The sequence below is a fragment of the Gymnogyps californianus genome, chromosome 3 (genome assembly GCF_018139145.2).
Source record: "Gymnogyps californianus isolate 813 chromosome 3, ASM1813914v2, whole genome shotgun sequence".
NCBI classification, from domain to species: domain Eukaryota; kingdom Metazoa; phylum Chordata; class Aves; order Accipitriformes; family Cathartidae; genus Gymnogyps; species Gymnogyps californianus.
This window is the reverse complement of record NC_059473.1, coordinates 7,275,107-7,347,195: the sequence shown is the minus strand read 5'-3', so window position 1 is coordinate 7,347,195 and position 72,089 is coordinate 7,275,107. Positions and strand designations below refer to the sequence as shown.

The following is a 72,089-nucleotide window of genomic DNA, read 5'->3' as shown; positions in this document are numbered from 1 at the left end:
AGCTGCCAATGCCAAGAGCTGTGTGCTCTGACAAAGCAAGAAGCAGAGAAGCACAAACAAATGCTTCATAATTTGTACGTCAGCAGCACTGGATACTTGAGGGAGGATGAGAGTGTTTAAGGGGAATGATCTGCACATTGGTGAATGCTCCTCTCCAACACCTCCCTGCCGCCAGCCAGCCTGGCCTTATCACAGAGCTTTCCCTTGCTCAAATGTCTGGCAGGAGACTAAACACTGGCTGAGATATGATATCCATTACGGGCCTATCATTCTTAGGCAAGATGATGCCTTTTTATCAACCCTTATTAAATAACCACCATTGCACCACAAGGTTTAGTTTGTTGCTCTGCTGTCACAGAGCTGAGGCAGATGCCCTCCACTGGAGTGGCACAACACACTACAGAAAAACAAGACTAAACTTACTCTTAAGTAGCTCTCTTGCCTCTCCCAGCTGGATGATAATGCATCTTATTCTTTCAGACAAAGAAATTATTCACAGTTTTCCACTTAAAAGAGTACACAATGAACAGCAAAGCAGTGTTTGGACCCATCCCAGTACATATATTGAATGTAAAGCTTTTGGGCTGGTCAAATGAGAGTTTCAGGTGTGCTGATTTTGGTGTGAAGGCTGCACCTTGAGGTAGCTCCATAGCTCAAGCCCTGAGCACAAGGGATGCTGCAGGAGGAGCTGGTGGAGCTATTTAGCAGCTGGACAAGGAAAGCAAAGGTAGGTGCTTGGTTTGTAATCCCTGCCTGTCCCCTGACAGCAGGACCTGCTCCCTGGCCAAAGCTTGAAAGCTGTGAGTTTAGGTCACTGGGAGGAAGGGGACAGATGCAGCAATTCATAATGTCTCCTTCAGGCTGCCCCAGGCATCTAATACAGGTGCAGATTACAAGAAAAAGAGGTATATGTGTCCCAAAAGGTACCTATCTTTCATGTCCCAAGTCAGCTAGAGATAGACACTGCAAATATCTTTCCCTTCTGACACAAGCAGGTTGTGTTAACTGCTCCGCTGTACAGCTGGGCAGAGAAAGGTCAAATGCCTCACCTTGCAAATGCTTGCATGAATGCTTGATATCTCTACTGTGAGCAGTCTCACCAGCTTCAATACAACTGTAGATATTTTATAAAGAAGAGGAAGATCTCTAACCCGCTGTCAGCCTCTGAGGGGATTTAGGGGCACGGAGAACAGAGATCCCAGTCCCCCTCCTGAGCCAACCCCCCAGTTTGCACTAGCCTCCTGCAGCGTAACTCTAGCACCAAGCCTAACATGAACACCACCACCACAACGTTTTTAGTTATACAAAGCCCTGGCAGAGCTGAGTCCTTCTGGTTTTAACACACAGAAGGTTACACTCACATTTCCTGGCAAACCACTCCTATTATCTCAGGCCCCAGACAAAGCAGTTAATGCTCTCCAATCCAATAAACCATCAGCTCTACTACCACAAAGAGAAAGATGCTAAAAAAACCCCTCAACCAACCACACAGTAAAAAACACCAAAAAACTTACCCTCTTCAGACTTCCTCCCTGCAACATGGGTGAGTCTTTAGGCTCTGCTGAGATACCACACTCCTCCCAGCCAGGGAAAAACCTGCAGACACCCCAGCCCACCACCTAAGGCCACTTGAGTGTCCTAACAAGGCAGACTGGGCAGCCCTGAGTCCATCCCAAGCTCCACCTCCCCCCAGCCGTGGCCAGCTGCTGGGTGATTTGGGAGCCCCTCCTCATCATCAGTGAGTGGGAGCAGACACTTGTGCAGCCTTGAAAGGTAACACCCCAAATCAGCCATTGCTTCTGAAAACAATAGGTGACCTCTTTAAGGATGCACCCACTTGTGCTGCCCCTTCAAGACACGCGGGGTCACGGGGGGGACCTCCAGGGCTGAGCCTCCAAAACGCTGTTGAGAATCACTAAAAATGAAGTTTGTGCCCTGCTTGGAGCTGAGGAAAAGCACTTCCTAAGTCAAGCTGCTCAAGTTCCTCGTGTCGTGGAAACACGAGCCCTGCTGAACCATAATTCGTTGTTTCTGTCTTCTTGGGGCAGGGGACAAAGTGATACAGAAAATGCTATCTACAAACATCTTTATTTTGAAACAAATACATATGTTACTGCACTAAATTAACCTAGCTAAGGAGATGGAAATTAGATCATTTAAAAGCAGAGAGCTCTCCCATATTGTTTCAGCAGAATCATCTTTTTTACATAGTCAGGCAAGGGGCTCATTTTGGGGGAAAACAAACACATCTTTTATGATTATGGCCATTCAAAGCTGTTTCTTGCACTCTAAATTGTCTAACGTGAAGGATCAATGGTGTCCTCAGATGATGATTTAATTAAAAACTCCTCCTTTCTTCAACTTGAAATCTGCAAAAACGCTCTGAATGGCTGATGGATGATTTGCCATTACCTTGCCTGCTTTCTTTTTAATATTTTTTTCAGAATTTTAATTGCTGCCATTTGGAGATTATTGATTAACCGTAATTGCTCCTTTTCTCAGGCATCTCCCTAGTTATCTCCAGCTATGTGGTCTATGCAAAAGATGAAAGCAGAGTGCTTCAGAGCTGTAAAGGTTTTCCTTGTGTCTTAATGAAAATGCAGATAGCTTGATTACATGTGTGTTCCACTCCTGTGCCTGGACCCTGCATTGGCTTGAACTTGAAAGTGGATCAGCCTGCAAATTCTTCTTCCTTAAGAAGAGCACACTAAAAGCACCAAAAAAACCTTTTTATAGTCCAGTCACATCAGACAGAAACTAGACCAATGAACTCTTTGCAGCACAGGAAAATCCTGAGCGCAAAGAGAAATTCCCCTCTGCCTTCCAGACCAGGCAAAGGGAGGAAAGGTACTACTCCTCCCACGTGTTTCTTTGCATTTCAGGTACATTTAAGAGTTCACATGTTTCAAAATACAGGGCCAAATATGCTATTACACAGGGAGCATCAACTGTGACAGGCATGAAGCTGCTCTTTGCTGCAGGTTTAAGGTGATGCTTTAATTTTTGTCTGAGGATTATGATCTCAGACTACAGTATTATTGGGAGGCAGCAAATGATCTGATAAGTCTGGTGTACGTAAGTATATAGATAGTGTGATTAAACAAAAACCCCACCCTGCATCATTAATTCCAGAGTAATTATTTTTAGAAGTTGATCATCAGCTAAGTTGGAGTTCATTACCAGAATTTGTCTAGAAATAAGTTTGAGATAGTGAGCAGCTGCCTAAAAGACTTAAATAACAAAAATTATGAAATACAGTAGTAGAAATTTGAGACATTATTTCCTTTAATTTTTTGCCCAGGGATGCCTCTGCCCTGACACTGACCTGCAGGGTGGGGAGGCCAACACCACACTCAGCTCTGCCCTGGACCCACCGCTGCAACCAGGTACCATTGTACCACGGGAAATCCCTCTCATCCACGGACTGCGTGAGCATCCCACGGCCCTAGGAAAGTTGGAGACAAGAAGTTGCAGCAGTCAGAGGCTGCAGAAGTTTTGGTGCCTGCACCCCTGCAATGGGCTCACCAATCCAGCAAACCCTTCCATGGTATAACCAGGCAGGCAGACCACTTTTAAAGGATACTGCTGGAAATGTAAATTAAAGCGTAGCAGGCAGCAGGGAGACATATGAAGGGAATCATGGATATTTGATCCGGTTTGAAAAGACAGCTTGGGTAGGCGGCTAATTGGGAGCCTAGGGAAACAGCTTCCCAGGCTGCACACAGCAAGCAGCTCGTGGAGAGAGGAGCTATAGGTTTTCTGCATAAAGAAGCTGACTGTTAAATCGAGTATGGTATTGATGGTAAATGCATTTCATCACCGAATTTTATATATATATATAAAAATACAGCAGAGAAAAAGAAAAATAAAGTATGTGTCAAGCTTTCTGTGCCTTTTTTCACTTTTCTAGGGAAAATTTTCTTCCAGTACACAGGGAGTGACAGCACAGGTGGGAATGCTTTCACTTAAATAAATGTCAGTAGGCTGAAGCAATTCCTTTTCTTATGTTTTGTTCAACAGAAAAGAAATTAAATACTGAGACTTATTTAGTAAAAATGATGGTCAGGACAATGTTTTTGTTTTCTACCGATGTGATTATTTTTTCTTTGGATACACATTAAAGCAATTCTTCTAGTTCTGCATTTTGAAGAGGCGGCATTTATTCTGTACAAAAAGATAGAGACTGATCATTAATTTACTAGGGTGACCTTCATTATTAAATCTCCGCTCTGCAGAGAGCAGTAGACACTCTTCAGGCACATGCTGGGAACTTCAGCTGCCATCACTCTTGAGTTCTTCTTTAGTCCCACAAAGCAAGACTGACATCAAAACAAGGGAAAAAAGATCATGAAAGGAATCAAGAGGTTCTTCTGGGTACAGAAGACAACTTAAAGAGTTGGTCCATCCAGGCAATGTGAGTCACGCGTGCATTTAAGAATTAAAGAATTAAGAGGGGAGATATCCCACTTCTGACAATAAAGCAACTTTTGGAAAGTTGTAACAGAGCAAAACATGGCACAGAAATAGAGGGGCGAAGTGCAAGGTTGGAAGGAAGCAATAAAGGATTTCACAGGCGAACTCCATTCTTGAAGGCTTACCAGAAATGTTATTCCTGTCCAATTGTAGGAAGTTTCTTGCAGTGCTTTGGCAAGCCCTCTATTTTCTTGTTGTCATCAAAATATGTTTCAATGGATTTTTTTATGTGATTCGAAGAGATAAATAGTAGAAATTTTTTCAAAAGCACTTTATTTTAATAAAACATTTCCATTAAACTCAAAATTTTGGCCTGAACCCTGCTCCTTTGGAGGGCAATGGCATTTTTACTTTTGGCTTCAGTCAGCCCAGAGTTGGGCTGATGGTGAAGTGGATGGACAGTGTATAGGTGTATTGTGGACATCTGTGTGTCGACAGCAGAGAAGATAAAATTCACTCCTGTGACTGCCATTAGGAACTTAGGGGAACCTGAGCTGGTCCCACAAGCAGGGACAGGAAGGGGCTTATTCACATTATCTCAAGTGCCCAAATTAGGGGCCAGATACAAACGTAAGAAGAATGATACAGAATACTTACACTGGAAAGCTGACTGTATTAGACAGGCATCTATATTTGATGTATAAATTTAGATGACGTGAATACCCATCTGAGCGTGAAACCTGTCCCTGGTGTAACGCGATTAAGGCAAGGGCATGCATTTGACCATCTGACTAAGCAATTGGAAGGCATATGCGCTGCTAACTGAAGTAATACGTCAAACCTTGACTTGTTTCACCAATATAATGGAAAAAAAGCATCTTGTGCGAAGGGAGAGCAGGCAGACTGCAGCCACTAGATGGGATAACAGCCTAGCGGGCAACGCAGCTGGGAGAGAACTGCACCACAGAGCCTGCACCCAGCCTTTGGCCAGCATCGCTTACAAGGGACAGGCAAGTAAAGCACCACACTACGTGTTAAACCTGCCACAGCCTTGGTCAGGGAGCAGATTTAGGAGACTACAAAATCTCTTTAAATATTCATAAATGTTCTCTGTAATTGCTCAGTTCACATTCAAGTATTTTTATAACTTGACTACTGCATCGTTCCATAATTGAACTCGCCACATTTGCGAACATCCTAACAGGGCTGTTTCAGAGCTCTTGCAGAAACTGTGATACTATAGTAAAGGAAATGGACAAAACTCTTGAAATCAGAGTCTGGCTTAATTTGCATCAGAAGGAATTTGACCTGGAGATTTTTGTGCTATGTTTTATGGAGTAAGAAGAAAAAAAAAAGCGATAGTTCTGCTTTAACACTTACAACACATCTTTCATGCATCTTTAACGGCATTGTTTATAAAAAATGCATTAACAGTTCTGTTTTGCTTCAGGCAGGGGGATCCTTTACAGGATTGGCAGCTTGATTTGGATCTTAACGATGATGATGTTCCACCTCTGTTCCGTGAATTAATGCATCTGGGAGACAAACTCCAGAGCAAAGATATGAGCGGGAGCTTGGCCTTTGCACATGAATATTCTTGAGGAGAAAGCAAGAGCTTTTCTCCTTACAGCTTAAAGCAGCTCAGAAAGCTCCACAAAAGAGCAGGAGGGAAGCCAACTACTAAGTAGGAACAGAGAGATAAAATAAGGCTTAATTATTAACACCATTGCCCCTCCAGTTTGTGTATGTGTGTGGTTTTCCTCTCTATGGTTTTTGTGTATGGAATTGTTGCATTTCCCTTATTTCTCTTTGTACAAGTATGCCTCTTAAAAGAGGGTAGGGATTTGGTTGTCCCAAACCCACTTGCAGACCAAATGATTGATTACCATCACATCTAGTCTCTCCCAGGAGCCAATATGACGCTGCAAACCTTGCTTCCATTGATAGGTTGCTATTAAAAAAAACATCCATATGGGCAATTAGATTCCCAATATGAAAAGGCTTTACACAGAGGCTTGCACGTGACTTTGCCAGGTAACAGAAAGCGATTTCTGCAGGTTAACAATTTAGTAATAAGTTGGGTATGTATGAATGTCATATGTTTATATATACATAGTATTTTGAAAATGATGAAGATGCTCGTTTGGCAGGAGGGGACTGAAAACACCTCTTACATGAGTTAAGGATCAGGAATCTGTAATCCTTAAGAAAATGTAGGACTGAAACATTAATGAATCCCAGGCAAATCCCAAACAAGAGGTACAATACCAAGACTAGCAGGTTTCTTCCACCCCAAATCCTCTTCTACTAAAGCAGTCTGAGGATATAGGGTTGCTTAAGAAGTCAGGCTGGTTTGAATAGATCACTCTCACAACTAAATTAATGATGAAAAATATTTTTGGGCATCATAGCACTGATTTCCATTTCAGTGAGAGCCTCACCTGCCTCTGAAACCATAATAGAAAAGATTATGGATCAACATGGAAAGAATATTCTGGATGATCCAATTTACCTTTCAATGTGCAGAAGAAAGAATTTGATTTTGTAGCATTTTCAAAAGGATTTAGAATTACAAAACTAAATCAGAATTATTTTTATGTATGAAGTGATAAAGATGAGAGATACCCTACTGATCCTGGATTGCCAATGTCCTAGCTAGAAAACAACCATATATTAACAATTTTCAGCCTAAACAGCCACAACACGTGAAAGTGTAACAGGAAGGAATCATCCTAAGATTTCAGAAACTGCTACTGGCACTGGTTGCTGTAATTTCTCACTTTTAACAATTAGGCATTATAAGGGAGCTTGTACTTTGGAAAGTACCAACTCGGTCTCTTACACTGTGACAAGTCAGGCTCTGCTGGAAATAGCGACCAGCAAGGAAAAGAAATGATTTTTTTTTTTTTTATGGTGTCATTTTCTACAAATAGGGCATCACTGGAAATACATTCCATACCACCCTTTAAAAAGTCCTTTGCCCTCTGCTAATTTCAGCTGAAAATCCACCCAAGTCCAGTATGCTGCCAGCCACCATGAATGGGCTCCATGTCTCCAGCCTCATCTGGGCTTGTAATTAAAAGATATGCTGCTGTTGTTGCTGAGCAATGGACACAACTCAGCCTCTCTGTGCCTCCTCCCAGTACCTCCTCCTCAGGACCACTTCTGTTCCTTCTTCCGCTTTGCACCTCATTTTCTTAAGAGATCGATTCAAGGTGCTCAGGATAAGAGCTCAGGATTTCTTTGGTTTTAGGAGATCTAACAGCAAAGTGTGGCAGCAAGACCCTCTGACAGGCTGAGAAGTGACTTGTCGTAGGCCTCGGAGGAAATCAGCCTCTGACATGAGACCTGAGCCCTCGTTTTTTTTGGCATCGCGCTTCCAGTCACTGCGAGTGCATCTATTATTCTTCCATGGGCACCGAAAGAGATGTCAGTCACACAGCTAAAGGACAGAGGGGAGCTATGGGAATGAGAACCCTCTAGAGTGACACGGTTTCATGCTGTTTCTTTAATTTTTTGTCTGGCAAGTGAAATATATTTCACCAGAAGGTGGGAAAGGACTTGGAACAAAATTGATCTTGGCTGAGCAAACATTTGACAACGTTCTGTGGGAAACAACCATCTGTCTTGGGAGATATCAACTCCAGGAGATATTGATGGCACTAAAAATATCTGCCTTAGTCCACAGTCCCAAGGCATTCAGTTTTCAAGCGTGGAGAGCCTCAATTCTTCAGCAGTAAACCTTTTTATTTGTTTTTATTTTTGGAGTGTTGACTTATCAGGTGTGCAGTGAAAGGCTCCGGTTTGTTGAAGATGCAGCCGCACACATTTTGGTGCCTGGGCTGAGTGGAAACTATAGAGGAGCTGCAGAGAGATAATTAATATGGATTAAATGGAAAAAGGGCTTTGTACTCTGCTTCACAAGTACAGACCGTACACAGAGATGGATGTCTCTATCTCAGAAGAGCTTCCTGGAGCAGTTTGGCAGGCTGGTTTCTTCCAAGACACATGAGAGGAGGAAAAAAAAAAAAAGTAATCTTTGAAAGAAACTTTAAAAATGCACCATGAATTCAAAACAGCTCTTTACTCCTCACTGACAAAGAGGTTAATGTATTTATTGAAACTGAGAAGCAGCCCTCATCCCACGAATCAAGATCTAGACCATTTCACCTTCCATGTGTGGATAAAAATCAAGATAATCCAAAGTTTTCCTAGGAAGGTGTGAAGATAGGGCAGCCTAAATTCACCAATAGATGTTCTGTACAGAAGTTGGCAGATCCACTTTCATACCTGTGATTTGCTGGTCTTCTGCTGTCCAGGCAGGTGCTTTTCTGTGGGCCTGTGAAGTAAGTAATAGTTATTTTTACCACAAACTGGAGGTCTTGCTACCAGGACATATTCCTCTTCGAAAAAGGCAGTCTCTTGGCCATCAGCTGTCTCTGTGGGATACCAGAGGATTATAGGTGAAAGCCTTGACCTGTTGTCCCATGCCTGCTCCAGTGTCTCTTGCTCTCTCCATCTGTGATCGGTGCAAGCTCCCCGTCAGAGCTATGCCAACATCCACACATTCTCACAAAGAGCTTCAGCTGCAGCAAGAGCAAGATACTCGCTCATTCTACAGGAACAATTTGTATTTTGCTCTTTTGAGCCCTACTCCACCATATTCCCATTTCCTGGGATATTCATTGGGGTTTTTTTCTCATTTTCCTGTGGTTTTCCCCTTTTGGGGAGGTTTTTTGGGTGTGTTTGAGATGGGTTTATGGCTGTTGCCCAGGACAGCCGATAACAAGCGCCACGCGCTCGTGCCAAGAGCAAGAACAAACCATGCTTCCTGCTGACCGCCCCCTGCCACCAGCAACTGTCCACCAGTGAACCCCAGAGCTGGATGCACTTTCTGCATGTTTAGTCTCTGCTAAAGAGGACTTCTTTTCTGTGGCCAACATGACAATCTCATGGGAACGCATGCTGCTTATCTTGCAGAAGAATGACTGTTCCGCATAGCCAAATGATCAAAAGGCAGGGACACGAAAAGGGGCAGGCTTACCAGAGCATAACTTTTTGGCATGGTGAAGGTGGCTAAGCTAAGCTAGACTGGCAATCATACTTGAATAATAATAATTAAAAAAAAAAATTAATGCACATTGAAGGGCTATGGCTGGGTCTTCCTCAAAAGCTGACTCAGATGATATAAAAGAGAGTAAGAAATAATATTAAAAACAATCAGATATTCCAGTGACGGAGGAAAGAGACGCAATGACTACTTCATCCAGATATACTCAGGTGGAAAAAGAAAAGGGGGTGTCCTAGCGGTATAGTGTGCTTGACAGGACAGATTTTACAGAAAAAGAGAATTCGTATTTCTGGAGTAATTGAGGAAGAAAATATAAAAATGCTTTAGAAAACAGTGCCTCCACGGTCCTGGAATAGTAAATACCACATGTGGCGGGGGAAAGTGAGGAGGGGTTTATTGGGCAACTAGAGCAGACCAGAGCGCTCTGGGGAGCCATAGAGATATTGGATCACAGCTAGGAAAGAAGTGAAAACACCTGAAAGACGAGGGCAAGCAGGAGAAGGGATTTCTCCCTGCACATACAGTGAGAGAAGGAGCTGAGACAGAAGGCTGGTAGGATGCACACTTCTTTAATGATTTTTATTTTTTTTTAGTTGGGTTTGTTTGCATGACAGCTCTGAAATAGGATAAAATACAGAGAAGGGCAATGCTGCATAATGTGAATGAGAAAAGGGAACTGTTCAGCTTCTTCATTTAAATGCATGAAAATCTCTGTGAAGTCTGTGCGTGTGTATGGGGGGAGGGCATGAATTTAAAAAAAAATTATGCTGAAGTAAACGATGACTCCAGTGAGAGACCAGGCTCAATCTGAAGGCTCACAAGCACTACTGAAATTATGAACTGTGCTAATAGTCCCAGGCTGTGTTTCTGGATGCTGAGTGGGCATCAACTCAGCAAATACGTCAGCAAGACAGAATTTAATGCCAGAAAGCCTTCTGTAGCTTTCAGAAACGTACTGTTGTGGTCACAGAGACCTGGCTGCAGGGATGGGATGGATGCTACTGATGCGGTACGGACCTGCCCATCCACAGGGAGCTCCTGAATCTGCCGAGGTGGGTGTCCACGGGTGGTGACATGCCAAACTGCCTCTGTAAGAGTCACTGCACACACCCTGCTGATCCTCTCTGCCTCCTTCATCCCACTCTTTTTCCCTAGCACCAGCGCTGCTCTGCAAGGGAAGGATGCAGCCCTCAACTTGGCCTCGTGGGGACAGAGGAGAGGAATGGAAAAGCCGATAGATTCAGGCCCAGACATACCCATGGAGGGGACAGGCACCTCAGAGTGAAGGGACTTGCAAGCTTTGGTGGTGGGAGCAAAGAGCACATGCTTTGCTTCCTGCTTAGTGGTGACACAAAAAAATCTCAATCTGTCACACACTGCTGGGGACGGCTGCCACCCGCGTTCTGGCTGCCTTCCTCTATGCTTCATTGAACAGGGGCCATCTGTGTGCTAAGGCGACCTTCGAGGGTGACAAATAGGAAGAAAACACTTGAGAGACACTGGACTGCTGCTCAAGGCCAGAAGAAGGTGGCACCTTACCAACGGGAGACCTTGCTGGCTTTGTATCATCTTTCCCATATGTCCAAACTCAAACAGGTTCCCTTTTAGTATCTGAGGGAAGATCATCATATCTCACGAAGCACAAGCTGGCCTGAAAACTAAGGACATGAAAATCTGGCTGCTATAAATAATAACAATGGATTCCAGATCAAGGCCCTTATCCCCAGACCTCCAAAACCCAAATCCAGATAAAGCCAGTTAAAGAACTGCATATGGTCACTAATAATACATACATTTCAGTTGTCCTGTGCAAGACAAAGCATTTCTGCCACATCATCAAATACATTGCATTTCTGCCACATCATCAAATACATTATATCTGTGCACTCTTGTCCTGGTTTTGGCTGGGATAGAGTTAATTTTCTTCTTAGTAGTTGGTACAGTGCTGTGTTTTGGATTTAGTGTGAGAATAATGTTGATAACACACTGATGTTTTAGCTGTTGCTAAGTAGCGCTTATCCTAAGTTAAGGACTTTTCAGTTTCCCACGCTCTGCCAGCAAGCAGGTGTGCAAGAAGCTGGGAGGGAGCAGAGCCGGGGCAGCTGACCCGAACTGGCCAAAGGGGTATTCCATACCATAAAACATCATGCCCAGTATATAAACAGGGGGGAGTTGGCCAGGAGGGGCGGATCGCTGCTCGGGCATCAGTCAGCAGGTGGTGAGCAATTGCATTGTGCATCACTTGTCTTTTCTTGGGTTTTACTTCTCTTTTTTTCTTTGTTATATTCCTTTTCATTACTATTATTATTATATTTTTATTATTATTAGTTAGTATTATATTTTATTCTGCTGTAGTTATTAAACTGCTCTTATCTCAACCAACAAGTTTTAATCTTTTTTTTTCCCGATCCTCCTCCCCATCCCACTGGGAAAGGGGAGGGGGGAGCGGCTGCACGGTGCTTAGTTGCTGGCTGGGGTTAAACCACGACAACTTTTTATTCAGTTAACGATTTATTTATATACGGTTATGGTGCACCCTGAAACACATAGCTTACTAATTAACTTATAGCCACCCGGAATGGTAATTAGCACAACAAAATCTGGAGCAAATCTATAAGACTGATCATGAGATGTACATGCGTGAATCACTGAAAATAGGCAGCCTCAGTGGTTTTAACCCATATAAGGGGAAAACATGCATTTCAAGTTGAGTGGCAAGAGGCTGTCCAGTGCTAATGCCACATCTGAAAAATCAGGCTCTGGTTGTGCAGGGAGGTGTGGGCTTGAGGTCCCTGACCTTCAAGTCTGCTCGGTGGCAGCACGAGGATGCACCTTTCAATATCCTATTAAAGAGTTGGAACCAGAGCAAGAGCTGGAAGTCTTTTATCCCATGGAAGCATCGCTGCCCAGCGTTGTCCATCAGACAAAGTTTCCTGCCAACAGATCGTGGACTGGAGGTTTTGTGACAGAGAACTACAGATCTGCGTGGGACCGTTGTACAGGAACCAAAGCAAAGACAAGTTAAATTTGGGCGAAAGATTTCATACTCTGTGTGCATGTGCAAGAGGGCAGCTAAGTTGATACAAAGCCTTCTGATATTGCAACTGCTGTGTTCGAGTCTCCCAGTATTTTAATACTTATCACTTTGCCTCTTTTGCTACCATGAAGAATTACAATGACTGGGCATTGCTTGTGCAACTCCACGCTGTGCATTTGCTGCTGATCAGTGAATTTAATCCTGCTGGAAATGCAGAGGTAGGCTACAAAGGATGAACTGTTTCCCATCTGCGTTTAAGCTCCTTCGTGCGTGCTAAAGGGCTTTGCCTAAAATCAGTGACAACCTGCCCGCTCCCGTGCCTAATCGTCATAAATGTGTGAAAACAGAACCCGGCATAGTTAGTAATTATCCCTTCATTATGCCAATGTGCTTCTGATAGCATAATCATGATCAAAAGACATGGGACTCTCCTCTTACCATTTTCTGTTTGCAAATTTAGCTTCTTTTTCTGCTAATAAGGATTTTTTTTTAACAAATAGAAACAACAATAAAAACTACGTTTTGAAGCCGGCGCCTGTCCACGCAGCAGTCAGTGACAAAATGTCCCCTGACCTGAAGAACCAGACTCTGAAGTAGCAAATAGCAGCAGAAATAACAGGCACGTGAAAAGGCTGGAGAGAAGGGCACACGAAAGGCATCTAAAGCTGAGTTTGAGAGAGAATTTGTTGCCCATCACAGGTAGCTCAGAGTTTGCACATCATCTAGTAGCAATTTTGATTAGGATTAGTTAACCAGCAATTTCCCTCCTCATTGGCTTTTAACCATTTATTGTTTATAGTGCAGTCTAGAAAGCTCTGCAATAAACCCTAAAGCATTTAGGAGAGGCAGCAGGAGTCACTCCAAGGGAATAAGTTAAAGCTCAGCATGTGCCCTTCAGCTGGAAATCATAAAGCATCCCTAGAAATGTCTAGTTGACCCTCGAGCTGGAAGACAGAAAACCAGAGAGGACCTCTCCTGCTCCCTACGGAGGAGGCTGCCAACCGCCAACCTTGATCTGTGCATTACATGCAATGTAAATGCACCTGTTCCTGCTAATCTTATGGTAAACTTGATCCCAAATTCTGCCTGTGCCTGCACAGCCTTTATATTCACTCCTGTCTCTCCTCTTCTCCCTGTCTCTAAGGATTGCCTGCCCTTGGCAGTCTCTTCCTCCTTTCACTACCTATCCAAAAACGTTCACATTCTTCCTCATAACTGTGCTGGCACAGTCTTCTCACCCATCATCTCCAGCTATCCAGTCATTACATGTCTTTCGAGAAATAAAATAAATAAAATTAAAGAAGTTAATAAAACTGATAGTCCTGAGAAAATATTTGGTTTGGATATTGCACAGAGAATTTAGGAAGCTGGGATCACCTAGTTTTATGAGCTGGGGAACTGTTTTACCTAGTACCTTTTGTGCAGAACTGATCAGAAAATGCTGGTCTGAACTCTGAACTAGTTATTCCAGAATTAGTGAGTACTGGCAGCTGTGTCTGAGATTTTGAAGAGGACAAAAGACACTTGTAAGTTGTGTCCAGCTTATTTAGTAAGGCAGCACTGGATTTAGGAATGAGTCCAGATTAATTTGTGTGTTATGCCATTTTACAGGACAGCAATGCCAGTGGCTGACTGCCACCTTCGAGGGACTGAGCCATGACTCCTGTAAAAGAGAGCAATGATGTTGCCGGTGGAGGTGAGAACAGCCATGCATCCATTTGCCAGTGGTTGGAGGACTGGCCACCTCTCATGCAGAGCGAAGACGAAGAGCCACAGTGGTTTAACATCGACTCTATTAAAGCACCTCATTCCTCTGGCAAATTGAGTTGACTTTCAGGACAATTAAACTATTTGTGCCTTCATCCAGTCTGTTCAGTACTGTTAAATTCCAACGCAAAATGAGTCTCATTTGAAACTGCAGCATTGGTAATAGATACCGCAGCTCCTTGTAATGAGATCCTCTCATCTCATTTGATGAGTTAACAGTGGAAAATCACAATAGTTAGCAATGCAGATAAAGCCTAACTACCGACATCTGAGCTAGCAGAAGGGGATGGGGCTTGCACATCAGAGTTGAAGTTTCAGGCTTCCTCAAAACTGAAGTCAACCCCTTCTTGCACAAGGACCAGCAGTCCCAAAATAGCGTCATGTTTGCCACCTCTCAGCCAGCAAAATCTCCCTTTGGACAACCACAAACCTCTGCAAGTGAGCGTGAATCCAAGCCCAAAGCTCTCACACAGCAGTTTGTAGAAGTAACCCTTCTGTTCATCCTCTGCTATGGCAAGGGCATGCTGCTTTGTTCTGAGGGGCAGTCCCTGTCTTGTGGCTTGACTCCAGTGAACTGCAACTTCACTTGCTCTGATCTAGCAACGTGCACACCAGCTCTTGGCTTTCAGGAAAGTCCAGCTCTGCTTCTCTCCCACAAAAAAATCCCCACATGGTCAGGACTTCCTCCAGATTAGTCTGAGAAAGCTGAACAACAGCCCCACCACATATAAGGGCCTCTACAAACATTTCTGCATGCCACTCCGAGTGCTACATGTGTTTCTTCCATCTTGCCTTTTCTCACTGAAATTCAAAAGAATGCATCTTTCTTAAAAAAAAAATAAAAATCAAACCAATCTCATACAGAGAAAGCTGACCAAAACTGGGCATGCCACTGCACATGCATTTTCCCCAGAGGCGACGATGCAAAAGCAAACAAAACATGGCAGATGTTAGTCGTGGTGTTTAATGTGCTGCTGGAAGGTGCTCAGATCCTATAGTGATGAGAGCTCAGTCTATAGTACAGAAGCCAAACACTTCAAGATGAGCTTTTCATGTTGCTCTGTTTTGAAATACTTCAAGGTGATGTGGCACAGAAATAATTTAGGCAAGAATAGATTTTCCTAAGCAAGAGAGAATGATAAAACATTACACTTCATGATATACAGCTGAAATTACACTACCTGAAAAGGCAACATCTCATCTGAAACACCGAGTAACAAAATCATTTGATTTTTCCATCAAAACGTGGAGATGATGAAGAATATTACAGCAAAATTTCTTCAGATTGAAATACAGGCTGTCCTACATATACAGAGCTTCGGAAATCACAAGTTGTCTTCAACTTTTCCAGTCATTTTGAATTAACTAAGTAACTACCTTGGCTTGTTTTTAAACTGCAGTGACAGACATGGTTAAATTCTCAGATGTATTAAAAAATATCCTAAGTGAATGAAAAGGAAAAAAAAAACAAACCAGCTCGGTTGCATTATATTATCATTTGACTTTAGGATGTTGGAGTTTGCTCTATCAGGATTTGACACCATCTACTTGACTAAGCAGTAGCTCAAACACAAAAAAAATGTAATAAAACCACCAAAAATGTCATGCCTGTGAGCTTCAAAGCAGCACAAGACTTGACTAATTTAACACCGTTTTTACTCTTAAAGGAACTGCTTACCCATGGATTCATCTTCTGTTCACCCAGGATCATCCTGTCACTATTGCTCAGAGCTGTAGTGCATTTCTCTCTGTGCAGTAAAAGAAAAAAAAAAATTACAGATACAATAAAAAATTTCATGGCCTCTGCTTAAGGCTTCAGAGCTACCTTGTGGTCTTTGTAGAAGGGCTCATTAAAAATGCATTATGCTAGTGAGAGCGCAATAGCCTGCCTGCGCAGAAAAGGTTTGCAAAGGTGTGGGGCAGTTAAATAAGAGAAAAATTCTCTCCTAGGGAGAACGGTCACAGAGACTGCTTTATATTTCTTGGCTCATGGCTTTGATTCAAGCACAACATCACAACCGATGTACGTCTGATTGCTCTTCCCAGCCGGGGCTGTTATGTCCCCAGGGAGAGCAATCGCACCCCGGGAGGTGGGCAGCGGTTGCCTGGGGTCTCTTGCGCAGTGCCCTGCTAGTAAATAAACAGACCAACAATCTCCCTGGCAAACGCGGAGCCGTATCGAACCTGTGATGGGAATATCCTGAAACTGCGCCAGGGACAGTGAGTGACACGACTGGAGTGGGTGTCCCCAGGGCTCACCGAGAGCTTTCTTGCAATAAGCCCCATCTTCTGTGAACTAATGGCATGAGCTGTGGGAAAAATTTTCCCTAAGGAGACGGGCCCACATCACCGTGAAATCCTGCTCCTGTTGTAGCAACATACCCCACACCGAACTGTAATTCCAGAATAGACACAATACAGTGCCACCAGATGCTGATGTTAAAGAAAACCAAACCAACAAAACCCCAAACAATGATAGGAAGTGTGCCTTCTCTCCAAGTCATATATTGCATAAGATATTTTGGAAATCAGCAAGCAGATGTGCAGTAGCATTCAGGTTCCTTCTTCATGTTGAATTTAGGATTACAGGGACCCAGGTATAATTTCATTAAAAAATTAAAGGGAGTGGAAATAAGCAGGCAAAATTAGCATGCCAAGTGAAAGCTGTATTTTTTCATGGGTGAATATTAATTCTACAGAAAAGAAGTAGAAGTACTCTTAATAAAACTGCTTTTCCTTTTAACCAAAGACATTATTAAAACAAAAAGCTCTTTGAAAAAAATCCTCACCGAATATACCTGACAAAATATCCGAGTCTTCCTTCTTTCCTTGCCTTTTTTTTTCTTTTTTCCCCCTTTAAGGGAATTCTTTCTTTTTCTATTCTTTTGTCATCACATCTGTGAGGATATTTGTGTTATTTCTTTCAATATATTTCAGGTAGCCTGGCAGCATGTGTATTGTAAATCAAATTAAGATCCAGGCAGGCGACATGAAGGGCTAAAAAGAAGTTACTGCAAATCAGGGAAGAAGAGGGAGAGAAGCTGGAGTCAGAGCTGGTGCCTGGGGGCAGCTCTGTGGGTGCAGGGTGGGGTCCTTGCTGGTCCCCTACCTTGCATGGGGTCAGGTTCGTCACCCCCTGCGTCACGAGCGGCTCTGTCCACCTGCCCCGTCACCCATCCAGAGCCTTCAGGCCCAGCTTGGCCACTAAAAGGGAAAATAAGGAATAAAAGCAGCAAAGCAGGGTGTGAGCAGTGCAATAGTGCAGAGGAAGGGGCTGCAGGAATCTCACCCCGTCGGCGATTCTTCTGAATGTCTGCGCCTTGCTCTGGGAAGGAAATTGCAGGTATTTCATGGGAAAACCACCTTTTGGAGGAAACGGCAGCACGTACCCCTATGCCAATTCAGTAGGAATAGCTCCTTAATGTAGGAGATGTTAAAATAAGCATTTTTGTATCTGTTTTCTCCTTTTGACGCCAAATATATTTTAAGTTATAAGAATAAACAACAAGGACAGGTATGTCTGCAGGCGTGTGAAAGCGTGCGCATCAGCTTCTCAGTCTGCAATGCCCAAACGTAGCCAACAGACTGAGCAGCTCAGCAGGCTGGAGAGGATTAACACATCAGGAGCAAAATGTAGCGAAACAGCATTTTTTTTTTTTTTTCCTCCTGTCCATGCTGCCTTCCTGAGTACCAGGAGAGGGGAACACGCTAAATAGACTGTATTGTACCAAGTGTCATATGGCATCATTAAATTTCAGATGTGCCAGCAGATAATTTAGATAAAGACCAACAGGCACAAGGACATACAGAAGCGTTATCAACTACAACTCCAAGGATGACAGGTTGTTACCACAATTTCCTAAGAGGCTGCAGCTGTGAACTCCCTTTTTCTTTTATTTTTTGCCCTCCCACTCAGCAACCCTGCAAAAATTGGAGTTTAAGTCTCTTTTAAGTTGATGTGCTACAAAGGAACCAAAAGAAAGCCTCAAGGGGAAGATACTGGCTTTAGCTATTTGATCCAGCTTTTTACATTGCTATTCTTTGCCCAATTCTGAGAAAAAGAAATCCCTTTATCCTCCGATTCCCTACCTAATCAAAACTAGGCTATTTTATCCAAATAGCCAAGCCACATTGCTTAATGCCTGCATTGATTTCAGCCCCCGGAGAGTCAGATCTGAAAGATTTTCCTTGAACAACTAGTCAGAAAGGAGAGTAATTTCTGCTGCTGCTGTTACGAAGCCCTACCTTTGTCACAAAATGTTACTCTTCCCATCAAGAAAACAAACAGCGCAGCAGCGTGAGGAAGGACCACGGGAACGCAGGCAACGATGGGTGCAGGCAGCAGCCCGGCTCTGCCCCGAGCACCGGCACAGCACCTTCCAGCACAGGGTAGGACCCAAAAAGGGGGCTGCGGCCCCAGCTCGGCTTTCAGTGGGGCTGTCCATTTTGCCTGCATGGGGAAAGCATCAGGGGATGATGGCCTGCGGCACAGCCTCTGAGTTGCTGCAGGAGCAGGGAAGCGCGGCTTTTATCAGGGCAGGTCTAATATTAGCTACAGCTTCCTCAGCAGGCAGATGCCTTCATTGCATTTCTCGTGAGCCCAAGGAGGGAGACAAGAAAAACTACAGCACCAGCGTGTCTGGTGTGATATACAGCACATCATACGCAAGTATGGGGCATTTTCAAACCCTCACCCCAGCTCTAGCAGGACTCCTCTGTCCTTGGGAAGCAGTGACTGCAGCCACCCCTGTGGAGCCAGGGGACCTGACCCCAACCCCAGCCCTAACCTTAAACCAGCCTGCCACCATGGACGGAGATATTGGGCGGTAGACAAGCAAGAGTTTTCCACAGCTCACACAAACAGAAAAATCTTAAAAGGTTTCAGGGTTCTACCACCTCCACAGGTATATATTGCCAAAGGTGGGGAGAAGGAGATGGAGGGTTATCAGGAGGCAAAATAGCATTCAAGATCTCTCTCAAGGAAAGCAGGTTTTACAAAATGCCGGAGGGAACTCCAGCACAAGCCAACAGCTACTTAGTATCTCAGTTTTCCTGGAGAGCAGGAGCATGGAAGTGTGGGGATCTCTCACTTCTTACAATTTCCCTTTAAAATATAACCTGTCAGACAGGCAGGAAAGACCAAACACTTTGCATCTCTTCCAGGGATCACCATTACACAGAGAAAACAATTATTGAATCAATGGATAAATCAAAAGCTAAAACTTGTTTTTCTTTTACAGGTGTCAACTCCAGAGCAGAAGATCACAGCTAGGGAAGATAATTTTGGAATACAAATGAACAGCACTTTCTGTAGATGTCCTACCCGTAATAAGCTGTGGAGAACACAATTCCTTTGGCTCCCGAAGTCATGCAGATGAAACTCAGTCATCTTTACACAGTTGGGTCCCTAGCAGCAGCAGAGAGAAAAAGAGTGGATTTCAAAATAGTTTCAACCACAAGATGAAGCTTCAATTCAGTCAGAAATTGACTTGGAGGATTCACTGTGCGAATGAAATACCGTGCCTGGGTTTTGTCCTGCTAAAGCCAACATACACTTCTAAGAGCAAGCCCTAACCCAGACCACTGGTCTCCATGAATTCCAGATTAAGGTCAGGCTGACACCTTATCCTGAGCCTTGCCTTCACTCTTACAACTCTCAATATCTGTAAAATGAAATGTGTCACTGCCAATCCCCCATACAGGGAAGAAGGCTCTCTACTAAGCAGGGCTTACCTGCTTCTACTTTCCCCTCAATCTCCACTTAAATCTTACCCTGACCTTTGCTTCAGTACATCAACGTTAACTGCAATGTGCTCACACTGGCAAGCTAACTCCTTCTGAACACTGCCTTACGCCAACTTATCTTTATGTGCTGATAACAAATGAAGCAGAAATAATAGATTTTTTTTCTTTTTTGCAGCAGAGCATCCCAGAAGACCTTGCGCAAGGTCCGTGGCCCATGCTGCCCAAGGAGATGGCGTTGCATTGCCATCCCCTGTTGCTGTTATTCATGCTTTAGTAAAGGCAGGCAGGACCCTGAGGTTTTCTCTAAACAGAGATGCAAAGATGAATTTACTGCTTCAAGAAACAGAACTGGTGGTGCAGAAAGCCACCAATTACTGGATTATGATTTGCTTTGGAGCTTTGCTGGCCAAGCCTTCCACGAAGGCACTGATACTTAGGCTTTTCTCTTTTGTTCTTTTGGGTGGGATTTTTTTGGTTGGTTGGGGTTTTTTTATTTGTTTGTTTATAAAAAGGTCATATGGTCCTGTCTCCTATTTTCTCATCTGAACGTTTATTTAAAGGAATCATCTCCTTTGTGCCCTTAGTTAACCCCAAAGGAATGAGAAGATTCTGATAATATTATGAAAAACTTTGTCCAGTCAAAACATTGACAATTGGTCAAATTTTAAGCAAAATGCATCAGGCCTGTTTTGACAGTCATTTTTATGAGCTGGGTTTGCTTCCAGTTTCAGCTGGTTATCAGTATTTCTGGGGCTCGATCCAGAGCTCTGAGCATCATGGTAGTTGTTACCGAGCCCAAGAGCTTTTGGATCTGGCATGCTTTGCCCCAAAAGACCGTTGCAAATCCATCCACACAGCCGCTAACCTGCCCCAGGTGCTGCAGCTGCATACAGCCTGGGAACAACTCAAAAGCTTGCCAGGAAAATAGATAAGCACCTTGAGGGGTACCTGCATAAATGATGGGGAAACCTCAGCTGATCTCAGAGGGAGCACGATCAGACCTGAGGATGGTTGCGTAAAGTGATATGTTGTTTCCTGCTCTCCTGCCTCTTCTTCATTTCTAGAACAGCCCTCCTCCCTTTATCATTTACAAGCTGGCTATTAAATTGCAAAGCTGGAAAAATATTCAATGTTCTCCACTTCCCTCACTGAAATTACACAGAAATGGCACAGCTGCCCGCTGCTGAAGCCTGCACAGCGGCTCCAGCCAGAAGAGTCAGACACCTGCGAGAGGAAGGTCTGTTTTCTCAGAGTGAGTAAATCACTCCAATATATTGTTGTTCAACAGCCAGGCTAACTCCGAGCCAGGACAATGCATTCGGGATCTGCTGGTGAAGGCAGAGGTTGCTCTCAGCCCATCCCTGTGCACTGACACATCAAGAAGCAGCAACCTATGGTGACTTTTGCAACAGCAGCAACATTTCTGTGAGAGACAAAAAAAGAAGTCAGCCAAAAGCTGAGGGATTCCTTGCCTTCCTCAAACACACTTAGCTTGAGAAGGAAACTAAGTCACTGGTTGCAAATTCTGCAGACAGCCCAGGCAAGCATCCAGCAGCCTTTTGGTCTGGATCACCGCAACCCCAGAGTGGCTTCCCTTAAGGGAAACATGGATCCACTCTCACGTTCGGTTGTTTTTGGGAGTGCTAACAATGTCTTTGTCAAACACTAGGCTAAAAATATCCTTCAACACCTGCACATGTATCCTTTCATTTCTCAAGAAAATCTTTAATTTTTTTTTTTTTTAAATGTATGCATAGACAAAAGAAAGCAAAAAACCCAGGGGAAACAAAAGCATTACTGAAGTTGATTACAAAGGAATCTTAGTTAATGAGCTTGTAGCATACCTTATTATCTGTTTGGCATCTTATTAGTACGTCAGATCCTTTTTGCTCTAAAACACCAACAATTTCCAAAGTTCTTTATGTACTGATGTGCATCTGCTGGAAGGTGCTTTGTGCCTGAGAAGCAGAGTCACCACTGGAGTTGCTATGGCAAACAAGCTTTTCTATCGGTCAGGAAAAGAAAGTGTTGTATAAATACTGAGTAATTACTCCGAGAAGTAACAATGCTACAGCAAGATCAAAACCTGAAGTAGCTTCACCCAGTGTAATGCAGCCAACCCCCCTTTCTACAGTTAATGGTGATCTGTGACTGCAGCATATTCAATTTTTTTTTTCCCCAGGAGCTACTCTTCTAGGCTAAAATGCAAACTGTGCTTTCACTCACATTGGTGTAAATACAAACTAATTTGAGTCACTTCAGTGATATTATCCTGATTGCCTTAATCGGGACTATAACCATTCTTTTCACTGCATGCCACCCCACCACAGCTGCATGCTCACACAACTTTCCTGGAGGTTACCAGACCCAAACACGTGCCTTACACTTTTTTAAAGGTGTTTGACCAAATACTCTTTTTACCCCACTGCAATAAAGCCACTCCAGAGTTTTCAAGACACCCAACTTTCCAGCCAACCACTTAGATGACCTTTCTGAAATTTTTATTCGAATAGGTGGCTCATAACAGCATGGCATGTATGAGACTATTGAGTAGAATCAGTTTTCTGCTCTGTATTTGGGAGGGTTTTCCTTCATCACACCCTGTCTGAACTGAGTAACTGTATGTCGTGCAACTACTCTGCCCGTGGGTTCACAGGGCAGAGTCAAATCGGAGTGTGCTGCATTTCTCAACAAAAATGACTAAATGACAGCTGTTCAAACAGAACGGCAAGTGGTGAAATCCTCATCCACTGGAGTATTTCTGACAGGTCCCTGTGGGCTGTATATTGGCCCCATGTTGCTCAGTATCTCTGTCTATGATGTAGGGGGAAAAAAAGAACACATCAAAATAAATACTAGTGACGTGTCACACATGATGTATGACACACATATACACAGCAACACAGAAATTAGTAGGACAATAAACAACAAAGCCCAGTCAAGTAAATCCAGTGAAAGGCAGCTGCTAGTGGAGACACATTTTAAGTTGCCACGTTGAATTCATAGTTAAAGGGAGCTACTCTGGATTTCCAGCCAGGTAGCTGCAAAGAGACCCTCCCGCTTCTCCCGTCTGCTGGTTCTTCTCATCAAACAGGGGCTGCTGAAAAGGTCAAGAGACTCAGCTCTCCAGCGATGGTGCTGTGCTTACCTTTTATCCCATGGCCTGGAGGCACCAAAAGCAAGCGCGAACTTCAGAGCATCCAGCTGGGAGAAGGGGATCAAGCGAGGAGACCAGTGGGTGGTAGATAAAAGAGAAGAAAGCCTGGGAAGAGAGGGGAGAGTTTTCATAGCTCTATCAGAAAGTCAGAGGAGTATCTAAAGACACCAAAGCAAACGGTGTTACCAGATTAGGGGTTTGTTTATTAGTATTCATGAACAAAACAAAGCAGAATTTTGTCCATCATACTTTTAAATTAAAACTTTCTCTATTGTTGAGAAAACATGTGCAATTAATTTCTTTAGCCCATTCCTGTCTGTCAGAAGTCCCTTTTGATTGATGTGCCTGTTTAAAGTCTGCATCCAACCATTACCGTACACAGCTTATTCCGTGAAATCTTCCATATAAATCTCCCAGTCTGCTGCGGACTATCCAACATGCAAAAACAAACTCTCTCCACCTTCATGAACTGACAGGCACACCCTCAGTAAAGTTACTTAAAAAGTTAATTTTTGTCTTCCTACTGGCTGTGGTTTCTCACTATAGAATAAATGATGCCTCAGCTTCTTAAAAAAACAGATGTATTTCTGACATTGTTGCCATAAACTTTAACTATTAAAGTAGGAAAGAATTTAATAAATCAAAGTTTCACAGTCTTGTTACCTCATTACAGTTGTGCCTCAGCACCATACAGTCACTAAAGTATTTCTCATCGCTACATAATTTTCAGGCTACTTCTCCCAATTTCATAGATGACAAAACATAAAACTGAATAGCTTACGTAGCTGCGTAAATCGCTGTACACCTAATGTCCCACAAAAAGTCTGCCACTGAATCAGAAATCAAATACCATCCCTGCCAAGTCCCAATTTCTCCCAGCCTGGTGGGGAAACACTTCCAGAGGGAGGGCAGGGGTTGCAGCCGATGCACCTCAATTTCACTGCTTTTGGGTAAGCAGAGGATGTCGATAGACAGCAGCTGCTGGTGAGGCCATGTACATTCAACAGTGCCCAACAACAATATGAAAGCAGAATAGTGAAAAGAGTGTCAGCCATGTACTTTCTTTTTTTTTTAAATATATATATATACACACACATGCAGGCTTTTTATTTATCTAGATATTCATATTTAATATGAAGCCACAATAATGGGTCTCACGGTTTCCACATCTTCATGTGTCACTTTCTGTGGGTAGCTTCTCTATAAATGGAAAAGATGTAATTTATAATCAAGCTTGTACAATCGCCACCAGGGTTAAAACCAGATAAAGAATTTCCCTACATTCTTGGTCTTCATCTAGCAGATGTAATTCAAAAGCCTGCTCACAGGGATCAGGTATGTCCATCTGTCTGCTCACAGATATTTATACTCTTTCTCTTGCAACTTTTTTTCTGAGCACACCAAACAGCTACAAATCAATGGTCCATTTATGACCCATTTCTTGAGTCAAAAATGCAAAGTTCAGACCTTTCATAATTCAGAAAGAGCAAGCGTGCACGTGAGCAAGACAGAATGTACACGTGTCTGAAGAGAATATACAATAACACACAGACTTGCAGAACCAGAGAGGGAACGTGACTATAACCTGCAACCATATTTGCTAGAAACAACTTCCACTTTTATTCATCCAACTGCTTGATGCCCTTCTGTTTGCGTTTGCATAGATGTTTGTTCAGGGAAACGTGCTGCTTTACAGAAGAAGGAACACAGCTGTAAGCACCCAGGATTCCCTGAATGGTGTGTCCACAGCTGACAAGAGGTAGGCAGACCATCCAAGTTCTGGAAACTCTTACAGTGTGGCTTACAGAGATGTCTTCTTGTGTGACACAAGAGGGGGCTGAGCTCTCGCTCCCAAACTGGCCTTGGGTTCACCTCCTTGCCTGGAGTATTACAGAGAGCACCGTGCCCTTGAGTCCTCTGCACTGTGCAGCACAAGACCCCTTTTGGGCTTACCAAAGGCCAATATCAACAAAATTTAGTCTGGCCAAATTAAGATTTCTTTGTTTTCTCATTCTCCAGGCACGGTTTGAGCTTTCCACTCCATTTTCCAGGTACGTTCCTCTCCAGCTCTTTGAGCTTTGCAGCTACAAGGACAAAACTTCCGAAACACTTCCCTGCATGTCTTTCCACTAGTCTTAAATGCTAATGTATTATACAACCCCGCCATGTGCTGAGGGACCCTTTACATTATTTAAAGGCCGTCAGTCAGGTGTGAACCTTTCCATTGATTTACCATTCACTTCTCATCCTCTCCTGGATGCATTAGGCAGCTGCAATCCACGAGTGGTATTGAAGAATAACAATTCCATTTGTTTGAATCTGACTTAGCACTGCTCACCTTTGCAGCCCATATAATTCTCCTTACTGTGGTTTGTGTGACATTAATGACAAAATAAATAATTCAGCATGGTTTTCACCCAAATGTAGCCCTGTCAGAGACTAATATACAATCTTTACTAGCTTATTTAACGAAACAAGCCACTGAATTGTACTTTTAAAGGTTGAAACTCTCATTTTGATGGAGTTTGGTGGCAAAACTCCCCTGAGACCCAATGGTAACTAACACGTACAATCTCCCACTCCTGTTCCTGCCACCCCGCCTTCTCATTTAGCCCTCACATTTATGCTCTGCACCCACCCAGCAGGTCTGTGCCTTCTTACCCTGCACATCTTACAAAACAGGCTGGCTTTTTATGAAGCTGCACTTAGCTTGAAGGGACCATGAACTGAAGCTGAACAGCACCACGGATGTCTGCACAGGGTAATTAGGAGAAGAGAGAACACTTACTTCACTAATGAGACCTGGCAGCAAGAATTCATGAATGAAACCACTCCTGTTCTGGCTCTCAGGGCGGTGGGTTCAGTGATGAATCCAGCCACTCCAAGCATTTGAGGAAGGCTGCTTGGCTACAGAAACACTTTAACAAGACCACTATTAAAAAAAGAGAAGACGGGGGGCGGAGGGGGAAGCACACTCATTTTTTGGACGTTCATGACAAAATTTCCAATAACTTCACTGAGGCCAGGATATGCCTCTTACTACCCACTCCCCCAGTCCCTCTACTGGGTACTTTTTCTTCATTTCTCATACACTCATTCCTACTTGCCCTATGTTCATTAATGCTGTCCCTGAGCTGCCATGCTAAAATTGGTGTCAATAGCTGTATAATTTCTGCATAAAGAAACACTCCTACCAAGAAAAACCTTGTAGTTTACAGTGCTGCTTTCCCTTAGAAGTGTATCGGCTCCAAAATGATCTCAGGGTTGCATTTGGATCAAGACCCTTATTTCCTCGTGACTTTATGTTCACCTCCTGTTTTTTTCCAGGCACACCACTTAATTTGTCCGTAAGTAACACATTCAGAGATGGCAAATACATCATGCCAAATTATTCTCCCCTGGAGCAGGGTCGATTTGATATTCAGATTGGCTTTTCATTTATCCTGGGTCTGCAAAGTGATTTTGCTTTCTTTCAGCTTCAATTTACCTAAACTATTGCTATCCGATTTTTGATTTTGCAGAATTGAACTGTCTAGACTGCTATCCAGGGTGTTTTTCCTCATGTCCACGGAGTCTGTTTTTCTTGTTGTGCAACTGCAATTGCTGTTTGGAAAGATCATAGTGTGCATTAGGTAGCTGATGAAATAGAGCCTAATGAATTCTCACGGAGAGAGAAATCATTACAGCTTGTGATTTCAAAATCATGAATGGCCCATTTCCTTCAAAATAAGATAATAATGATAGATGATACATTTCAAAGTATACTCTAAGTAAAAATTGCTAATGGTTTCCTTGGAGTTGGAAACTGTGCACCAGGAAAGGGATGCATCTGCCCCGAAAGCAACTGTGATTAAGAGGGAGTCAGAAACAAGGTATCTGTTCAGGTTTTTCTTCCCCAACCCTGGCCAAGACAACTATAACACACCAACTAGAAAGTTTCTCACAGCCCAGGTCCCTTTGCAGCCCACACTGCCCTTGGGAACCCCTTCAGAGGCCCACTCCAATCACGCTTTAGCCTTTCTTGTTCTCCCAGCACGAACCCTAACCCTAAAAATAACCATAACTCAACCATAACCATACAGTAACTCCTGCATCATCTTGCAAAGAGACATGTCCAGAAAACACTGGCTCCTTTACAGAAACAGCCTGGTTTAAAGTCCTGATTGGCTAAACAATGGAATTAGTTGAGAGGCTATTAAGCCAAAACCTAGAGTTTAACATGAAAAGTCTGACTTTTGAATTACATTAAGGTTACCTGCTTAGTATAGACTTTAGCCACAACAGTGACACCAGCACAACTGGGAATGAGCAGAGAGAGGGTCCCAGAAAATTTTCCCTAAATTACTCAGCCTTGTTGGTTGTAGTCACTGTTTTGTCCAACAGCATTAACAGGGTGAAATGTAAATATCAAAATGGAAGATAACTTATTAAATGAGATGCAGATCAGGTAGTGGGAGAAAGCACTGCTCCATTCCTTCAGTGAGTTCATTTACTGAAGCTAGAAACCCCAAATGCTTAAGGTACACACAGTTAACTTATTCGCATCCTCCTCTTTGCAAACAAGCTCACACAATTCTTGGGTTCAAAACTCATTTTCCTTCATATTGCTCTAAACCAACCAAACTCGCAGATTGGATGAACATGCATAGGTGAGGTTGTCATCAAGTAGATGACAATCACTGACACAGCAACGGTCACAGTCTAAGTCTGCAAAATGTTCCCCATCCAGAGGAGACTGGTACCTGAGAAATGTCAGACTTGCCTGCTCAGCCATGCTCCATCTCTGGTACCCATTACCCTACACATTTAAGTTCAGAGCAAGTGCCCTTAAATTTCAGGGCTGGAGTCTGCACTGCATGTCCTAACTCCATGTATCCTTCCTACAGGGCATATAAATCAGCCAAATATATCAGCTAGAGAAATAGGCAATACTTTAACTGACACCATGGGGACATCAGCACCGGTCTTACAATATGTCACATATGGAAACAAAAATCAAAGTGGCCTCTTTGTATAAATGATCCAAGAAAAACATTGCAGCCAGGCAGAGAACAACTGATGGCACAGTGGAGCTCTTGCAAAGGGCTATATTCCTGCCTATACGTATGGTTTGCAGTCTGATTTGCTCAGTACCATCTTTAGTTTAACTGTCCATTTACTTTAAATTGCATGCAATACTTACGGAAGCATACGTGGGACTGACATGAATACAAATGAATTACTTAGGTCTGGAGTTACGACAATGACACCAGGAAATGAATTCCCTGGGGCTTTAAAAGAGGAGGGGAAAATAAAATAAAATAAAATAAAATCACTGTTGCCTTTTATTTGAGTTCCTGATATTTTCAGCTTCTAAAACATTACCTTAGTTAACTTTCTGTACTAAACTTTTTTATGATAGGAATAAAGTTCTTTTCATTACAAATAAAAAAGCATATTCCCCAGCACAGCAGCCCTGCTATCATATTTAAGGCACCTCCCAGGGTAGAGCTATTCCAGATTAGAGAGAATTTTCATTTGAACCAGAGGCTGGATTGCACTTTTCATTTCTGTACGCCACAGCAGACAGGAGCAGCCGGCTGGGATCCTTTAGAAGCAATGCTGTGCTGTTAAGTGGATTGACTGCATTCAGCGATGCAGCAATTCCCAGTGACCCCATAAATTGCAGCCTAGAAAACACTGACCAGTGCCTGGTCTCGTTTATCACAAACCGTGGGAGCTGGTGACTTCCAGTTGCACCTCAGTCTTCCTGAGGAAAGGCCCATGGCAAAGAGGGAGGGAAAGGTAGAGCTCACCGCAGGCGCCGACTCCTTGGAGCAGTAACCATTTTGCTCCTGTAAAGCAATTGCTGTGGGATTTTGAAGGCTGAAATCTGCTGTGCTTTAAGCCTGACAATAAGAAGCATTTTGTTGCTTTGCTCCCAGCTCTTCCACCTGGCTGGGGCCTCAGCACCCCACATTTTCCTCTTCGTGCCTCGCTTTCCCTTGCCCGTCAGCTTTGGGGCTGGGGAGGAGGGTGATGGCTCTTTTCAAGCCCTTGTGCCAGCTTGATCACAAAGGTCAAGACGAGTCAGTGATCTCATGTAAAGGTTTGGCTCCTTTGAGAAGACGCTCTTTAAAACCAGCATTCCTGGCACCAGCTGAACAATTAAACACTCACAACCCAACCCACCGCTCCTGTCCCGCAGTGCTGCAGGCTGCAGTGGCAAGCAGGGCTCAGCCTCCTTGCTCACCGGCATATTCAGAAGTCTTGCTGCCAAACCCACACACAGCCTCCTCCCACACCTCTGAGATACTCCAGGTGGTTTTGTCAGCAAAGCAGAGTACTAGCATGAATAACACACCGATACTGTCAAGGACAGTGAAGAGCAATCAGCACAGCCAGTCCTGCTCTAAATGCTACCAGAATATTTATAACCTGAGTGTTTTGCCCAGGGAGCTGCAGCCCAATTTAGGCTCCTGTTTCCTGCTTACTTTCCTCTCCCCAAACACATGATAGTTTTCTATCATTAATCTCCAGAGTCTCATACTTCCAGTGTCCTGAGCTTGTATTTCTCTTTCCCGTGGATACAACCTCTCCTCCTTCTGCAGGAAGCAGCCAATCCGGTCACCTTTGCTGGCAACACTCACAGCTTCACAGGATCGGGCCCATTACAATGAGTAAATCACTCCCAGGTGTCTGTGCACACACTTGAACAAGAGTAGTAAAAGTGGTTTCACACAATAGGCTACCCAGCCCCAGCTGTATCATCCCATCTTGGTTTAAGAGTGGCTTCTTTCAGATTTATTCCTACTCCTTCACAGCCATTTTCACTAGACCAGAAGTCAGTCCTGTTCAGCGCAAGCAATTCTGCTGCTCCTTTTATCCTCCCTGAGCTCAACCAGTGCACTTCTGTGCACTGGCACAGATATCAAATGCAAGGGGATTTTAGGAAATTAACTGGCAACAGTGAGGCTACGGGTAAGGATTTTCAGCAAAATCATAACCAGATTTGAAGCGATGTGAAAGTCCCGACAGGAGCAGGCACAGGCATGCCGAAGTTGCACAGCTCCTACCATGCTCGTTTAACTCGATGCTGCCCGAGTTATCACAAGGCAAGGGAGGGAAGGAGTGCACAGCCTGACCACCTACCCCTGCCTATGGCACCTTGCTCAGTCTGTGTGAAGGATGCCCCAAAAATGGCTCGCATCCCTCTGATACAGGCTCTGACCCTCGGACTACGTGGCCTCTGCGCATTTTGATGTCCCCGTCAGAGGGGTCTTTTCATGCCCTGTCTTTGCTACAGCCTCAAGAAACACAGCGTCTTCCTGACCCTAAAAGATGAGATTGCTGGGCTTCTCTCAGCTTGCACTTTGAGAGAAGCACAGCTCATTTCCTGTGCACTGGAGTCAACGTCTTCCTTGCCTTCAACTAGTGATGCACATCATACAGAGGAACAGTGGATTCAGGACGTCACCAGTGCAAGCATGTAATTGCTATTAGTGCTAATGGGAAACATATCTATTTCAAAGATGCTCGTTTAGACAGATTTTTGTGCATTAAATAGAGGTAGGTGAAACGTTGCAGGACAACATTTTATTCATGAAAAAAATGCAGAGCTGATTGACTGAAACCACTGACCATCACTGGCGTTGGAATGGGAAAAATGATCAAAACGTTTTCAATTTGTATTTCAAATTATAACTCAAGCCTAATTAAAAGGTATTGAAAAGACCTGAACACTACCAACAAAAATCAAACCTAAAAGGAAAAGTTTTTTACTTTTGCTAGCTAACAAATAATTCAATTACTCACCCAGCACTAACGTGAGGGCAGAGAACTGGAGCATTCCCTGCCATTGGTGCGGGGGAGATTTAGGTGGGTAATTCCATTAGCACCGTGGAAGTCCCTTCACATAAATCTTTGTGGCATTAATGAGGAAACAAGGCATCAATAATACAAGAAGTTTGGGAACAGTTCCTTGGCTCCGCTTCTGAATCTCAAGCAAGGACATCTCTGGTTTCCCATCTCTGCCAGAGCACGGCTTGTGCATCACTAAATCTTCACATAGGCTCAGGGCTTGGGCTCCACTGCAGTGTTTTAGAGGTCTCACAGCAGCCCTGGAACCAGGGAAATATAAACCATTGCAAGTAACAAGAAACACAAGTGCTACTTCCTTAGCATTCACAAATTTGGATGCCCTTAGATGCTGTGCATTACATTACACGGTGAAGGAAGAGAAAGAGTTAACCATTCAGGAGTGAGCGATTTGCTCCGTGCAGCAAATGTGCAAAGCACTTGACCCTAACATCCTCACCAAGTAATTGTGCGAAGGCTCTTGGTGTTGCAGCTATTGTTTCATCTCCTTACAGGCACTGCACACTGCTGTGGGCTCTGAAGCTCTTCCCTGAGAGGGCTCCCCTCGGGATATTCGCACACACGAAGAGCGCCATTAAGATGAAAGCTCTCCCAGCCTCTGCCCATCTTCCTGCACACTGTCTCTGCAGACTCGCACGATGTGGAGCAAAGGAACAGGTTTTGCTTTTAAGTTAGAAAAGTAGCACTGCTGCTAGGGGAGGGGAGAAAAAAAAACCCACAACCCCAAACCTGGCTGCTATTCCAGTGGTGGTTCTTCCCAGGAAAGCTCAGTCTCTAGGCCTGCCAGACCTAGAGATAGGACCTGTCAGATAAATCACTTTATGTTTCCCAGCGGCTGCTGCTACATAATCACACTAAGCTTGTTTACAATTGAAATCACAAGTTATTCCAAATATTGGTCTTATTTAAAAATCCCATCTCTCTCCAGCACCTAAAAGGGGGAAAATAGCAACTACCTGGGGGACAGACACCCACCTTTCTGAAATTTCTGTGTGGCAAGGTCGCAAGGACCACCGCGCCCCTGGGAAGGTGGGAGCCCAGCAGATTGCAGCTGGAGGAAAGGACAGGGACCTGCCTGAGCGCCTTCTCAGCCAGGACTAACGGGAGAGGACCGTAGAACCCTCCACAGCTTTCTCTTGATCAAACCCTGGAAGGATTTTTTTCCTAATTTTGAAGGGAAAGAATTTATTTGAAATTTTTTGGTGGGTATAAGAGCTTTTGGTTCTACAACGTACTCTCTTTTTGAAGGTACTGAAGGAGAAGACAGCCCAAAATAGCAAAAACTGTGTGTCTATTCTGTAATTAATTTTGGTTCTTGATGGCTCTTCCTTCTGGCCTACCAACGCTCCTCACTTCTGACTGTCACAATTTCAAATGAACTTCTGATTGTGCTTGAACCCTTCAGTAGCACATCAAGGGAAGGTGCATCTGGCCACCTGGATCACAGATTCATGCATCTACTTTATCACCACACCAGCACTTTTCTGCTAGGCTGCTCTTTTTAAACTTTGATGCTCTTCTCAGTGCGAGATGCAAGAGCAGCTAACAAAGGAAAACCTCTCTCCCCTCGACCAAATCCTAAACTCTTTCCTGCTGGTTAAATATCAGTCCATATCCCAACCTGGCCGGCACAACTTCTCCCGTGTTGCGCTAAGATCACTGAACTAAGCCTAGCAACTGGCAGAAAAGTTGATATGATTCACTACTTTTCTACTCAGCTGAGTTTGGAGGGTGGAGACACAGTATGTATTATTAATTTTGCCTTCCCAATGCTACTACTTCTTGGAAAGAAAAGCTTTGCAGTAGGCTTAACCTTTGCAAGAGTCCCCAAAGATGCAACTGAAGCTTTCATGGTCCACACTTCCACCTCCCAGCCAGGCCTCTACACACAGAGAGTAACAAAAGTCCTCGTGCAGCAATTATATGGCCTTTCCTTCACACAGGCAACATGCAAATACATACACTGTGATGCAGCATCTGTCCTGGCCCCAGCTTGGTAAAAGACTTGGCTAGATCTGGTTTGAGCAGTGCTGTGCCTCTCAGTAAATATCCGGAGCTCAGCTAAAGCAGAAGCAGTTGCAGCAGCTTACGCCACCCGAGCGCCTGCTCTCCCAATGTATTTATCCCACCCTGGCTTTACAAACCATTTTGCAACTGTGTTGGCAGCTCAGGAATTTGATTGCAAGTCTCATGATACTGGGTGGTGGTTTTAATGAAAACTTCATCTCCTGGGGAATACAGGAATCTCAGCTTTCATTTAAAACCAATTAAGTCTTCTAACTGCAGCGGCAACCTGAGAACACCCAGCAAGAAAGTCCTGAAGGGTGGAAATCTGAAGGTAAATAAAAAGACCCTCTTCCTTCCCTGCCCAATTTTTATTTAGGAAAATGCTCTTAGGATTTTCAAACAAATGACATGGGAGGCCCTACTCTTATGTACAAAAGCTTCATTTTAGAAATACTAATATTAACATAGTAGAATGGGCTGGCAGAGAGAGAAGATAACAATTGCTTTAAGCATTAGTAATGACTTATTTTTATACTAATAATAAGATTAAAGCATTTTCCCTGTAGCTTGGAAGAGGTAAAACACATACCTTGACAGCAGCCATTAAAAATAGGTTGACACAAGGCAGTTTAACAGCCAGGCAGAATTACCAGTTGCATCCCTTTAACATTTATATATCACCAGGGTGTGAATTCAGCAGGGTTCAGGGATTACAGGGCACCTCTGGAGTATCTGGAAGAGAAGAAAAACACAGCTCAAGTTTAAAAGAAAACTGGAGCAGTATGAGTTATATCAAGTTGAGCTCTGAAAATTAGTATTGCACCCTTTCTTAAATCTTGGCGCCTAGGAGCTGGTAAGGAACGAAGCCTGCAGTATTTATGATTTAATGGGAAAGGGTATGTCTGTTTTCACAAATCCAGCTGACTTGCGGAGGAAGGGAATAAGAATGGCCAGAGTCTCTTATTCTAACTGTAAATGATGATTCTTTCTTCCAACTATTTTCTGGTTATTAAATTCAAGTTGAAAAAGCAGTTTTCCTTATGTTTACACACCCACACAGTTAATTGGAAGTAAAAGTATGTCTGTTTATGGCCAGAAGTGCTACCCCTGTTTGGGAGAAACAGGTTATTGTGCAAAATTCATGTAATTGGTTTCCATAGCCCAAAGCAAATCAGGAATAATTTCTTATAGCAGAGGAGCAGATTTATACTGAAGTGTCCCTTGAAATTTCTCATTCAAAGGCTGATGGCTTTAATGACTGCCTTCAAATTGCTATCAGTAAAAGTCTACGCAAAAATGAAATTCAGTGTGCAATTTGGCAAACAGCTGTACGTTCACAGCCTTTAGCGACTAATCTAATCTGGGCTCTAATTTCTCTTTGTATAGATTTGTAACATATACAGGCTTGAGCTTAATAAGGCCATTAGCACAAGTAGATTTACTCAGACCCATAAGTGCTTGCAGAATGAGATCCTGCTTATAGTCAGCTGGCACAGGGCCAGCCCCATCCCTAACCAGTGTTGTACAGGCAAAAAGGCCTCTTGCATTTTTCCCCTTCCCAGCAGGTTTCTTACCGACCCCCCATGGTAAAGGCACCCTGCGAGCTTGAAACCAAACTACCCCAGCGCAGCCCCATGCAGAGACACAAAACCTCAGATCCCAGCTAAGCCCGGTCCATGCCCGGATGGCTGCACCGAGCCAAAACAGGGACCTGCTCCCAAAGCCTGGGAGAGTCTCCTTTTCCCAGAGCAAGTGGCATTTGTACTGATCCCTTCCCCACTGATCCAGAGCCAACAGGACGGCGGTGCAGGAGTAAGTGAATTACCCACTTTCATTCCTCCTTCACTTGCGGATGAGCCTTCTGAATTCAGAGTGAGGGACTGCCTCTGATTAAATTGAATCAAATGTGCATGTTTACGAGACGTTTTGACCGACGAATCATTTTCCCTGTCAGACCGAGATACGACAATGATGATAACTCAAATTTTTGGAGTCAAATGGCTTTGGAAAGCTTTCCTGCCATTACACTCCGTGAATGTCAACGGGTCTAGCTAAGTGCAGGCAAAGACTAATGGCAGCACTTTCTGCATCTCCTTTTCCCACCAGAGAGCTCTATGTAACTTTGGCTGGCAGGTCTGCCCCAAAAAAGGATGAAAGAAGACACTGTATATTATTCTTATGATTTGCACGATATTGAATTTATCTTTGCTTTTCCCATTAAAAACAGGTTGCAAAAGATACCGGTATACGTTGAACATTGAATTAGTTTCCTTCTGAAATAAGAGATCTCCCTGAAATATTGAGGTGTCTAAACAGCTAAAATATCTTTCCAGAGTAAGTAATAATACTACCATTAAAAGAAAATGCTGAACAACATCATAAAAAAAACCCCAAACCTACTTTAGAACGACAACTCATTGAAGTAAATGAGTGAATACAAATCTTGACTTTGAGTCTGTTTTTCAACCTGTTGTTTCTGGGACAGGAGCCCCAAAACTCCTCTGGTACCCTTGCGGGAAAGCCCAGGAGCTTGCTGCTGCTGTCTCATTTAGCCTGCACTGTCCAGAGGTCTGTACAGCTTTGATTTACATTTTGAAGCCTTGCTTTGCAAACATAAAAGCTAGAACTGGCTGTTTTTGCTGGGTGAACCCCTTTGTCCATCTTCAAAATGGAGACACTGTGGTAGTTATGCTTAGCACAAAGCAACAAAACAGGTAAGGAGAGCTCAGATACTGTATGTCAAACTACCATCCATCACTCAGTACCTTTGCCTTCCCATTTCTACAAGCGTGACCGTGCTTCCTCCTTCCCCAGCTCCCTCTCTGTTTATTATTTCCTTTCCAGGGGGATATCAGGAGGAAACGATGAAGAAAGCAGAAAGGGAGATGGAGCAAAGGCACAGCACAGATCACACCTGTGCTTTGGGCCTCTGCACTGTTCTGCACAGAGGGAGGAGGAAGGGGGAGAAAGGGGAAGAAAACCTGGGAAATAGCATGAGGCAGAATAACTGGCTGGGAAGAAATATAGCAGCTGGATTTGCTGGGTGAGAAAGGAGTAAGAGAGCAGACTGAAAACTAGCCCCAAAAGAGCAGGTCCTGGAGGAATTTATTGGGAACGTGAACAAACTAAAAATTGGTAAGAAAACAGCGTAAGCAAAGCAACAGGGTAAACAGGCAGTGGTACAGCGAAAGAACACAGATGATTCCCCTTATTAAAAAATGACAACATTTTTGCTGAAGGAAGTAGCAAAGACTGTTGACAAAAGCAATTTCGATTGAGAGCAATGCTCACTGGAAGCTTTTGCATTGTCTTAAATAGACACTATACCAGTTCCTCAGCCCTTGAGCAAATAATTGTGGGATGAACCAGGTGTGCAAACAGCCATGGGATGCTCTTATGCTGTCTTTAGCAATGCAAAAATAATCCACGAAGCAGAATTTAAGATGCATCATTCATGCCTAGTAATCACCATGTTTACTCACATGAAGAAAACTGGCCCAAATCTACATTGTAGTCAGGAAATTAAGAGTTGGAATCAATGCCTATACAAACAATAAGACTTGTTGCAGGGATGGAAAACATGAGAGAAATCCAGGTATCTGGATCTCTCCGGCACTGTGGTGATGGGGGAGGCATTTTGCTTTTGTTGTATCTCCAGTACACGTCTGTACAAAACAGGCATGTGATAGATGAGCTACTTGGCAACCGCTGACAGGAGGGTCAGACACAACTGATAAAATTTTAAAGAGTTTGGGCAGATGAAGGACCAGTACAGTGCTGTATTGGTGAAGGCTGGAAACGCGCAGAAAGCGCTGTTACTGTTCAGTAGCCACCAGTTAGCAAAACATCCCTGTTTTGGTTTAATTGTGTACAAGCAAAACCTTTCAGATGAGTAACCTTCCTCAGGTACCTTCTATCTAAGGCGACCAGGAGTTTTTTCTCACTCCGTCATAGCACCTACCCTTATCCGCAGCAAGAAAGGCCGCAAGACAAAAGGACTTGCTAAACAAAAAGTGTGCAAAATGAGAAACTGGGTCATTCGCATTGCAGACTAAAGAGGATGAAAGGATTTTCTATGTCTGCCCCTGGGGAATTCACCACCATACCCTGGCACCCATTTTGCCACTTAAACTGGGTTTGTCAGTGCATAGCAGGCCCAAAGCAGCAGGAATAACTAGAGTCACCTGTGAGCTATGTCCTGGACCATGACCTCAAGCAGCTGGAGGACTCCATCCAGCAACACTACCACAGTCACCCTGCTCACCTCCCCTCAGTACCATACACTTCACTGCCTGCTCTTGAGAAAGCTTTGGGGGTACACGATATCCCCCAGCACAAAAAATAGAAATAGAAATCAGATCCCAGGTTGAATGTTTTCCATCATTGCCATTATAGTCTTATTTATTAAAAAGAGTTTAAAAAAAAAAATCTTGTCTGCCTTGAGATTTCAAAAACAACAAATGCATTTGCAGTGATACCATAAGAGAAACCCCCAAGTGCTTCCAGAGCCAGAGAGATTGATAGACTTTTCCGTGGTCTGTGGGACCTTAGCCCTCATTAAGGTCAAGCCAAATTACCTTACAAATAATTTAGCTACAACCCACAGCTCCTCGATTCTCAACTGATAGATTATGCAGCCATTAATCAGCTCCAGGTTTGGCCTTTGCTTTTGACATTCAGAAGGTAAACTTACTCCATGCTGGTCCTCTTATTGAGTTTCTCAGATACATTCATACTCAGAAAAACCCCCAACCTCATTCTCTACTAAGCATTGATGATTTCTCATGTTTCATGAAAGATTGAACGCACCTTTTAATAAATTTGTTTGTAATGCACCAATTTCATTTTGCCTACTCCCAAGGAAGCAGATTTCTATTTGATGGGCTGGAAGACACGTGAGATTATTCATCACTGTACGTCTGGGTCTGTAGTTAGGTGCAGAGCCATAAATTTGGAAGACAGCACAGTAACTGATCTTCAGTTAATTTCCTGGAAAGTCTGAAAACTTTGTTCTGGGTGATCGCTGACAAAGATATAATAACAATAAAATAACCCAAGGCGGCCAAACCCAGTTTAATAGTTTCCATAAAGATCATTTTTAGCAGAGCTCTGCAGGACTTCATTCACTGTTACAATACCACTCCCTCCATATAACTGCGATAGTGAAAATTCGCTTTTGTACCCTGATCAGATTTTTTTGGCTAGGACTCCTACAACTACGTTTAGCTCTCAGACGCATGTCTTTAATAAGAACGACCTGTATATCCAAGGGCTGAATTTCACCCAGTGAAGATGTTCAGCGAGGTTTAATTTTGACAGATGATCAAAGGCCACGGCCTTATGACTCAGTGCCTGCTTCAGGTCCCAACGGATGGTGGGTATACTCTTGAAATAAAGCTCTGACTCCATTACTATCATAAAGAAAGCTGTAGAACCACCCTTTCTTCATATGTCTTAATTATAAATATATCTTCTAGCTCATGAAAAAAAGAAAACTCCTTTTCATAAGTGATTAATGAACCTGCAGATTCTCCTGCAGATACAGTCAATAGCCTTCCAGGGGCCTTTCTGCCAAAAGTCCTGCTTCAAGTACTGCTTATTTACATGCTATCTACATTAGCTGGCAAGTAGGTACACCTTTGGTTGTTTTGATCCCTTTCCCATCTAAACAACACTAAAACCTTGAATTAGCCTGCAGACCATCAGGTCCCAGGCTTGCAGCACTCGTCTATAAGGGCATGATTTTGAGGCAGCAGTTGAGAAAGCCTTTGTTGTAAATCCCCAAACTACACGAGTATGATGGATCAGCAGGGGTCCATGTCCATTGAACTGCTTCCCCCCGCCAGCCAGAAAAGGAAGAGCGCACACTAAAGGATCATGTTTGCATGAACACCCTTCCTATTGAACACTGATACAGGAAAAAAAAAATAATTACAGCTCTCCCTATTATAGCCCAAAAAAGCTCTATTAACTGCCTGCCTCTCTTTATTTAGTACTATTTTGCATAAATACATTGAGCTATCAGGTGAATCAAACCCCATATCCTGGCTTGGCACATTTGACTCTGTTCTTCAAATAGGAAAATATGCTCTACAAAAAGCACTCATTTGCAAACTTGGGTTAGACTAGTGCATATAGTGAACTCAGCATGTAGAAGTTTGTTGTTTTGTATTTTTTTTTTTAGTATTATTTTATTAAAAAAAAAAATCCACGGTGCTGTCCTGGATACTTGTGCATGAGTTACAACAAACTAGGCAGCATGTGGCTGGGCATCCTTCACTGCTGGGTGGGTCAGTGAAGGTCTTTGGTTTCATTCGCTGTCCCTTGTATTACCAAATTTTGTGATTTTTACATTAAACCTAAAGTATCCAACAGAGATAAAGAAAGAGGGTTTAGGTATTTTCTAAAGGACCAACTTTCTGCAGGACATAGGGAAAAATATTTTACAGGTATTTCATGTAAAGGATTAAAGTGTTTTATATGAAAAACTCAAAAATAGTATTTTAATTTTTCATTTCTTAACAAACATCTCGTTCTGTTTGACTTCAAGAAATCAAAATGCAAGTGAGACCTTTATATTAATTCCAGCTGTTTCCTCTTCATGGGAAATTTTCATAATAAGTGAAACATTATCATTTGGTTCTTGCCCTACCCCAATTAGTCTTTTCCTTATTAGATCTAGCTCTAGCCTCATGAGACCCTTACTGTCTTCTAAAAATACATCTCACTCAACTCATTGTAGGGAAAACTTCAGGCTTCTAAAGCTAAAATCAGAAGACAAAGAACAACAACAAAAATAAGGAGTGAGAAGAAAAAGAAGTTTGCTATTTTGGTTTTGTTTGTTTGTTTGGGTTTATGGGGTTTTGGGGATTTTTTTTGTTGTTGTTTGTTGGTTTGGTTTTTTTTTTTTTTTTTTTTTTTTTTAAATGAAACCCTTGCCGTTCCTGGGGAGAATCAGAGGATGCAGTGCTATACTCCCATTTGCTTCTTTTATGGCTGAGAACTGGTGCATAGCATCGACTACTTACATTCAATCTTACATCACCTGAGCGCTCAGCAGCTCAAATAGCCACAGCTCTAGTAGCCACTCAGCTGAGGAGCTCTACAGCTGTCTGTGTATATTATATATCTGTATCTATCTATATGTGTCTATCTATATATCTCCAAGTTTGCACTACCTGTGTGCAAGGCAGAAGCAGATTTTCAAGACCTTAGCAGGCAGTGCGAGGGACATGTTTCCAGATGAGGTTCACTTCTGTTGGAGAAACTCCATAAGCAATAGATTGTCTTTTTTAGCACTCAGCAACACTTTCTGGGACGTTTATGGCCAGACTGTCAAAGCTGTTTAGCACCTGAAACAGTCAGTTTGCCTAGAAGCCCTACCGCTAATTTTAGCGGCTAAATGAGAGCTGACCTCAATCATGCAAGTGAACTCTTTGGAAAAGTCTGGCCACAAAGCTTTCATCTAAACTGACTACTCCTCAGGCAAGCGGTAAATATCTTCTGATGTTGTCCTCCTCTTTTTGTGCCCTAACATATGCAGTCTGCTTATTTATAGAATGTGTCAGCTTCATATACATCGGGCTGAATCCCTCAGGATGAAGTCTCACTTGGTTTTGCACACTGTGGCCAACGGTTTCTCCCAGCCTCCAAGAGCAAAGGCTTGCTCTGCTCACTGCCACACAAGAGAGGGCAACGGGATCCAGCTAAACCCAAATTTGAGAATATTTCTGTGAGCAGTAACGACTAACAAGAATAAGAGTAGGAGGGAAGAAGCTGATTAGCAGAGTTTGTGAGCTCCGGGCCCACCACACAGGAAGGGGAGCAGCGGGAAGATCCCAACACATCAGCAGCAGAACCCATCCTTCAGCCACCTACAAGGATTGCATAATTTGGAAAGATGTGCAATGCGTTCCTGCCTTGCTCGAGGGCTGGAAGATGCCAGGGCTGAACAGCAGAGCCTATATCCAAAATACAGGATATTTAATGTTGGAAACATAGCTCCTAAGCCCTACCTTTTTACAGTCAAATAAAGTTCCACCAATGCTCAAATAGTAAAAAACCAACAACCACCAAACAAAAAAACCGCCACACCACAAATCAATTTTGCCCAGTTTGGTCTAGTGGAACTAACAAATAAATCAGCAGAAACCTAAGTTAATGCTATTACATTTGGATATTAGTAAAACAAAATAATGTTTCTTCTTTTGGAGATACTTGCAATTTCTTTTTGTATTCTATGTGCAATAACATAAATTCGTATAGGCAAAGTCAACACGAAAATGCATCAGCCTCCATGTAAGGATGGACACACTACTTTTTGCAGGTGCAGAAAAATTGAACTGAGGTGTGTTTAACTACAGAGAACAGTAGCCATCATCAGATGATGTAGGCAGGGAAGAAAATTCCCTTTGTCTAAGGCCACAGTGCATTCTGGTGGGCACTGAGCTCTCAGGCAGTTCAATCACCATATAAATAAGCCTTAATTGGCATTCCCAAATGCTTCGAAATCATATTGCCTGCTGCTGGCACTCCAAAAGGTATACCTCTGGAGATATAAGAGAAAAAAAACCATATCAAAGATCATTTGCATTTAGATGCAACAAAACCATACTCAACTGGTATGTGTCAGGGGTAAAAATAGCATCAGCCAAAATGGCAAATGCCTTTTGGTTTGTCAGGAATTGAATGTGTAGCACCAAGTGAGCGATTATTACAGACTCTGATCAGTGAAGCAGACAATCATTTGCCTTGTTATCTTGCTGCCTGCCCATGTGAACAGCATCAAACAACTATTAAAAGACACTCCGCTCCCCCCAAAGGGAACACCAGTGGTGAATATCTGAAAACCTCCTCATTAACAAGCTAACCTTTGAGACTGGTGAGAAGACAAGGAAGCATTTACCAGCCACTGTATCAATAATTATGGAAAAGAAAATCGTAGCTTATTGTCTCTCGCAGTGGGGGGAGAAATAAACAACGCAGGCACGGTTCACACCGTGCCTATGGCGAGCAGGCCTTCCATGGCATCTCCCAGCCATGGGCAACAGGTGCCAAAAAGGCAATTATCCATGGAGCTGCTCAATACAAGGGTGATGCATATTTGGAAATTACCCCAAAGCCCTTCTGCTGATAATAGGAGGCTCTGTGGCACACAACCCTCAGGGACCCCTAAGCACCCTGGTAAAAAGCGGCCTGAAAGGCCACACGCATGGATGGGCAGTGGTATCATACGTCAGGGCTGAAGCACTCGAACACGATGATTTTTGTTCCCTGGAGCTGTGAAGTTTCCCTGAGGCCCCTCAAACACACAGGGATGGGGACCCAGTTTTGAGCAGAATATCTGATAGTAACTCGATTCCCTGTTCCTGATATTTCTCCCTCCCGTGTCACCCAAGAGGCCTTAAATACCTAATTATGTGTCAGCATACAGCCACCCAACCTTGTTACGGGTGTAAATCCTGCTCCCATTTATAGCCTAACTCTGTTCTGTCTCCAGCCTCATTGCAAGGAAGGAGGAAGGGTACACCTGAGCCTGCACCAGGCTCCCTGGGGGTTGCTATCCTACTCAGGCACAGCCTTCGCATCAAACTACCAGTTATCTTCTCAATTAATTGTAGGTATCGTAGTGGTTGACAGGACAGCCTTACTACCAAGGGATAATTTAATATGACTAAACCGTAATCAAAGTATTAATAGCCTCAGAATTTAATCTGTGCAGAAGAAGCGGGATTTACAAAAGGGAAAGGATGACCAAGGCTAAGATGAATAATGTTAGTTGTAATATTACAGCTAGTTGTAATAGTATAATTAGTTGTGATATCCAGAAATAAAAATTACACTGCTTTGAGTTCCAGGACGTGTGCCAAAAAGGAGCCGTTAGTCACAGAGATGAGGAAGTTACACAGTCCATTATCTCATAAACCGCAAGGCCCAGAAATGAATCCTGCATGTCACAGGAAAATTGAGACTGCATTTTACAGCAATACATAGCTTTTAATTTTAGCCCTTAAACCAGATCCTTTCTGATTATTGGTATGCCGTGCTTTCCCATTTCCACCCTGAACTGAGTTTGGAGACGACTATCCTCAGAAGCCCTCCTGGCTGCTAACAACCCACCAGCTGAGCTTCACTTTTCCTTCGGGCATGACCCTAAGTTGTCCCTCCCAGCCAGGCTGTGGCAGAGCAAGCTCAGCCCTGGCATCCCAACCTGCTCCCTTCCTCCACCCTCTCCACAGTCTTGTGGAGAAAAAAAACCCCAACCCAAACCAAAACACATCAAAAACCAGCCTTTTTCTGCTTTTTCCTTGCTGGCCAAAGATTCCAGGTGATGGTTTGGCTTGCCTCCATCAACAGGTGCTGCTTCCTCGTGGGGTTAGGCAGCCCCTGCTGCTCCCTGGCTCTGTGTTCAGGGCCAAACAGTTTAATCTAGTAACACACTTCTAAACCCAAAGTGCAGAAGGCATCAATAAAGCTAGTATTCAGCATCATGATGTGTAATCAAGAAGCTATACAAAAGCAAAAAGTGATGTGACTGAAAATCACTTTTTTTTTTTTAAAAATTGTGACAGCAGCCAGTTTTTACCATCTCATCGTTATTCACTTGTATGACAGACACAGAAGCAATTGCTTGAGCTGGTAGGCATTTTTTGAAAAATTACTTTGAATGACCTCTATATTATAAAAGTTATTTTAAAACCATTTCCTGCTTTTAGGTAGCGATAAAGAAATTAAATGCTTTTTCAGGTTGTGCTTATCCTTTTCTCCTTCATTTCCTCCTACGTACTTTCTTTTCTTCCTCTTCTCTTGGTGCCAAAAAGAAAAAAAGTGTGCTTATGAAGGAGGAAAACTGGGAAAGAAAAGATAACTCTCTCTAGGGAAAACAGGCAGGAAGAAGAGAATAAATGTGAAGTTGTGATTTATTTATTTATTTTTTTAAAAAAGGGAAATCGCCTGGGATTGAAATAACTGAAACTTTTGTCCTCTTCTCACACACACACATCCACCCCACCCCCTTTTCTTCCCCGTCCTGGCTGACTTGCACCTCTTGGCAGGCACGTAGGTGCTTGTTTTGCTGCTGAGGGCTGTTGCTCCACAGGATGGAGTCACCAGAAACGATGCTCCCAGGAGATGTTTTGTGTAGGGATAAAGTGAGCACCAACCGGGGCTCCGCTGCCCCTTCCCCTTGCACCGCTTCCCTCGCACACACAATCGTTTTGCCGCAGCAATGCTGCAGGCTTGCTAACGCTATGTTCTCGGTGTTTTATATATTGGGAAAGACACTACTTAATACATCTGGGGAAGTACTTCCCCATATATGCACGGGAGCCCTGGCACAGAGGCAATTAAACACTCCAGGCTGCACATGCTCGCACAATTACCTTTTGTGACTGTCACTAAATAAACGCTGCACTGAGCCAATAAATCTTACAATGCCTCATTTTTCTAGCAATGACGCCGCAGGCAAGGCCTGCATGGCCCAGAAAAGAAAAAGGTTAACTTTTTCTGAAATTCCCTAATCCTGCTTATCTGCTTCTTCTCCCTAAACATCTGCCAGCTTCAGACACCTGTTATAAATATCAGTTTGCCTTGCAGTGGTTCCTGGAGTCTATCAGCAAACCGAGCAATTAGTATTGTCAGCGAATCATTCATTAACTGAACTATTCAGTTTCAGCTAACCTAAAACTAATTGTGTATTTAATTCCTATCTAGCAAGATCAAATTAATCAAAAAAAAAGAGACCATAGGTAAATATCAAAGATCAATAGATAACAAATGAAAACCTTAATTAAAATCTTATCTGAATGCTAACAAAAAACATAAAGTAAAGCAGAGGAGATTATTTCACATCAGGTCATTCTGATTATCATTGTGCTTTCTCCCCAGTTCAACCCTGGTGCTACTTAAGTACATGGTGAAAGGATCAGAGTAAATTTTTCTTGTCATAAGAAAGACTCTCTCCCTCCTCACCTGGCAGAGACCCTGTGCAGGCAGTTCAATGCTACTTCGAGAGTGAAGAGTGACTGCACAAAAGTGGCATTTTCCTGCACGTTTTCCCCCATGAAGTTGGAGCTGCAGCTACTGACCTTACTGGCAAGGAGGCAATTTTACTGCTGGTTACTCTTGTTACCTGTGCAGAAGCATCACAGCTATTAAAGGGGGAGCAGGAGCTAGTTCCCTCTTGTGTGTCATCAGCAGAGGTAAATAACATCTATGCATCTCTGCTGTGCAAACCAGAGAGTAATTAGGGGGAACTGCTCAGGCCATTAAGTTGACGAGCTGATATCTGTTCCCACCCTTGGAGGTTCAGGCCCTGTGCTGTGCTTGATTCCTACTATGGCTTTTAACGCTGTTAGGCCAACAAGAACATGAGACAAAGAAAGCAAAAGTGTTACGGCTAATTTTAAGCTATGCTCAGGTACACCACTTTCAACAATATCAACGCCAAACAGATACATCAAAAAGTTAATCTCTATTGAGGCCAAGAATGAAAAAGAGAAAAAACCCTATAAATCAGTCTTATCAGATTGATACACCCAATCTTGATGCAATCCATTGGACAAGTTTTGTTGGCAGGAAAGCTCATGGGCTCAGTCTGCAGGAGGTGTGCAAACGCCAACTTCAGACCCTGCCAAGAAACTTGAAACAGCACAACTATGTCCCCAAGACACGCCAGCTAGGCACGGCTGTCCTGCTTACAAGCACCAAGCTAACATACCTGCAACAAAGAGGAGATCTTGGTGGTGGGTGTAGACAGGAGAAGGATGAACTTTAGAAAGTCCTGTTGACTTTCCTACCCTCCTACTCCCTTGCCCTGTGCCCTATTTATGCCATCATCTGCCAGTCACTTCCCTCTGGCCGTTCCCTTCACCTGAGGGCTCCTTCCCCCACCTGAATTCTTTTTTCTGCATTAGCTCCTTCCTACATTAGTCACCTGGAAAGTGCCTCGGTGCAGTGCTGAGTCTCCACAGAGGAGAAGGCAACCCTCAGGGTCCTTAACAGAGACTTCATTCCCTGCAGGGGCTGGGAGCTGCCATTCTTACCTCTCTCTCTCTCTCAGGGTTTTTCAGACTTCCTTACCTAACCATGCCATGCTGTTCTGCTTACCAAGGTAACTCATGACATGATACATAAGCAGTGGGTTTCCCTGGTACTTCTATTATCTGGCAGGAGTTTCTTTACGTTCAAATGCAGAGCTGTACCATAACCACACATGTGCATTGATGGGACTGCGCCCTATCTGCTGCTCTGTGCTCTTCCATCAGTGCAAATAAACATCAGCTTGGTTACAGCAACTGGGCTTCTTCAAAAAAAACCAAGACAATTTACTGTAATAGCGTCTGTTTTAGAACAAAGCTTTAAGTCACCACCTTATTTTTGGAAAAAATAAAAATAAGTGACCTACAAGCATTGTACAACGAGAGCTTTCACGATGCTGAGTGTGTATTGGCTCCACCTTTCCTACTTATACCATTTTTCTTCCAGAGCCAGGGAGGATGCACAAGAGTCCCTCTGATCATAGCAGATTGTGAGGCCAGAAGTGGATGGCATTTACAGAGGAGGTTATCCAGCCTCTGAACCTTCATCACCAATGATGGCGTATGAGCACAAGCACCGTGCAGTGATTCAGACCCAGACTGTTGGGCTGCAGGTTTGGCTCCAAGCACCCGCCTGTTTCTCAATGTCTCTGCTGCATTTGCAATGGTCTTTTAAACTGAGCTGTGCAGGACATGGTGCTCCTGGAGGAACTGTAGACTGCCCCATCCTCTAGACTGGAAAGAGGCATATGGGTTACCTGATCTGCCGTCTTTGTCTTAACCCCATCTTTTCCTTTGGGGCTAACAAAGAGACAGGCAATTTTTTTTTTCATGCACGTGCATGAGATATCCCAGCTCTTTGAGTATCCCTTGTGCTGGTTTTGGCTGGGATAATTTTCTTCATAGTAGCTAACATGGGGCTATGTTTTGGATTTGTGCTGGAAACAGTGTTGGTACTACAGGGATGTTTTCGTTATTGCTGAGCAGTGCTTACACAGAGCCAAGGCCTTTTCTGCTTCTCACGCCACCCCACCAGCGAGTAGGCTGGGGGTGCACAAGAAGTTGGGACGGGACACAGCTGGGACAGCTGACCCCAACTGACCAAAGGGATATTCCATACCATATGATGTTATGCTCAGCATATAAAGCTGGGGGAAGAAGAAGGAAAGGGGGGACGTTTGAAGTGATGGCATTTGTCTTCCCAAGTAACCGTTACGCTTGATGGAGCCCTGCTGTCCTGGAGATGGCTGAACACCTGCCTGCTGATGGGAAATGGTGAATGAATTCCTCTTTTGCTTTGCTTGCACGTGCAGCTTTTGCTTTACCTGTTAAACTGTCTTTATCTCAACCCACGAGTTTTCTCACTTTTACCCTTCTGATTCTCTCCCCCATCCCACTGGGAGGGAGCGAGCGAACAAACAACTGTGTGGTGCTTAGTTGCAGCTGGGTTAAACCATGACACCCCTGCTTTTCCCCCCCTAGATCCTGGATCTGATGCTTCTCACTGTGCCAGCCTGCAGCCAGACAGGAGCCAGCCCTATATCCGGGTCTCCTTTTTTTTTTATGCTGACTCTCATTGCACTGGGCTGGAAACTGCCAGCAAAGAGAAGGAAGGAGGGCAGAGGCATTAGCATCCTCTACACATCTGTCCCACTGCCCAGCTCTCAGTTGCAGGTGAGGCTGAAGCCAAAAGACCTAATGAAGCAGAGAAGAACAGCTACACTGCTGACATAAAAGGTACGGCAAGCTTTCATCTTCTGAGAGGTTAAAAATAAACAGTTTAGCTTTCAGCAAAGTGGTCTGATTAGAGGCAAAGAAAACTACACTGATTTCCATGGAAATGGAATATTTTGTTGCTGCTACTTGATCTTGTTGAAATGTATTAAGAACACAAGAGAGTGCAATTTCAATATCTGGAGAGTGCTAGTATATTTTAAAATTTTAAATGAAATTGATTTCTTTTAAAAGAAAGCTGGCTGATTTTAGTTTCTTAATTAGTTCATTACCACTGGAAAGGGAGCATGCTGTCATAAGATTATAGCAGGATATTATAGAAACAGCTGCAACCTGCAACAGAGGAGATACAGACATAGGCATTATCTGTATAGAAATCAGGGACTTAAGATCCTCTATGTCCTTTATTTCTTCTCTAAAAACAGCAAAGAACTGTTCTTTAAATCATAAATCTTGCTAAATTTAAACGAATTACAAAACAGATACTAGTTTCTATGGAAGAGGGATCAATCCCTAAATTTTGTTCACTTCTTTTAATGTGTAGGAATACTTTGCAAGAATAAGGCCTGCCTACGCATGCTCTGGAAGCAAAATAACTCAATTAGTTTGAGTTCTCATCTCATTACTGTGGTACATATCTCCATAGGGAAGTTTCTTTCAAATAAGCAGTGTCCTATTTCAGTTTAACCCAGATAGTTACAAAATAATCACTCAAAAGGGGGCACCACTGGCATGACCTTCGCTGTGATAAATACTAAATACAGGTGTGAAAGAAATGCTGCTTTGCTAGCGCAGTTGTTATCTTTATAGACATGCCCCAGGGTAGGATCGTCTCTAACATTTCAACACATATCAATGGGACGTTGCCACAGCAAGGCCCAACGGAAATAAAGTTTCTACCAAACAAATGTTAAAAAAATCCAAAATCTTTGTTCTTAGTTAAAATAACACATTGTGATGATAAGAAGAAAAAAAAATTCCATTTCTTCTTCCATTTCCTCAAAGTGAAATTTCAACAGAAACAATAAAATCTTTAGGTTTTCATTTTGACAGTATGACTTTTTTTTGACAGAAATTTTATCTTATTGTAATTTTAGGTGACAGAAAAACTTGGGCTTCTAACCAAAAGGCTGCTGTACTTTTTATCTATATGTTATGTTTTCCTACATGCTTTCATCTGGCATGTGCCCTGGTTCCAGTAGTGATGATCCAGGAAAGAAACTAGAGCCAGGGAAGATTTGCCCACAAACCACAGACAACCTCAGCCTGATTTAGGGCAGCTTTCCATTGCAGACTGGTCGCATTAGATATTAATCAGTATAAATAATCATCGATACTGTGGCTCAAGGGGCTTTTTTTTTTTTTTTCCAATATAATGGCCTCATGAAACCAATCCTGCTGTTTTCTTTGTGTTACACTGAAGACCCTGTTTGGCTAAGGTTTACTATACGTTTAATATGAAAGATTGTCCATGAAAACATTTAGAAGTGGATCCACAAAGAGATGCAGGCACTGAAATACATAATTTCCGGTGCCTGCTGATTTTCATAGCCCTGACCCAGGTGTCAGAGCTCTTCATTGAACGTATGGGGAAAACCACAACAGACAGAAGCTATGGCAGCTTCTTAGTAAGAAACGCTGATGAGGAGAGTGGGACATAAGTCCCATTCCTGGATGTAATTAGGTGGCTATGGCTAATGAGAAATCAGAGAGCGCCTATTAACCGAGGAGCCCGGTGAGTACAGCAGTCACCAAGGAGATGGGGGAATTGTTTGCAAACAACGACCTGAGTAAGGGTGTATGTACCCTATTATGGTCATTACAGAATTCTTCCTTTTTTGCCATTTCTATTCTGCTTACAGACACTTTTTGCTATTTCCTGATGATTCTCTCTTCTCAAATAGGCTAATACTACACTTTCATAGGCTGGGTCAGCTAAAAGCACCTCAGTGTTTGGTACTCGCAGCCACATGGATTCTCTGTGCAAACTTAATTGCATTAAGGACTGGATTTAAGAGCAGCAGATCAATGCTCAGGAGAGTTGTTAGGGTGAAATATGGAGACCTCATCCACAGATGAAAGGAAGAACACCACATAATAATGACAGAAAAGGAACACATCAGCTATATTTTCATTCATTGTGCTGCGCCTGGCAAAAAAAAATTGGTGTATTCAGTTCACCACTTCAGTAATTTTGCTTTTAACAATATCTGAATTTGTATTCAATCAGCAGACCCTATAGAGTGAAGCATTTTTTGGACACTCGGTGGTTTTGACTGCATATGTATCCTGTTCCTGGCCAAATACATTTCTGCTTCACTGCTTGCAGGAAGATCACCTGAGGACAGTAGAGCAGAGCCTGCCAGCCCCACGCTTTCCCCAAACAAAGCATTAGGTATGCATCAGCAACTTTTATGTACAGTCCTTCTTTGTATATTATTTTCCCCTTTATATCACCTGTACAGACCATGCTGCATTTTACCTAGCTAGTTTGGGCTTCACCGTCCCTTGCGCTACTCAGTTCGTGCAGCTTAGCTGAGTGTGTTGGTTGTTCCTGTGCAGTTTTTACTGTTGCAGTTGGACATCCTCATTTCACTGTTGCAATCAAGCTGAAAGGCATTGCCATTTGGAGGGTGCTAAACAGGAGCCTCCTTGCAACTTTGAACAGATAATTGGGAAAATTGTAATGAGGCACACATAACCTCCAGCACATACGGACAAATCAACCAGCAAACCACTCCTTTGTTATGTTGGGTTTTTTAAGAGCTAAAACCCTTTTGAAATAAGCCCATGCTTATTTCTTTCAAAGTAATGATAATTGATTCAGGCCATCCTGAAATGAATTCAAGCTCAATAAGGGTTGTGGCTTGATGAAGACGTGCACCTTCGTTGTGCAGAGGAATCCAGCTTGCTTAGGAGCCTGTGAAAGCCATGGATCTGCAGGTGGGAAGTTAATTTCCAACAGCCTGATTCAGCAATAAAGCAATAAATACAAAATCCTCCTCAGAACTTTCAGACGTGAGCACTTCAGAGGCACTGAGAACAGATTAGCTTACTTCATTATGGGCTCTTTTTTAACAGAAATCTCAAATCCCACTATTTTGCCTGAATCAGTCTCTGCTTTTGACTACAGTTATGTGTAGCACAGAGCTATTTACACATTTATTTAGTATAGCTGGGGGACCAGCAGGCTGTAGTTAAAAGCGCAGCACAGGTTTTGGGGCTAATGATGCACGGAGATCAAGTAACAGAGACACCATGTGATGGAGAGATATAGAGATGACAGGTGATACTTTGCTGCCAGACAGGGCAGGCAGAGGAAAAACCACTAAAAAACAAACACCCCCTCCAAATGAACACGTGTGGAAACTGGGCAGTTCAGTCCTTGCAGTCCTTCCCATGCTGAAACACGGCAGTGGGGTCAGAAATTATGAGCCTGTCCAGGAACCCTATTCCCCACACCCATCTCACCAGCATCTTTAAAATAATGGAGAAGGGGGGGGAAAAAAAAAAAAGCAAAAAAACCCCCTGCTGTGCTCTGTGGGATAACATACAGGAGAATAGCAAATATGGCCCAACGGCGGATGGCAACAACAAGAAAGGGCAATATCCCCTGGCTTTCCTGTAAGCCTGCTCACGGCTCACCAGCTGGGGAGCTGCGGAGGTTTAGCGAGGGCAGAAAGTGGATCCCCAGAGATCCCCCATGAAGTCACTGCACCTGCCTTCTTGGAAGAGAAGAGTGGATTTTTATCACTTAGAGATGTAGGTGATTTTCTTTTCCCTTCATGTGGAATTAGATAATTTAGGCCCTTGCCTTAATACATTATTGCCCTTTCTGGTAATAAGTCTGATAGAAGTTACACTGGATTTTTCACTGACAGTATCAGATCAAAGTTGGCTCCCTGTGTCCCTGCTCTGGAAAAACTTCTGTTATCAGCAAAGAAGTAAACACCGACCTCTCAAAGGGAGCTTCCAAGGAGTTCTACATCCCTCAAAGGACAGCTGGAAAATTGAGCTTGGAAAGGCTACATTTTTTAGGCACTGTAGATATTTTAGCTGAGCTACGGTTGAGGCTGTAATTAGAGGGGGCTGGTGGTATGCGAGAGGCAGGTTGTGGAGCACATGTGATGATGGCAGAAACACACTGAAATACCGACTCTGCTGTCTACAATTGCATAAGCGGCTTCTCAAAAGGATGGGGAGAAATATCGCAGGAAATTGGCTGTCTGAGGTTGCAGAGATAATAAGTATTTTCAGAAATCAGCACCACTGCCAGAAAATAAAGTGGAAAACCTCCCCCGTGGAAACTAGAGAAGGCAGAGTCATGAATGCTGGAGTAGGGAGAAAATACAGAGTGATGAGAAAGCCAGATAAATGGTAGGGAAAGACTCCTTTCGTAAAACAATCTGCTGTGGGGAATGTGAAAATTAAGTTGGCTCTTGGAAGAGAGGAATCCCACCCAAAGCTGCTTTTCTGAGGAAGGGGATTATCTTGGCTTGGTTCCCTACCACTTTTAAACGCATAAGGGAATTTAATTAAGCATTGCTACTTTCCTAATTGTTGAGGCTATTCTCAGAGGCTCCCAAGACTTTCCAGGCTCTGCAGTGTTGGTCCGGAGATGGGATTTCTCAATTAACAGTAAGATATGGCAAGCAGTGAGGTCTGGGACTCAGTGCCCTGGTCAAATAGCAACTCCGTCAATTTATGAAACATTGACGTAATTCTGCTGAGAGGGAGCCAGCTGAGGGATTTATTTTGCCTGTTCTGCTCCTGCAAATTCATATGGAGTTTTCCATAGGGCAAGAGCACAGTCTTTGCTTGCTCTGTGCCACAAGCCATCCTGCGGTGCTGTTGTGTGCTCTGCTCCGGAGGGACCACATTTCACAAGCCATGCGTCCCTTATATCTCAGCCTAAAAGTGGGAGGGTACACTCAGTCAGCTCATAGGTCAACAGCTTTCAGATCCTCTGATGGAAAAAGGCACACTATTATTAATTAAAACTGGTGTGGCCCTGAATGTGGGTTTACGATCTGTTCAGAATCCAAAAAAAAGCTGATGTTTGGGGCATCACTGCTCTGTTCCTGGGACTTGCAAGTGTACATCTCAATACATAAAAGGCATCTGATTTTTTGCAGGTGTGACTTCAAATTGAAGAAAGCCAACAGAGTAAGTGCTCAGAGCTTCCAGGGCTTGTTAAAACAGTCCAGCCTTGAAATTACATAAACAAGGGGAAATGAAAAACAATTAAACCCCCTATAGCCTCATTGCAAAATTTTGCATTTTTCTACTCAGAAGTTCAGCCAAGTGAGCAACACAAAGCGACCACAGATCTGAGATGAGCAAAATAATAAAAAATTCCTATGGCAAGATGCAGGCCTTACCCTCCTTCCCCTGCCTCCCCAGCTTTGACTGCCCTTCTGACTCTCAGATATTTAATTTGTCAACAGAATCCTCAACTTCTGGGCTCCAGATCGGAAACTAAATACTCATGTCAGGGATTTCATCACATCTGATGCCTTCTGCCACAGCAATGACTCTCCTGGGGCAGTGCATCAGCCTGGGGGACAAGGCTAAGCATGGAGATGTCCTACCACACAACCAAGTGGGGTAAGCAGGCTTTTTGCGTCCAGGCACCTGATGCCACCTCACACTGAGGGGGGCTGTTACCCAAACCACTTCATGGCAGTGTGGTGAACAGGTACCTGAACCCAAAAGCAAGCTCAGAGCAGAGGAGAGGTCCCTGGGATTTGTCTGTCAGCTGATGCTCATGTGTAACGTGTCTCAGAGGCATGTGCTTCAGCCAATTGGGGCTGGTGGGACGATATGGGACACGCTCTGGATGTTGCACCCTGCACGACTGGTACTGCTCAGCCCTAGTGCTCAAAGGCAGAAACACTAATGCTACCCAACAGGACCACTGCAGGGTCTCTGACTTTAATACCGTCTCACCAGTGGGTATTGTCTTTATTTTTGTAAACCGCCGGACTATTCTTGCTGAGCCCGCCTCTACCTCCTTCCTCCTCCAAAATGACCCAACAACCTGAAGCAAACATTTGGAATTGAAATTTCTGCTTGAGCAGTAGACTTGTAACAAGATTAATAATAAGCGATGGAGAGTGTTAGACAGCTACAGGTATCACTACAAGCCCTTCTGATAACAACAACAGATTCAGACCAGTGTATCACGTCTTACACACGTATCTATATTAATAGCTTGGATCTCTTCTGGGATTTGGCAGGAAATCTAAAGTTGTATTAATGTCTTTTTCTTGCCTCGTCAATAAAAAAACAACCATTAAGCAAGGTCCTAAGCTGTCATGAATTCTTACTAGACATACTGTAATTGCTATTCCAAAAGGAGCAAAGTGCAGAGACTACAACTGTAGAAAAATAAAAGAGAAGCTGTTATGGAGATTTAAAGCAAACAATACCTGCGTTATGTCCTCTCCCCTCCAGATGGCTCATGCCTGAATGGCTTTCTGCTATTGCTTTTTTTGTTTTTATTTGATCTGAGTAACTTATTGATTTTTTTTATGGCATGACGTGATGAAATCTGAACTGACGTTACATTTCACTAATGTACAGCTCCCTTGAGCCAATATCAATTTTGTCTACGATGGTTTTGCAAGGGCAGAGGTCAGCTGGGGGACTTTCCCCTTAGCTCTGTCACAACCTCTTGAGTTTTCAGGACACTTATAAATAAATCAGACATTCACATTTCAAGCAATGAGCCAGATTCTGAAGGGTTTCTCCTGTCCCATGAAAAGCAATTTTTACTTGAATGATATTTCAATCAAAACCGATCAAGGATGACCTGATCCAGTCCTTGAATATGAGTAGATATAAAATCTGTTGAGCGTGCACTGGCTGTTTTTCAGAGTTTGGAAACACACTACAGTCTATACACGTGCAACTCATACTCCGTGGCTACACTCATTCAGCCATTGCCCCTACCTTTGGCTTCATTTGGGACTGAGCTTCCCCATGAGCCCAGCCTACCCAAAGGCCAGTGGGATAACCTCTTTCAGCCCAATAACCTGCCACATAGACACTGTTTAGGGGAAAGACCATATCACACATGGTGTATCATCTCAGCTGGCTGACCTTCCTTGCTAACCCTACTTCTCCGCTTGCTGGGGTAACACCGGCTAACCTGCAGAATTCGGGTCACGGTCTTTCTTCCCTTCTGGACTCCTCCCTTTTTGGGCAAGAAGGGACTACAACTTGGGATTTCTTGGGAGAGAGTTTGCTGCTGTGACAAACCCTCCCGGGCCCTGGGAGGGAGGCTGTGCTTCCCAGAGCCCACCCAGGAGGAGAGCCCACCCCAGGGGCATTTTTGGCACATTAGCGTTACCACAGGACCAGGCTACACTGTCAGCTCATTGGCAACTGCAAGAAACTTCCCCGGAAGGATGTCAGCCCAGGACCAGAAATCACAAATAAATTTCCATATGTTGTCAGGATGAATTTCATTTATCAGTGTCTGCAGCAATGTGAATTTGAACTCACTTGTCTGATGGACTAGGTAGAAAAAGCTGTTATTTTACAAATACAGGACATACTAGTCTGTGCAAAAATCTCTAATTACTATTATTATTATGTTTTACTGAGTCTGTTTGGGCTCCCACACTTCCTTGTAGCCTTAGCTGAGCCCAGCCAAATTATATTATCTGAGGTGATTTTCCCACACAGCATCTACCAGAGCATCTCTAATAATGTACAAAGGTATTAGCTTGACAGGCGCTCCCCTTTTCTTCTCTCTCTCTTTTTTTTTTTTTTTTTTTTTTTTTTTTTTTTTGGCTCAGAGTACAACGCAAAGCAAGCTGAAGCCTCTCTTGCTTCTGTCTCTGATGAAGCAGAAATCATCCTTTGGAGGCAGGGCTCAGAAATGGCATTAAATCAGGGCAGGGGGGAAATGCAGATGAGCTCTTTAGCTAGGCTGTCAACAGTGCCACCACCCCCCACTAAATCTTCCCCCTTTCTTTGCAACTGACAGCTCCTTCCCACCATTTCTCTATATTTACATTGGGTTAAATGAGTATATACATGAAGCACATCTGGCACACAGCCAGATCAGAGCCTTGGACTTGCATGCAGTTACAGATGCAAAATACTGTATTTCTCACTGACTATGATCCAAGGTGGCCCCAGCAGAGCTGGCCTTGGGTTACATTTGCACCGGGGCAGGCTAGGGAGTCATTACATCATGCTTTCTGTCCCAAAACCACGAGGCTGAAACCTCCAGCTAACCACTGCAACATTTTCTACCAGAACCACGAGGTCCAGAAGAGGCTGTTGGTCCAGTAAGATACTACAGGACAGCATAAGGGTACATCAGGTCCAGCAGTCACCCTTTACTTGGCCAATACTCTTAGTCTCCTTGCCTCACTCACCCCCAAGTAAGTCTAGGAAGATGGAGTGTAGCCCACACCGCCTGCAATCCCCATGGCCTTCCCAGAGAGGATGCTCAGAGGAGATACTCAGAAATACTCCTATGAAGACAGCTGGGGTGAAAACACTTGTCCTTCCATCCACCTCCAAGTCTGAGAAATTAAAAATATCAAAATTAAGTCCTCAAGAGTAGGGAGAAAAATCCACACAATAAAGTCTGCATTTTCCTGGGTTTTTTTTCCCTCCTCCTCTCTACTTACTCAGCTCTACAATGTCATGGAAACACATTTTTTTTTCCACAGCCATACTTACTGGGTAAGACATTTGAAGCTGAAGTATTATCTTAAAAAGAAGAATGGAGCAGTGGGACTGACCTTGATCCTAGGCTTAAACTATCCTAAATTTAAATGCCAGTTCTCTAAGAGACCTGAAACGCATTACTCAGTCTCTGGGAAGTTAAAAGGAAAAAAAGTAACTTTCTACTTCTCTTGCAAACTGTGAGGATTAAGACGCTAGGGATTATGAGTGTTTCAGTTCTTCAGTAATGTCTTTCTTCATCAGCAAGATCTGGCAAGATTAGGTGACTAATTTACTTGCTGATGTGAGATATGTTCAAGTTCAGAGTATTTTTCTTGTCCTTACCTGAACTCTCACTGAAGAGGAATTTTTCAACTGAGTAATGACTGATTCAAAACCAAGCTATAGGTCTCAAGGGAAAGACATTTAGAGTTTTAATTCTCAACAGTCACGTCTAATTCCTCAGTGAAAGATGCCATGACACCAAAAGAAGGAAATTAGTTACTTAGATTGAAAACAAGCTGAAAATTTGTCATAAAGAACAGCTTAAAAAGGTGGGTAAAAAAGCCAACATGTTATAAAGTAGAAACAAACCCAGCAGCTAAGAAAAGGAAAGAAAAAAATAAAGTCACAGATCTGTGGGATTCATTCCTCTGATAGATTTTCTGCTTCCATCCACTGCAATTAATTTTGGGTCAGATGGTTTGCATCAGGCTTATTTCTCTTGATCCCCAAGAGTCTTAAAGTTATAAGGCTGGGTAACGATCTTCAGCCCCCGAGAGTCTTTAACACAGTTATGAGAGTGCTCTTTGGGAAAGCAGCGTGGTTTTCATCACTAGCTTGACTGGTTCGAATCTGCAGAGATTACTTAAAATCAGAGACCTGGAACCTCTCAGGTTTGACAGCCCCTTCCAAACTCCAGCGTTGTTCAGTTCAAGAACGCTTGTTTTACGGGATTTCCCATGGAAAGTCTAACTGCAAGTAACATCTTGAAAGCCATGGAGGATGTCTGAGACCAAGAGATATCCCTTTCTCCCACATCATGTTCGAGCATCTACGCTGAGCAGGAAACTAATGACCCTTCTTGAATAATAGCTTCTCTAGAGGGAAGTAATTAGTCATACTCTCTAATATTGCAAACGTAATAATTTTGATAAGAAATTGAATACAGACATATTGCTCCAAAGCATTCCCTTGTAATATCCCAAGGTACTGAACTGGCTTCCGGGTGTTTCTTAGTTTTCTACCCTGTGTGTAATGGATGAACCATCCACAAATACCAGCAAGCAAGCGACAGCTACTTTATCGTATGGCTGACAATGCTCCATGGAACGCAGAAGGACGTGGTAGAGGTTGCCACTTTCTGTGTGCACCCACATCACTGCTGCTGCTCTCTTCTTCAGTATTGTTTGCTGGATCTTTTTCAAGCATATTCTTGAAAAGCACCTCAAAATTAATTTTACACAACGCAGGTAAAACTTTTGGAGGTACTGCAGTGATGTCGGAAGGCCAGCACTCGTTTTCAAAATAGATTTGGGCCAGGATCCAAGGGGATATTTAAGTGCCAAACACCCATTTGGTGGAAGCCGTAGGCAAGGATCTCAGTGCCTGAGGCTGCGAGTGCAGCAACAGCCCCAAGCGCTCACAAGGCTCCCAAAGGATCACGGACGTGGGCTAACTCTGCCGCTGCGATGTTCTCAGCAAGCACGGTGTCGCAGCTTGGTGGGTGAACTGCTCTCACAAGAAACCCAGGGCCATTTTGCATTATTCCTCTCTGAATAAGACTTTCATCCAATCCCAAATGTTCACTCTGCTGAGATGAATCACACTCCCATTCCTTCTCTATTGTTGCCAGAACTCATTTCCCCTATTGTCCTTCTGTAAATTAGGGTAATTCATTCAGAAATGAGATTCAGCCCTATACAAAGGCCTTGGCAAACCTAAATGCTGTTGAAGAGAGCATGGGGGATGCCAGCCCTCCTAAAAAGAGGGAATTTCACTGTAACTTCTTTTGGCCAAGTTTCATAATTAATTTTGAAGTGAGCTCTTTAGAAATACAGTCTCTGCGATTTAGTCCACCTTAATTATAAAAAAAAAATCTGCAAAACTTATTATTTATTTCCTCCTTTTCCTTGCTTATTTTTCTCTAATTGTTAATAATTTTAATTAACACCAGAATTTCTCAACAGCACGTCATCTCTTTCTTTTTCACTACAGGTGTTAATTGCAGACTCAAATAAAAGGTGAAGAAGAAATTGAGGTAAACATCAAAAGAAGCACAACACTGTTGGATGTGTGGAAGAACAGTTATTCGCACAGTTGTCTTATTAGGGCTTTGGTTGATTTATAAGAAAGTTTTAAACCTATTTTTTTATATCCTCCTATGTATTTTTTTTTAACAATATATACATGTCAAGCTATTTTCTTTTTTTCCAAAGAAATTCTTTTTACTCAGATGTACCTTGTTCAGAACAGCTCACAGTCAGATCCAAAGGACACTCAGAACCTAAAACCTGGTCTACATTTTTACTTTCAATACTGATTTTGGAAGATTTTATCAGTAAGTGGCACTATTCATATCAAATATTGAGGGCTTCTAAAATCTTGACCTAATGAATGTCAGTTATCTCTATATACATCCATATGTACAGTTACATATATGTTGTATGTACATATGGGCACAGAAACGCTTTCCACTGATTATATCCCAGAACCAACATACCTTATTGAAATACATAAGTATAAAAGTGAAGAATACAGAATTACAGAACTTTATCTCACAAAGTGAAATCTGTGGGAAGTTTGGGAACAATTACGACTTTCAGCCGGGGAAGCCTCAGAAACACAGGGCACCTTGGATAAGAAAAGGAGGCAGGTGGTATCTCTAAAGGCCACCTGTAGCATCCAATCCTATTTCCCAACAACAACAATTTCATATCGTTTTGTCAGAGGTCAAAAGAAGCAGGCAAACAACTCAGTGAAACAAAAATCCCTGAGGCTTCCCAGGACACAGGGAGGTCGGTAGGTAGGTGTTTCGCAGCAGAAAGTAGGCATTTCAGCACTCTGTGCAGGGGCGAGATGGTACCCAGGGCAGCCTGAGAGCATCCAGAGAAAGGGCAAGGGCAGTGCTAGTGATCTTCAACACTCTCTCTTCTGCCCAGGGATTAAACATAGTTGCAGTCCCTGAAAGCTTAACCAGCAAGGATGAGGAGGTTGCCAGTCCGTGGAAACAGGAGCTACAACAGCTTCAGTTGCTGCAGCTAAATCCTCAGGTGGATTTAGTGGCATGTCTGAGCCCTCAACCCTCACCGCTCACAGTCCCACGTATGGACACAGGGGAAATAAATGCAACAGAAAAGCGGAGCAGACAGCTTGAGGTGGAAATCTCTGATTTTCCTAGCTTCACCTGCCAGAGCTTGCGAGCCGGAGCACCCCATCCTTGTCCTCAGCCGTGCCAAAAACAGGACCACAGCATAACTTGGCTGCTGGTCTGATCTGCCTTCAAGGTGCGCTATCCCTGATGTCATCCTTCCCTGCCTTCCCCAAAAGCTCAAGAGCCCCTTAGCTACATCTCAGGCAACAGGAAGCACTGGTTGGCCTGGCCAAGCACCTCTCTACCCCACCAGTGCTGCTCAGGACGCATCTAACATGCCCCCCCGAAGCCCCATGCACCCTGTTGGGTTCAGGTGGGAACTGTCCAGCCATAGGGATGCAGAAGGACACTTTCCTCTTCCTGCCTGCCAGAGAGCATGGGAAGGACGGTCAGGGGCTGAGGACACTCGCCCACATTAACAATTGTCATTAATATAGAAGGATAAATCCTATGGCAGCTAAAGATATATCTTTAGATAATAAAGAAAATAAACAGACATCTGGCAGATCATAACATGTCCCTTTTCTGCCCAGCACTGACCCATGAAGCGCATGAATATTTATGAGAGGTTTGTCCATACTAATTCTGAATGATACAGTCATGTCCATTTTATAGCTTCCATATGTGCTCCTCCTGCCTTACGTCACACTGTCCTTACTAGTTACGACACTTAAAATAATTAAGACTTCTTTATTCTTACCTGCAGGTCAGATTTTCTCTCAATAACATCTAGTTATGCCCTTGTCTATAGCCTCAGTCCTTTTCATTCCTCTTTGAAATCCTTCCAGTTTTCATTCTGCATCAGTTTTCCTCCACATCCTGCTGCAACACAAACATGCGTAAGTCCTGACCTGAGAAACACTAGGTGCTTCCAGACAGCGCTGAGTGATTTCTCAGCGCAAGGACTGAAGTGCAGCGTGAGCTGTCACTCCCAAGGCCACTGTCCCTGCTTCCACATAGCTCCTTGGAAAAAGCTGTCTTCAGTGCTCAGGCTTAGGGCCTCTCGAACATTCAGCTGTCCTTTGGCATCCGGTATTTTCACTTGTGCTAGAGAAAGGTTCCTGCATCACAAATTCAGACTTAGGCTACAGGGAAATGACATGTCTCTCTAGGTCCCTCTTTCTCTATCACTGAATTTCCGCTAAAAAATTCATCACTTCCCATTTTCCAGGTTAAGTTTCTTAATAATTTGTATATATTCTCTGTTCTTTCTGGTTTTTTCGGTACATCCTGGTTTGTGTTATTCAACATCAATATCAAATTGTTTTTTAGTAAGTTTTTGGCCTCATTAATGAAGGTTTTTTATTAAAACCAAAACAAAACAGACTAAAGGCTACTTCTCTCCTGCCCTCACTTCCCAGTCCAGCACAACTCTCCATCTCAAAGAGAAACAGCGCAATAATTTGCTGGGCAATCCCTCAGGAAAGGTTCACTTGATTTAACTACAATATTTCACAAGCCTTTCCAATTTAAACCCTCAAAAAGAGCCTCAGGAGGAGCACTGCTGCATGCAGCCTCAGTGCTTCATGTTTCTAAATAAGTCCTTGTCCGCCCATTAGATGCTCACTTCATATTGGTTTGGTCCCTGACTATCCCCTCATAGCCAGCACTCTCTCCCTCCGCATTTCGTGTAAAACAGCAGATCGCTTGTGCCCCCCCAGCTCCTTCACCATCTCCTTCAACCAGTAAAGAGATAGGACAAAGTAAGATTTTTGAAGGCAGTTTGAATGTGCACGGAGGGTCTGTACCGGATCGGGTGTTTGAGGCAAAGCCTGGTAGCTCCAACGGCCACTCAGAGCATGATGATGAAATTCCCCGTTTTGCTCGCCCTCATTTCACTCTGCTTTTTGGATACTCAAGCATGCTATTTCGTTGCTTCCCCTATTTCCCTGCCAACTTTCCTCAATTCCCAGAACTGCTTTCTCTTTCAACTCTTGCATACTCCCCTGTGAAATGTCACTCTCCTCTCTTGCGGATTTTCTTCTTCTTCAGGGTTTCTTTTCTTTTTCTTTTTTTTTTTCTAATTTCCATTTTTCCAAAAGGCACTAAGATGTGTTCTGCTTTAATTACTGCTCCAGTTAGCATCCTCCAGCCTTCTTCCAACCCCTTTCATTTTCACTGCTTCCTCCCAGTAGACCTGGCCTGCTCAACTTCATAATTCCCTGAAATTTACTTTCTTAAATGTAGTGTTATGTGCATAATTCATCCATAAATTGAATTTGTTTCCTACTGGGATAATCATACAATCTTCCGTAGCGTTTTTTTACATCTGTTGTTATTCTTTCCTTCCTGGTAATTATATACCTAAAGATATATATTTGGGGCAGGAAAGTAGAAGACAGCAGATCATGCTTCAAACCCACATTTCCTTCTCCTTACAGAGAGTTTTCCCTCTTCCCAAAACCTAATACTGTTCATCTAATTCAACAGGGCTGACATTTCTAAGCAAAATAAAGCAGACATTACTTTACGGCAAAATGTAAGTTAGCCAGAGCCAGATCGTGAGCTGATGTAAATCAGAATAGATCTATTGTCTTCAGAGAAAATGCATCACTTTCTAGCAAAAAATCAAATTTTAAAAAGATCACTGGAGCTATGCAGATATAGCACAGCTGAGAATCAGGACTACCTTTAAATTTGTTGAGTTTTTTTTGTTTTTCTTTCTCTTAAAATTATGAGCTAACTGACTTATCACATTATTTTTTGAGCCATTAATAGTGTGGAGTCTAATTTAGAAGCAAAACTAACACACAGGAAAACCAAGTGGCACAGATGACAAAATTATCACACCTCCCCTGGTACTGGCAGGCAGAATGAGGGCTGAATGCTTGCACATGTGGCTTACTTGCATTAGTGTGAAAACCAGTGCTTTGGGAAAAAAATACCGTATTTTATTATTCAAATCGGATTCCTTTTTCATGTCAATTCTCGACATGACATCCATTTTTGTAAGTCTTTCCTGTCAGGAGTGAAACGTGCTCACATGTATCTTTGATATGGTTTTATTTTTCAAATTATCACAGGACAAATAGCGATGAATAACATCCATACAAATGTTTTGCCTTTATATGTGCCTACTTCACAGTAAGTGAGAAGAGAGAGAAACCCACCCCAAACAGACAGAAAATATACAGAGCGTGACTATTTGTAACATATATGCAAAGAGTTTCATAGAGCAGAGACATATCCCCGGGCTCCTTGCTGCTCCTATAATACAAATAAGAAATGTATAAAGTACCTCATAAACCAGCTTGTTGGATTTTATTGCAAGAAATCCATCAGCCATCATATTACCATGCAAATCCTCTTATTGCATTGTCTGACAACAGCATTTAAAATAAAAAATAAAAAATAAAAACCCCTAACAACCTGGAAATAAATTCTTTCTTTCATGTGTGTCACCACCTCCCATTAACAGTAGCAGGAGTTTCTCTGCAGGGGCCTGTCAAGGTGAGAATGGACTGCCCACCCACCTCCTCTGCTCAGCAGACTAAGTTGTGAATTGCTGCATATATATTCTTTTTCCCTGAGAGATCAAAGCAGGAACCCAGGAATAAAAGTTATTAAAAAACCCCCAACAACCCAAGAATCAGGACAGTTCCATAAAAGAAAGGTGCAGAATTATGTGTCTGCTCGCTCTTTGACAGCCTCCTGAATTAGTGAGACAACCCCCCCTCCACTTTTCTATGCCCTGCAGCTCTCAGAAGGTGCCTGTCAGCCCACATCTGGGCAGCAGGACAGAGTTGCAGCTTGTGAGTGGAATATGCTGGAAAATATTAGAAAATTGTATTCATCGTTTTTCATAGAAAATGTAATTTCCCCAAAAATGTAATTTCCGGATGAAAAATTTCAAATCCTCTCAGTACAGACTTTCATAAAACAGATTTCTTCTGAATTCTGTACTTAAATCAGAATCAGTCAACTCCAAATAGCTTCAGAGATAAAGGTTGTTTGTGGTTTTTTGTCCCTCTTTCTATCCAGCAGTCTTTATAACTTCTTTGCTTTTTAAGAGCAAAGTAAAGAATGCCTGTCAACATTAAACCCCATCACTTAAATACTACATAAAACATCAACCCTAGAGGTCCTCTGTCTTTTCAAAAAAAGTTACTATTACTTTTTCATGTTTTAGAGTTTTCCTATTCTCTGCCACTACTTGAGACACCCAAAAGAATATGGACAAAATTCAGTCTAAAGAAAGAACCTTTTAATTTCACTTAACCTTATTGTTCAAGATGGCAGAGTCAATCCTATACTACTTTCCCCTTTCCATACCATAAAAGAAGCCAGAAGTGGAGTTGGTTTCCAGAAATAGAGCTTCTGGTGCTAAGTGCTATCATCAATTATAATTGGTAACAAAGATTTCCTGAACCTACAAACACCATGGGAAATATCCCACCAGCTGCACTGACAGGCTGTTCTTGAAATGGCTTGCCCCAAGCAAGTTTTGTGTAGATCTCCCTGCTGCTATAGTATCTTAGACCTTGCAATATCTCTAGTGCGTATATCTACACCAGGGAAGTAATATTCTCCCCGTTTTACAAAGACGAAAGGGAGGTGCACCAGCAATTATCTGCTTCACACTTTTGAAAAATCCTACAAGAAATTTAGCCACCAAAAGCAGCTATTCCTCTGTTTCTCAAAACTCTGGCCTCCACCATCAGAACAGAAATCTCAGTTTGGAGACTGAGCTTGGCTGGGGGGGGGGGGGGGGGGGGGGGAGATGTGTGTGTCACACAACCACTCTTACCCCCTCCCCTCCTCCTGCAACCAGCCCTGGCCACAGATCTGGGGAACAGATGTGTGTCATCTTCCTTGGACCTCAGCCATCAGCATCAGTCTTTCTACAGAGATCATCTCCACCTGAGCAAGACTAGGAGGAGAACTGGCCCTAGCAAAAGTTCATGGCCTTCCTCTGATCCGGCCCTCTGAGCACCCATCCTGAACAAGTCTGCCATCGGCCATGCTGTGGCATGGCTGCCAACTCCACCAAACATCACCTTGGCAGCTTCCCTTCCTTCGTATGATCATAAATGGCAGCACTCCCCTGCCCCTGTCCCATTTGATAGGCTGTATGTAGAGACTTTGCTAATATTTCATATTTGCCAATTCCTGTAGATCTATATAAACAGGAAGCAGCTTTTTAATTAACAGTGCTGCATAAACAGAAGCAACAGAGGAAAAAACGTCTTGCTGCCCCCCTTGAGTGCCTACGGAGCTAGAGACCGTGTAGGGAGGCTTGGCTGTCAAGTGCATCGCAGGGTCAAGCTGCATTTTGAATTTATCCTTTCAGTAGTGGTAGGAAGATAAAAGACAAAGTTATAATGTCATATAAGATATAAGAACGTTAAATGGCGCATAAACAAATCTGATGCTATGTTTGACCTATGGGGGAGGGGAAGAGATGGATATACTGCGTGCTGTACATCTTCTAGGAGACAAATGAATTGGTGATTGGAAACTTATTCATATACTTCATAGGCTTCTGCCATTCACTAAATGGTAGGTAATAAAACTTATTGGATTTCATATTTTGTGGGAAACGACTCTTTCATAGCTTTGTCCCTTTAATGGGTACTCATTTAGGAAAGTACTATATAGGTTTTATTGCATCAAAAGGAATAAAAGATTTTAAATGAATCTTAATACTCTCTCAAAGTGCCAGAGTCAGGGACTTCAAGCTAAATTCACAGCTAGAACCAGAATCTTTCATAAGCTTTTTAATGTATGGAGGGAAAACTTTGGGGGTAGAAGTATTTTATTTTAACAAGCCTTAAGTCTCCTTTCTTCTTTGATTTACACACGTAACCTCTTTCACCTCTCCTCAGTTTTCCTTCTCTTCAACTTTCTCTTAAACCTCCTTACTTTCCTCCTCCTTTCCCCCAACTCCTCTTCCCTTCTGGCCAATATACCAGTTCCCACAATGAACGTACAGTTTTATTCCCCTCCTATTTCAGAGGTGTCTCTCTGGAGCTTACTGTTTATATGTTTTCATGTATTGTTTTCCCCCACAGGCTTTTTATCAACACATCTGGGAATCATAAAAATCACACGGTCTCGTTTTCTGGCATTATTGTTCCTGAATAGTGGAAATACCATAAAAGCAAGAAAAACCTCTTGCTCCCCTGCTTTCTGAGGCTCACAACTAACCTCCCTGAAGCAAGTCAAACTGACAATCTCATGAAGATCTAAAGACACAATCTGCTCTAATACTGCTCCTAATGTCCAGTGTTTATTTGCGTGTTTGAAACATACAATCTCATTTTACATAGGTATATTTTACATAGGCAGCTACTTTCTGCACATCTCTCCCCGCCATGCCCAGGATCCTGGGAAAGACCAGGTATCCAACATGGATGCATCTTCTCCAGACAGTGTCTACTCCTCTTTGACTATCTTGTTTTCCCCTTTCTAACCTGATGCCATTTGCAATTAATTCCCCATTTCTTCTGCAAGTTTTCCTGCAGAAAATTCAATCACTCGTGATGACAGCTCCTCCAGCTTCCTCATATGCATACACCTAACCTCTGGGAGCAGATCATGGAAGATGAATCAGCCCGTACTTCTGAGATGCACAGTCTAGGATAGTGCACAGTTGAGGAAAGTAAAGTCTTTCCATTAATTTCAATTTCTCAGACTTGCAATGTAATCTTAAAATATGACATGAGTTAATCAGAGGTGAGCATGCCCAGCTCCTTGTAGGACTGGGACTAGCTGTAGAAAATTCTTTGAACATGCACAGTGTCCCTGGGATTTAATCATACAAAATGGCATTTCTCTGTTTCAAGATATGGGTATGCAATCAAGAGCAATTTAGTTAGTAAGGTGTAGCAAGTTACCATCTGTTAGATGAGCCATATCTGCTAACTGAGCTGCCCTTTCAGCTCGCTCCAGTTGCAGAATAAAACATATTTGCTTAAGCCACTGTAAAACACAACAAGTTCATAGTACGCACCTCTGCCTGTGCATACCAGCTTCACAGCTGAGCAGTTTTAAATGGCTCACATAGGCAGCCAGTAGTCAGCCTCCAACTAGGTGATGAAACCACTGATTTCTGTTCTTATTAAAATCTTTTAATTCCAATTCAGTAATAAACTTCCCTTTCAATGACTCAAGGAATGATTTGCTTTGTCTTACATATCTCAGCATCTAAAGAAGCTTTGACAAGGAGCATCCTTAGAGTTTCTGATATAAGTATATAATAAATCTAATGTTGTCAAGCATGGTGGCATTTTTATTTTATTTTCAAAGAGAATTTAATCTAACTTCCCAGGGGATTCTTCTCTTGTGTCATAACAAAGTCTGGCTTGTAATGGATTTCCCATTTTTCTTTCTATCTTGAATAATGACAAAATTGCTGCACAGAGAAGTAGCATTCTATAATATGTCACAAAACGCAAGCGGGAAGTGACAGTTGTCTTTGAAAGGCTGGGCTCAGCCCAAGCCCCAATTTCTAGAATCACTGGCACTAAATTTTTTAATATCTCCCCACAATCAGTCTCCAGCCAGACTTGGAGCACAGGGAAAGTCCATATATAATATGAAAGAAAACAGACAACGAGGGGGAAATAATGATAATAAAAATAAATAATTAAGTAGCTCTTAAAGGCCAAACTTTCAACTAATGTAATGTTGATATAAAGCAGCCAAGAGTCTGGTTCATAAATATCCATCTCTACATGTCATTTTAAATAAAGGACTTTTTATATTAAATTTATGGCAAGTAATAGGATGTAACAGAATTCACGTATCCTCTGGGGAAAAAGGCCTCTATTATATTGCATTATAAACCCTTATGTATCAAAGGACTAAAAGCCACTTCTCTCTTCAATGCCATAATTTTCTTCAACAAATTCTAGAATCCTTTCATTGCTATTGAGCATCCTCATAAAAGACTAATATTTTCTACCGTACTTTGGATGACTAGATCTATTTTGCTAGCTCACAAATTGCATTGGACCTTTCTGGCAGGAAGAAGAGCTCGTGCTCAGTGTACATAAAGTTGTATTTGCCACTTAAAAAAAAAAAAAAAGACATTTTTTCCAGTATATTTTGCATTGCAGACCTCGGGCAAGAAGTTCAGAGCACAGTAATTAGCGGGTGAGCGACCTTGTGCTTACGGTACCTTGTGTTCTGTAACATCTATTGTAGTGAAAAGTCATCATGGGAACCTGGAGGTAATACACCTGCTCATGTCCTGATCATATTTCACTATGCAATTACACAAATGCTAATTTGCTGTGTTGGCCGTACCCTTCAACGGCACAGACCTTTTATTTAAGAGAGGTCATTCCCTGTCAAGCCTGGTCAAGACCTGAGGTCCTTATACGTTACTCCCGGAAGCTGCTGTCTTTTCTCCCTGCTTAATGTTGATGACACCCTGCTGGTCTTCTCTGTAGCTGATCCCAAAGCACTCTGCAAGGAGGTTGGCATCATTAGTTCCTTTCAACACGTGAAGAGGCTGAGCCACAAACAGATGACTTGCCCATGCTCTAGCACATGCTGATGACCAAGGGAGATGCAGAACTCAAGTCCCTCGAAGACTTAGACATCCGCCCCAAAGCCCATAGCGACAATGACAGGGACTTTCTCCAATGGCTTCAGCAAGCATGCCTTTAATTAAACATCTCACTTTAAAAACTTCTAGCCCATGCATCCCATTAATCAGATCTTATTTCTTCCCTAACTTGACTGTGGCTCGCATTGCACAGCTCCCCCGTCTTCTCTCTCCTCCACACGATTTAGTCCCACCAACCTGGCGCATAAGCTCAGGGTGCCCCTGCTTTGCACGCTGCAGGACAGAGGCTCTCATCAGACATCCGCCATGAGGTGGATGGTGCCGAGGCTCATCAGCTTCACAGCTGAGCTGCTCTCCACGCTATCGCAGAGAACAGGAGAGTTGTGTAATTGTTCTGAAAGCCTGCCAAGCAGCTCGTTTACAGAATTAAACAGTCTGTAATATAATTAACACAGGGAAAGCTGTATGGCCTTTTGTTACTCGCCACACAAGGTAGCTCATTTCCTCATCCTAACATGACAGGAGGAAAGGGACCATAAGGATGGGGCAACCACCTAACGCACCTGGACCTCCGCCCTGCCCCATGTCTCCTGCTATTCAGAAGCATTTGTGTTGCTTGTACAGATGCACAAAGTCTGGGCAGATAACTCATGGGGCTCTAAAATGAAAAGGAGGAACTGGGATTGCAATGCTGATCACTGCAAGACCCAACTTTGACATATTTCAGTGCTGTCGTCGCAATTTAAGAGCCCAGCCTCCCCTCTACCATATCTTCCACTATACTCTCCCTTCAAGCAGCACTGAGCCATCGACAGTAACAGCCCTGGGCCAGATTTAGATACTCCCATTTTTCAGCATCTCCTTCTGTGATGTTTGTGGCAGATTTTTGTTCTGTACCAAGGAGCACTGAGTCCTTTTGAAAATCCAACCATCAAACTAGTTTCTCATTCCCAGCTGCTACAAGAGCTGATATAAAAGGTAAAAGGGAACTTTTCACAGCCCTTGGCAAGCGCTGGGTCACTCTCTGAGCTCATCCACACCCATCACTCTTCTGCAAAGAAGGGCTATGGGGAGGAGGAGGAGGGGAAGCCAGTGTTATTGAGAGGGCATCCAGCCAATGTGTTTGTGGTCCACAACAGTGCTGTGAACAGAACAGTTTCTCTTCATATAAACTCACATTCGCCATGCCGCAGTAAATTCTTTCCTTTTTCCTGCTCCTACTTTTGCATCTCCCTTTTCCACCTCTTTGCTGGGAAGCCAGTCCCAGCCATGGTCCCATGCTGGGCCAGCTCAGCAGCAGGGAAGAAGCTTCTCTTGCCAGGGGCTGCTGGAAGACGCTGCCGCGAGTGGTTTCAAGCCCCCCTCCCCTCATCCCTCCCACCTCCGCACACCACTTTCTCTTTTTATTTTTGAGAGGCTGGAATATCACAGGATAAAGAAACTGCAGCTGTGTTGGGGAAAAGAAACCAGTCACGCCTCAGCAATTTATGGACAATTTCCCATTAATAAGAGATAATGGAGTACAGTTCAATGGATTTGCAATTGTACACTCGCTCTTTGAGAATATGGAGGGGAATCTGACAGCAGTTTGTTCCTCTCAGAAACGGCATTACCATGATTTTATATATCCCATTGTACACAGGGAGATTTGGACAGTTTGAAAAGGTTTAACAGCCTATTAAGAAAAGCACAGGTGTATCAAGTTATTGAAATGACCTCAAACACTGTTATTGCAAGGGAAACATCTGACGCAAATTACCCATGGGCTCACACCTCCCACCTGCATGCACTCAGTGGGCCAGCGCACTGTTCAGGAGCAAAGGTCCGTTGGTTTTTGTGAATGTGGGACCCGATTCAACCCTCCTTGCACAGGAGACTAGGGAAAAACCATGACAGAGGATGCTCAAGGAGATGTTTTAAGCTGCAGAGCACGTGTTTGCATGCATGTTTCATGGCAGGTCAGCTTGCTTGACTTCCATACATCCCACACAAGCTTTAGGAGAAGACTAGCCTGATCACAGGCTCTCGCTGCCCTGTCATCATGATGGTCTGAAGTTATACTGCCACTTTGTGCTGTAAACTAACACAGGAACAACAAGACTCAATTACTGCAGGGAGGCAGAGTTCTTAGAGGTGAGAAACATGGGTATGCAGAATCACAAAATAATCAGTTTATACAGGAGTTTTCTCCTGTACCTTGTCACCGAGTGCTTGACTCGCCATACCCAGTCCTACAGAACCAGGGACCGATACTGCCAGATAAGTCTGCTCACCTATGTAAAAGGTTATTCCTCTTCAGAGTTTCTCTAGACTTGCATACACAGTCCTGGAGAGTCACATTGGTTAATGGTGCAGACAGTTCCTCTCAATTTCAATTTGTTGTCCTTCAGTATAATTGACTCCCTCTTAATACCTTATGAGCAAGGGCAGGCAGAAGTGCACCTTCTCTGTCACTCATATTTCTATACACACCCTCTGATACATCTTCTGCTTAAAATTGACTTTTCCATCGCTAAGGCTAAAGACAAGCAGAAAATTTCCATTTAACATTCATATCTCCAGATCCTTTCTCATTCTGTAGTACTGTACTATTTTGGAGATAATATAGCTCGAGTTCCCAATGAAGATGTATCATCAGTTATTTTACAAGGGTGTGATTATACCGTATGTTTTATTCTAGTCTCTCACTGTACTAACACTTTGTTTGCTGCAGCTACACGACTGCTAAAGCATTTCAAGCATCACTCCAAAGTGACAGCACTGAAGTGCAAGACCCTTTTTTCCTACATACTGATAAAGCGCTGGCTTATGAAGACAAGAGTCCAACACAGAGGACATTACAATCCAAAAGAAATGAGTCCCTGTTTTCTCCCCACCCTGGACTAATTGCATTGACAGATACCAGCTCACCCATTACATTTTTAATGAACTGTAAGAAATGAGTTTCAAGTCACAAGCTTCTATAGTGAATCTAAATTTTGCCAAAGTTTGCAGGCCAAAGTTTTTGCCAAATTCTTTAGAGTTAGTTACTATTTTCTAGCTTAAAATATTAAAAAAAAAAAAAAAAAAAAAAGGAAAAGAAACCATGAGTACACCACTACTGAGGAACTGCACCAGCTCCCTACAGGAATTCCTTGAGAAATAAAACAGAAACAACCGAAGCAGCACCTTTTCAGATCCAGGTATAAGCGGAGATGCATGAATTCAGCACACATTTATGCAAACCTTTAATTTGAAATCTCTTCTCAAAGCTCAGGACAGATTCTCTTCACAACTTCCCAACACGATCTAAGTTCAAAGCACAGCCTAAAATTAGTCACATTTGATGTGGTTTCCCATTTTAGTGTAGGTCTCTCACAGTTACAGGCTTTTCTGAAGGACGCAGATTATGGACTATACCACAAATGCCCACGCGCATCTCCTGTGACGTCTTATCCTTAAAAATTAAAACACAGCATTTTCCTAGACAGGAACATTACTTCCCAGTGGGAAACTTAATGACCATAAATATGTCCATTTGCTCCACACTGGCAAGCTCTCCTCCTTCTTACTCCTACCTCCTGAGACCAAGGCAGACACTGTCCAGCCACTCTGTGGGAAACAGATCGAGCCTTCCTAAGTTTGCATTTTCAAAAAAGACAGACAAAGGAGAACACTATTATCTTTCATGGATTATACAGAGGAATTT

General features: G+C 43.1%; 1 long non-coding RNA gene across 1 annotated transcript; it reads right to left on the bottom strand.

Moving 5' to 3' along the window:
- Positions 1-15,176: 15,176 nt before the first annotated feature.
- Positions 15,177-45,830, bottom strand: LOC127015125 (uncharacterized). The gene is made up of 9 exons (XR_007766276.1): positions 45,773-45,830; positions 33,644-33,786; positions 30,985-31,289; positions 23,182-23,295; positions 21,878-22,038; positions 19,612-19,695; positions 17,398-17,492; positions 15,967-16,036; positions 15,177-15,409 (listed from the first exon to the last, which is right to left on the bottom strand). It is a non-coding gene; the product is annotated as an uncharacterized LOC127015125 (long non-coding RNA).
- Positions 45,831-72,089: the final 26,259 nt, after the last annotated feature.